General features: G+C 42.0%; 2 protein-coding genes across 10 annotated transcripts in view; one reads left to right on the forward strand and one right to left on the reverse strand.

The window, feature by feature from the left end:
• The first annotated feature begins 5,825 nt into the window (after positions 1 to 5,825).
• Positions 5,826 to 47,702, forward strand: AFTPH (aftiphilin). Of its 3 annotated transcripts, XM_057383395.1 has the most exons (10): positions 5,826 to 6,044; positions 14,993 to 16,769; positions 26,352 to 26,503; positions 27,010 to 27,136; positions 27,463 to 27,519; positions 29,110 to 29,232; positions 35,643 to 35,703; positions 37,341 to 37,424; positions 40,699 to 40,822; positions 46,485 to 47,702. In XM_057383395.1, the coding sequence occupies exons 2-10, from the start codon at positions 15,003 to 15,005 to the stop codon at positions 46,627 to 46,629; spliced, it is 2,640 nt and encodes an 879-aa protein (XP_057239378.1). In that variant the 5' UTR covers positions 5,826 to 6,044; positions 14,993 to 15,002; the 3' UTR covers positions 46,630 to 47,702. The 3 variants fall into 3 exon arrangements, with proteins under 3 accessions (XP_057239378.1, XP_057239379.1, XP_057239381.1); XM_057383396.1 differs by lacking the exon at positions 37,341 to 37,424; XM_057383398.1 differs by lacking the exons at positions 35,643 to 35,703; positions 37,341 to 37,424; positions 46,485 to 47,702 and having other exon boundaries at positions 40,699 to 40,797.
• Positions 47,703 to 65,631: 17,929 nt separating this feature from the next.
• The window catches only part of SERTAD2 (SERTA domain containing 2), a 76,606-nt gene continuing 70,848 nt past the window's right edge, over positions 65,632 to 71,389 (reverse strand). For all 7 annotated transcript variants that reach the window (XM_057383402.1, XM_057383399.1, XM_057383403.1 and 4 more), the window contains one exon: positions 65,632 to 69,476. In XM_057383402.1, the coding sequence (XP_057239385.1) occupies positions 68,528 to 69,472 (945 nt within the window). In that variant the 5' untranslated portion in view covers positions 69,473 to 69,476 and the 3' untranslated portion in view covers positions 65,632 to 68,527. The remainder of the gene's footprint in view (positions 69,477 to 71,389) is intronic.

The following is a 71,389-nucleotide window of genomic DNA, read 5'->3' on the forward strand; positions in this document are numbered from 1 at the left end:
TGTACTATGACTCCAGCAAAGACAGGCAGGGAGATTTGTGAAAAGCAATAACCTACTTGCACTCCAAACAGAATACTTATATGTTGCATCAGAAACATGTGTTACAACGTTTCGTACTCCATGCCATTGCAACTAGAACAGAATGGACACAGCCCCTTGCCTGAGGAGCTGGGAGAAGCTAAACCAGATTGGGGTGGACGGTTCCCACAACCAGAGAAAYCAGTGCCTGGTCATTCTGCATGCCCAGAGATCAGTGCTAAAGCAGCGATGCAGAAGATGAGGGCAGCTTACAGACCCAGATGGGCTCTTCACAAGGAGTCTCTGGTGCTGCTGGGTGATGCCCTGGGGCCAAGAGAAGCACTCCTGGCTTCCTCAACTCTAATGTACATGAGAGTCTTGTACTGCCCTGGGGAGGACCCGGGCACTCTGCACTGATTCAGGATGGAGCTCAAGGCACCAACCACTCCCCAAAGAAACAAGCACCCACTGCTCACAGATCAGTTTTACCATCTTTCCATGCCAAAGGACATTGGGGTTTAGTAACAGGCTGCTTGAACAACAGTTCATTCTCTGCTCAGCTGCAGCTTTGATTAACTCAGCTAACACTAACTGGAGAATTTTTCTTTTACTGACTGATGCCCAYTTAGAAGCCAGCAGAATGCACATATTATTCATTCAGCTAGCTTTCATAATGCCCACCTTATGAAACCACAGCCACAAAAAAATTCATATAAAGCTTTGAGGTCGATTGGTGAATTCAGTCAGAAAAGACTGTATAATGCAGTAGTAGGGGTTATTTCAGCTATAAGGGTCTAGGATAAATGCAGTTTTACTGAATTACTCACATTTTCAGAGAAATGTGCCAATTCAGTTTCATGTCAGAACGAGAAATAGTCAAAACACTCTGTGAAGATGAATTGCAATGATTTCACAGAATATTAGAATCACAGAATATGCTGAGGTGGAAGGGATCACTGAGTTCCAGCTCCTGGCCCKGCTCAGGACATCCCAACAATCACATCCTGTGCCTGAGAGCATTGTCAAAATGTGTCTTGAACTCTGTCAGGGTTGAGTGACAGAGTGTCAGAAGCTGTGACCACTTCCCTGGGGAGCCTGTTGCAGGGCCCAACCATCCTCTGGATAACCTTTTCCTAATATCCAATCTAAACCTCCCCCAATTCAGCTTCAGGCCATTTCCTCAACTCCTGTCACTGGTCACAAGCAGAGATTGGTGCTGCCCCTGTGAGGATGCTGAAGRCCCCACTGAGGTCTCCCMTMAGTCTCCTCCAGGCTGAACAGACCAAGTGCCTTCAGCTGCTCCTCGTGTGGCTTCCCCTCCARACTTTCACCATCATGGTGGCCCTCTTTTGGACACTCTCTAAGACATCAATGTCTTTTTTATATTTATGGTGTCACAGCACTGGAGGTGAGGCTGCCCCAGTGCAGAGCAGGCGGGACAATCCCCTCCCTTGCCCAGCTGGTGATGCTGTGCCTGATGCCCCCCAGGACACGGGTGGCCCTCCTGGCTGCCAGGGCACTGCTGACCCACATCCAACTGGCCATGGACCAGGACCCCCAGGTCCTTTTCCACAGCACTGCTCTCTGGCCTCTCGTTCCCAGTCTGTACATCCAGAGCTGCACCATCCCAGGAGCAGAATCTGGCATTTGCCCTTGTTAAACTTCACACAGTTGGTGAGTGCCCATCTCTCTAACTCATCAAGGTCTCTCTGCAGAGCCTCTCTACTCTCGAGGGASTCAACAGCTCATCCCAATCTAGTGACATCAGCAAACTCACTTGGTATTCCTTTGACTCCTGCACCCAAGTTGTTAATAAAAGATGTTGAAGAGCACTTGGCCAAGSATGGAGCCAATAGCAGAAATGAAAGTGTCTGGCATTAATGAAATTACACCATTTGGAAGGTTAAAAGCCCATTTAAAATTCATTCTATGGTTAATTTTAAATCTTTAAATGTCTGATTTGATTGTGAATTAAAAAAAAAGAAAAAGGCATGATAGTGTCCTGAGAAATTATCTAGTTTCTGATCAGCAGCATTGCCAGACATAGCAGAAAGGGAAGCCAACTGCCAGAACTTTGGAGACTTATTTAGCCTTTGATTATAGTAAGTTGCTTCCTCACTCAATGGGGAAGCCAGAAAAAGCTTGCACTGCCAGGAGCCATGTTGTACTACATGTATTTTTGAAATGAAAAAGAAAAATAGAAAAAGAACTGCACTTTCAGAAGGTATTCTGCAGCACACTACATAATATATGGTACAGCTTATATATAATTAAAATTAATGTTCAGGAACCATGCTGTAGCCTTCAAAATGAGAAATAAAACCTTATTTTTTTTCTCTATAAATACTACATACTCTTTTTTTTTTTTATAATTATGAATAACTAAGTTTTACGAAGGACATGGATGCAGACCATTGTAAATTCTTTCCGTCTTCAAATTCTTTCTGTCCTCAATTCCCAGCCCAGGAGGAGAATCTGAGCCTCCAGACCATGCAGGGTTTTGGGAGACCCTTTCCGAATCACCCTGAYACACCACAGTGCCTTTTTCCATCTGACACTTCTGGGAAGGCTGCGCCCTCTCCTGACAGTTCAGGACTCGGCAGCAGTGACTGATAAAATCACTGCTGCAGCCAAAAAGGCAAAGCTCAGYCTCGGAGCAACCAAGACCAGTACAGCTCGACTTAAAACCTCCATTGCACGGTGCCGAAGAGCTTCACGTTGAGATGGCTATATCAAAATTAGAACTCCYTTCACCATGCTGTAAGAAGATAAATGGCTTGAAAGTACATGCTTTAAAAACACCTCACCATTTGTTTGAAAATGGGTAGAACACCGTGCTAGAATCATCTGCAAATTAGATACAGCATTTACAATCCATGCAATTCTGTAAAGGGAACTTCCTTATGTTAAAAAACACAACTTTGAAATCAGCGTTGTAACCCATGAATTTCATTTCACAAGGCTAATACATGATATGGCTAATGCTATTATAAAAGAGTCAGTCTGCCTTCACAAGCAAATGTAATCTCCTTCAACAAGCAAGGCTTATGCAGGAACGACTAAAGAAATCCCACACATCYTGTCAATCATTCACACTATGCTTAAGTGAAGATTACCTTCTTTTTTTTTTTATGTGAAACACTTACCTCTCATCTGATCCTGCAGTCAAGTTAAGTGAATTTTATGGACTCAGAACTGCATACTGATTAACRCTTCTGGTCCTGGAAACTTCTGAATTCCACCAAGAAAGAGAAGGAAATATTCATCTCATCAGACTGGCAGGAAATATTTGGAGGAATTTTCTGCCTTTCTTTGTATCTTAGGATATGAGTAATTTCTTCAAGWCATCTTGAAATTTTACTTAACAAATTTCTTTTTAATCTAGAACCTACTTGCACTGTTTATCTTTCTGGATCTTTTTTGGAGGTACATGAGTGTGATGTGACTTCAGGCTTTTGCACAAGAAGGGCTTTACTATTTTGTTTTTCTTCAGGGTGCTAATGTTGCAAAATGTGGAATATGTAAAATTTTCTTAAGGAAGGGTGTTTTTTAATGCTTGATATTTGTATTCTTTCGAGCTTAATCAATAAGAAGGGAGATTTAATCTGTTAAACAGAGAGCAGCTAACAAGCTCTAAGTGCTGTCCAGGTGTTAGAAAAACAAATTACTTGTGGGTAGAATTGACTAATTAAGGTTTAAGGGCTGGACACACTTCAGTGATCTCAGACAAAGGGAGAGGTTAACTAAGCTTGGGAAGAGGGATGTACCACTGATGGTGAACACAAGGAATGCGGAATTTATGGGCCACAAGGACATCTGGCACAAGTCCCAAGGTAAGGAAGAAACTAATAAAGACAACTCAGTGCCTGTGCTGAATCAGCTCTGACTGGGTACAAGGTAATTCTGGCAGGGACAGATCACAGCCACCGACAGAGAACCCACCTCAGACCAAGAGAAACCCTGAGCATGCAGCCTAATTAGCATGAGAAGGGAGAGAATCATTAAGAAATAGTAGAATACTATTTTACAAGAGAACTATGTAACTTGCTGCCAGTGAACGCTAATTCCTCTGTTTGCTAAAATGTATAAATAGCAAAATTTTTGATAGTTGGTGTGCTTGATTTGTGGAATACCACCAAGCACCCAGCTTGTGCAACTCTGAAATAAATCAYCAGTGTGTCTCTCTGAGTGTGTAATTATTGGCTTGTTGCACTAGGTAAAGAATCTGATTTTTTTAGATAGCACTGGGGCTCATGTTGCTGTCTGGGGAGTTTGCAGACAGCATGTTTATTCCATATATCATTCAAATAATTGATAAAGCAAATGTAACAGAGAAGGTAATTATTGTTTTACCTTCTCCAATTGTATTAATGACAACAGAATGCTCAATGGTCATAGGCAATGATCACCAATTAAATACAGAKGGAATGGAAAATGATTCTTYAYGGAGTAGCMCCACACTGTAASGGGTACTTTGGGCSCCTGGAACTTAAWGGCTACWGCCAGATATGAGGGGGAAAGAAAGACCTAGTTTCTCTGTTGCTTTACCATAAAGTATTTCACTGCTTTTAGAGGATCTTCTCCGCACCCTTACAATTTGTAAATCACATTTTTGTACACTGGGTGAAGGTCAAAGGGCACTGAGAGCTAAAATACCCCATTTCCTGTTCCCTCAGGCTTCTCCTTCTGTCCTGCCGGGTCAGCACAAGCTTCACTCTGCCTTTCTGAYACCAAGCTGAAAATAGAGAACAGCCACCAGGAGGCGAAGTAATAGAGCCTCATTAATAGTCACACAGCCTCATTAATAGTCATCCATTATTATCTTCAGCTATTGTAAYGGGATTCAGAACGTCACAGAAACATTGCATTAACAATATAACTCCCCTCTGCTTCACAAAAGCCTTCTATTGCTGATTAAATTAGCAGATTAATTATAATTACCCTTAAACGCATTTGAGGCATTTTTTTATTCCACAAACCTATCTGAAACGAGCAAAGCTCTATGAATGGCCTTGTTTTAAGCCTCCCTCAGCCAAACTACTGCGTGTTTAAATATATGGTGTGTAGGAATATTGATCCTCTGGAGGAACAGAGGCTCAATATTTGGTGTATATGAATATTGATCCTCTGGAGGAACAGAGGCTCAATATTTGGTGTATATGAATATTGATCCTCTGGAGGAACAGAGGCTTTGGGGTGACCTTACCATTCTCTTCTAGGGCCTCTTCTCCCAGGCAACCAGTGACAGCACGAGAGGCCGCAGTCTTAAGCAAGAGGTTTAGGTTGGGAGGAATTTCCTCACAGAAAGAATGATTTAAGCATTGAAATGTGCTGCCCAGAGAGGTGGTGGAGTGGAGTCACCGTCCCTGGAGGTGTTTAAGGAAAGGCTGGATGTGGCACTCAGGGCCATGGTCAGACTGACACGGTGCTGTTGGCCCACAGGTTGGACTCGATGAACTCAGAGGTCTTTCCCAACCTAACTCATCCAAAGCTTTAATTTACACTTCGCTCGCTATATTATTACAATTCGGCAGCATGCTGCCACCGCTGCGCCGAGTTCAGTTATACCCACGGCCCACAGCACGCTTCGCACTTTATAACCGCTAATCTTTACAACGTTATTTTAAATTTTAACACACGCTTTCTTGCGATTTSAACCAGCAGGCGCTTAGGGTCCTTTCCAACCCCACGGCACGCTAGGATTCTGTGTTACACCGGCAAACACACGTCCCCTCACTCAGCTGGTTGGGGCCGTGCCGGAGGTGACGCAGGGCGGGGGCGGCCGCGGTGCGAGCCGGGAGCGCGGTGGGCGGTGGCGGGAGGGAGGCGGCGGCCGGAGGGGGCCGGGCCGCAGCGACGCGGTTCCTGTCGCCCACAGGGGCTCCCCTCCATGGCGGTTGCCGCGGGAGGCCGCAGATAACCGGCCGCTGCCCCTCTCCCCTTCCTCTCCCCTTCCTTCCCTCCCTCCCCCTCCCCGCCCGCCGCCATGCCCGCCCGGGCCCCGCCGCCCCCCGCGCAGCCCGCAGGTAAGAGACGGGCGGGGGAGCGGCTCGTTCCCGCCGGGCCTGCCCGCAGAAAGGCGCCGGGGGTCCCTCAGCGTTACCCCCGGGGGGCGGCGGCGGCCGGGGCCTGTCGGGGCAGCGCTGTTCTTCCCTTTGGCCCGCGGGGGAGGGCGGTGAGGCCGGGCGGGGCAGGGCAGGGCAGGGGTGAAGCCCCGCCGCTCCCCGGGCTCGTCCCGCCGCGGCCGGAGCGGGGGGTTCGGCTTTGTCCTGCGGCGTTTTCCTGGGGTTCRGCGGCGCCGCGGTTGGGAGAGGGARRAAGCTCAGGGATGTGGTGCGGGAAGTTAAGCTGTCCTGTGTGTTCGGCTTTTTCTGACAAGCTTTCGGGAGGCGGAAAGCGAGTCGATTGCTAAATGAATCTGCAGATGACAGGCTGAACAGAGTTATGATAATTTAAGTTTTTTTTTTTGTTTTTTGTTTTTTGTTTTTTGTTTTTTTTTTTTGTGAAAGAAGTAATGTCATTTTAAAACGGGGCAAAATTGCTCAAATGCTTATGAGGTCCTGACTTCCGTTTGCTATGAGAAGTGTCTACTTGATGAACTAAAAAATAATTTTTCCTTAGAGTAGACAGTGCCTTAAAAACAGCTATTAAACCTTGGGATTCCTTTAAAGTGCTAGTAAATTGGCCTCTTAATGGTGACAGCCCCTTCTTTCCAGCTTCAGCACAGAAATGGAAGCCTTCAGCAGCTTTAAGCTCCTTAAGCAAACATCTGTTCATAAATGACTGCAGTGAGTAGGGGAACATTGTTGACAGAAGCTGCACTGCATTGGTTGTACAAGTTTTGTTTTCCACGCGTGGTTTACAGCCCAGTGTGCTTCATTAGAAYTCATTTTTCAGCTGTTGAGTCCATGGTAAAGTGAGTTTGATGGATGCTGCTTTTTAACTGGACTGGTCCTTGGAGATTGAACAGAATTAAAAGTATTTCCTCCTTGTTTTATTCTCTGGACATATGAACTAGACTTGGAAAGCCAATTAGCCTACTTTAAAAATAAAAATGTTCTGTTGTATTGTCAGCACAGGCAGAGGTTTGCTCATACAATGCACAGGTTGCAGTTTCTCCTCCTGAAGTTGGAGCTATACCTGGAGGAATATAACATTAATTGTGAGAGCCTGGGCAAGAGTAAGAGTGACTACTGAGGGCTTGTTTTGTTTTTTGTTTTTTTTTAAACAGCCATCTCACTGAGAATCAATATCATGAATGTGAGAATGAGACTTAAAAATATGTAGAAAAGCTATGTGTCTCTGGTGATTTCATTCCACATGATATTTGCATAAAGTACACATTGTGTGACCTTTTAAGGTCATGTGAAAGTAGGACCTCTTGTTTTTAGTTCCTTTATTTGTTTATAAGTAAGCAGTTGAAGAATCTCAGCCTCAGTTTTTTGAGACTTTTTTAAAATGTATTTTGTTTTTGCTCAGATCATGGTTTCGTTTAGTAAAGGATTTAATAGGCTATAAAATTTGTAGTTACACACAAATCATATTTGTGTTATTGCTGTTGATGAATGCTCTGTGTGATCTCTATATTTCTACTTAAAAATTCCCCTAGTACCTAACTGAGCTAACACAAGCGTTTTAACACYCTAATTACACAGAGTAATATTCTGAAACTTCCAGTACTTTGAAAAGACTTTTGTTTCACAGTGGAAATAATAGAGCARCTTAGATGGACCTCAGTCAACTGTTTGCCTTTTCCTCTTGAAATATTCATYGAGCTGTCCTTGCAGATCTGTGGTGGTATCAGTTGGAAACCCAGCGGTAAAGAAACTGATGCTCGATCGAGTTGTTTTCACTACACTCAGCAGCTTAATCTTCTTGCAGATACCATTATCTTTCTCGACAGAATGTTCATTCTTTTCTATGCTATTGTGCTGTTTGACAACTTAAACTGCTTCTTTGTGAACATTTCAGYGCAGTGACATGCTAACCCTTTCATGGGAATTCAAAATACTTCTAATTTTCCTGGCTAGTCAAAGAAGAGTCGTAGATCCTACTCATTCCTCGGTGTTAGAAATTTTTCCTGTTAGATTTTCTCCTTCGTGCAAAAAAAAAAAAAAAAAAAAAAAAAAACCATACTGAGTAAGCTGCTGCTATTGTACATACACACCAAAAAAAAGCCTTCAAATGTGCCTTGTTTGGAAACTGACAGTCTCATTTTCAGTAGACTTTTTTCATGCTAGTGTCTTTAGCAATTAAAGTTCTCAATTGCAATGAGTGTTTCTGTATTTGTACCACTCTCAAGGTGATCTAAGAAGTCTGCTTTTATAAAGCAAGTAATTTGGATTTTTCMAATCCAAGAGTCCCGTTTTGGGAGAACCACAGAGAAGCACAAATGCTTTCTTCACTTTAGTATGTTTGGAAGTAGGGTGAAGGAAATGTGAAACCTCAAGTTTGCATGTCTATTGAGAAGTGATGGAAAATAGATTTTATTTTTTGGAGTATTAGGTGTCCCTCCTGTATTGTGTTTTTAATATGAGGTAATGTCTGTAGGTGGGAGAAATGATGAATAATGTAAGCCTGCTCACTGAAAAACAAGCAGTGAGTATGTTTGCAGTAATGGAATGAAGACCCATAGTTGTTTTTCCCTTGTGCAACTGTATTTCCTCTGGTAGGCTGTAAGAGARCCTGTCCCATAAGAGTGCCCCCCTGGACAATTCTAATCTACTCTTTACATCTGTGAGAAGTTTGAAGGGTTTCTGTGTGGTGGAGAACATACTGCTCTGTGAGTAAGTCTCTGAGAACAGTTGACCCTATAATCTAGTTCTAATACTTTCTAATCTAGCATCTTTTTATCCATATTTAGAACACATTCCYAGCTAGCATGTTTGAGGGTAACATCCAGAAATAGATTTCTTATTCAATTGAACACTGTTTTAAAAAGAATTTAAGAAGTCAGAAGAAAGAAAACATCTCAGTTATGTGTTACTTACGACATCTGTCTTTACATATTATGGGGCTGTGTGCTGTACATTGGACATAAATATTGCATTCCACAGAGCCAGATTTTTACCTGATAAACTGTCCCAGCCAGTTGTGTTTGCCTATRTGATTTTAAAACATTCTTGTTCTTACAACATTTCTTCCACCCTCTATTTACAGATTTAAGTACAGGCAGCATCTTCATCTGCAACTTTTAAAGCACATCAGTAGACTTTGAGACTTCGAGTTGAAACATTTTTTTTGCTTGTAGTAACTTTATGAGGGTAACCTGGTCTTTTAGGTTTGGGAAGTTATGCTGGTTTTGGTTGAAAAATAGTTTAATGAATCAACGCAACATTTAGATTCATATTGTACTAAACTTCTCTGATTCCACAGCCAAATCTAAACGAAATGGGGAGAAGTGAAGCAGCACAACTACTAAAAGTACATTTGCTTCTTTATATAGTTTAACAACATTTAAAAGGARAATGATGATATCCAAGATCTGTTTAAATTTCACATTTGTGCCACCTAGCTTGGTCTTCCTGTGTTGTCAGTGATGGGAAAAAGAGCAGACTGTCAAAGAGGTTTGAATATTGCATAGGCTGGATTGTCTGGGTTTGCCTTGTCTTTAATGCCAGCCTGAGCAGTGCAGAACAGGAAGGATGAGCTGCCTGAGATTAATCCCAGATTCCTGGTGGCAGTCTCCTGAGTTCTGTTACTTTAATGTTCATTATACATACAACTTTGTAATAGAAAGTGTCCAGCATAATCAGTGTTTGAAACCACAGTAATGTACGGTGGTATTGATTAATTCCAAATGTTGGGGAGTGAGAAATAAGGCTTAGATGTGTTTGCCTTACTGGAAGTGGAGAACATTGTTTTCCTCAACTCATATATGTCCAAGAAAAAGTGCTTTGAARCTTGTGCTTTGGGTAATGGACCTTCTGGCTGTAACAGCATTAAATTCAAAATCGAAAACATTGATTTCTTGAAGCTTTATGAAGTAAACATTTTCTTGCTGTATTTTGTTTGCTGGTAACTATTTCCAAAAATAAAAGTAAGCTTATTAAACCAATTTAAGAACATATTGACTTCAGCCTGGACAGAGACTCTCTAGAGTGGATTTGGGCTGTAGAAATCATGTTTGAGCAGGCACGCTCTCCTCATTTACAACCACCATTCTAGAAATAGGTTCTCAGGTGCAGAAAGACTGAGAATCTGGTTTCCATTGTTCATAAGCCAAAGAAAAAGCAAAGGGATAATGGAAGAGGACAGCTTTTCCTACTGGAAGCCAACATTGTGCTGTAATTAGAAGTCTAAATCTGGTCCTTGCTGTGGTATTTTTGGCATCTGCTTGAGGAATTCCCTTGCAGTAAGAGTTAAATGTTCTTGGAAAGATGAGATGCTAGCAGCTAATGACTTGAATCCATCTCCTTGCCATTGCAAGGCTTTTATTGTAGGGTATTTCAGTAATGCTGTAATTTCTGTCATGGAGATCTTGATGGTGCCATTTCTGCTTATTGTGTTTTCTGTATGCTTTAAGGAGATGGTTTGCTTAACTCAGCTTTTTTTCAGAATAATCCACAGCTGAGAGGTTATTCATTGCTTTKCTTCCTCTCAAGTTGAAGGAAACATTCTGCTCTACAAGGGGTTTCTTTTGAATTTTCATGCTTCAAGTAGTTCTTTAGAGATACTCTTTGTGGCCTCCTGATTTTTTAGGTCTTATGTAAGAGCTGAACATGCTGTTTCAAGTTTTGCCTTAGAAGATGCACATAGAAGCAACTATTTATACCTGCTTTTGTGTAGTGTAATGACATTGTTCTCTTTGCTGTCCTGTCTTTGTTAGACTGTTGCTGTTACTCTACAAAAAGGTAGTGAATGAGGATGTGATCTGTGTATTAGGAAAGCAGATATTGTTCCCTATTTACTGCAAACAATAAGATACCCTGGTTTCRTTGCAAATGTTTTGAAAACCTAGTTAATGATCATAAAAGAAGGGTATGCATTTTCTCTTTCCAGTTTCTTGCCTGTCAAAACTTAACTGTTACTTACTTTTTCTAGCATTACTGATTTCTGTTTTTCTCTTCTTTTGATGTTTTAAATTAACTTGAGTTGCATTCTTAAATGCTTGTGACTTGGGAAAAAATGTTTGAACCTTGAATCTTAATTAATCAGCAATTTTTGGTCTTTCAAGTACARTGTCAGTATGTGCTTGTAGGTCTATTGGTGAATTGCATTTATAATATGGCTTAAACAGTGGTATTCTGTTTGTGGTACTGAAACTTGTTTGAGAAATTCCATGATAATGAATATTAGAATGTGAACTTAAAGAAACACATGGATGCAAGAATAGCGTTTCCATTAAAAAAAAAACTCAACAAACAAATAGGTAAAAGGCAGAAATTCAGAAAATGGCATCTGAGAGAGAATACCATTCTTTAATTTTTTTTTCTAGAAAATGTTGGGACAACTGCATGTGATGAGCAATTCATGAAAATCTGTCTTTAGTCTAATATTAAACTGTTGAGATCTGCAAAAGTTGCTGGCATTTGTCAGCATGAATCTGTTTGTGACTAAAGCAATCAACTAAACATGAACATTAACTGTGTTAGATTTTCCACCTCAAGGTGTAAGGTCTRGTGCCAGAAACCTGGTTTATTGCTATTACAAATCATAGAAGGCATGTTATACTCTGCTACACAAGTAAAAACTTAAAATTTCCTTCAAATCACAATCATTATATAGTATGCCGAGAAATTGGTAGTTCTTTTGTTTTAAAAAACAAATGTTTAAAGAATGTGTAAGTGAACAGAGCATGTTAACTTTATACTTGACTTTTAAATTTGGTGCCAATTCCCTCAAAAATAAGATGATAAATTATCCATATTTTAGTCATAGACTTGTTCAAATACTACTTTTGGGTTAAATCACATTGTATTCATCACTTGAAGTACCAGGTTTACAAAGTTATGTAGGCAAATGTCTTGACCAAGAATATGTCTGAGCTGGGTAAAAGGACTACAAAGGATGAAGCCATGGTTCCAGCCCTATTTGAGATGCCAGACAAAGCAGGGATTAACTAAATGAAATAAGGAACAAAGCAGTTGTTCTGTCAAACCTGTGGGTTTTCACCACAGGTTTCAATAGACAATAACTAATTTCGGTTATAGTTGGCAGATAGAACACTTTTGGAAGTCAAGCAAGGGGACCATAATGAAATTCTTTCTCACAGAAACTACATTAAGGCTATTAAATTCCCATGCTATTTTATATTGTGAGGAGAATTGGGATTATGCCCAGCTTAAAAAATTACCACTAATTAGTCAAGAGAAGGGGAATACTAGTATGACTTTTTTCCTTTTCTTACAGTTTGAATATGTTTGAATTCTGTAAACAGCAATTAAATTGTGTCAATGTAACCTTACACTCATTTATAATGCAGATTCRTACATTTTGGAGCTCTTCATGTTTGGCTTTTAAAATGCAGCAGTAACATAACTGGAAATAGCTGACATTTAAAAAAATAATTATACAGAAGTCCATACAATTGGTTCTGCAGTTGGTTCTTATGGGTTAAACTGATTAAACTCRTAGTAGACTATCAAACCTGTGATCAGATTTTTAAATGCACATTTAATGTTCCTTGCAGATCCTGTTTTGGCAACTGTTATTGAAACAAATCGGGAGCATTGTGCTGCTGGACTGCTGCTGTGTAAATGATCCCTGTGATGTTTTAAAAGTGCTTTGAAATGAGAAATTGAAGGAAGTTTCTTCTGCTCTATGGCAGAAATTGCAGGAGAGAAAATTTTTAAATGGTCAGACATCTTCCTACATGTTCAGTTGGGTTTTGGCAGTTTGCTTCAGCCCCCATGCAGTTATCTTTGTTCTGTCCTTATTATTCTCATTCCTTGTCTCKTCTTTTTTTTTATATTAACTGGAAAGCAAAGGAGTCTTGTGGGTAAATTCCCTGTGATTGGGTTGCTTGGTCCTTTCACATTATTCTGTTTGTTTTCTGAAACTGCGTACTGGGGTGATTTTAGATCATCCTTGCCTCTAAGGATGTTCTCAACTCTATTATGGTTTATTTTTGGCTGAGGTTAAAATACTCGTACAGTAAATAGTCAAGAAAAAAAATGGGTAGCGTTATGATGGGTAGTATATGGATCTGTRGCCAGTGTAGGTTAAGAATTAATTTTTTTTTCATTTCATGTCGAAATGAGATCCATTGATGTAAGGCAGTGTAGTTATTAATACAGAGCTGAGTGTGATATTTCAAATAAYTCAGGTGCAAAACATCTTATATAATCCTATAAATCTGAAAAGACTTAAAACACCTGTTTTTTGGTGAACCATACAGACAAATTTTTCTTTTAATGGGGAAGTTCAGAAGTTTAGAGTGAGTGAAGCTCTCCTCTCAAATACCTTGTTAAGCAGCTGGTGCTGAGTAAGCCTATGTGGGAGCTTGTTGACAACTTAAGCTTTATTCTAAACAAAATTCTTTTGCAGTTCTCTTCAGTTTGCATGTTCTGTTACAAATTACTTCATGGTTTCATCTMATAAGCATGATGTACTTTTGTAACTGCAAACTACCCTTTTAAAAAGAAAATGTAGGTATGTTAGTCACCTCAAGGATGCCAGAGTTTCCTGGCAAATAGCCAGAATTGTTTGGCTRAAGTGCTTGGTATGTTGTGCTTGAGAATAACTGCAGAGTTTGGTTTGTTGCTGTTTTACCCTTTGTGCGCTGCTCTTAAGGTGCTTGTACAAAGTTGTTTGCTACAAGACTGGACTTAAGGATCATGTTTTATCTGTGTTTCGTAACTTGTATTGTAAAGTCTGCACGTATTCTGGTGGTTAGAAGTTCAAATATTTGCTAATWTGAATAGGTTGTTTCCATTCTTTTTCTGTAGCTGAGGCTTAATGTTGTTACAGTTCATTCATGACAAGTGTCATTTGAAATGGTGGGAGCTTGGTTTGAGCTTTTAGGGGTTTTAAGGTGTGAACTAGTTCAGTCTAGTGTGAGTGTGAGTCTATACAGACTAGTAGTTACTGTTTCATCAATTGTACCTAACATTGAAAGTGTCAAGATAATTCTTTAGGAAATAAAATTTTCCGTCCATACCTGTCTTATTGCTGGTTTTCAGTGTTAAGATGCAGTCCTTAATCTGTTTCTATCTAGGCCATGGGAATACTTTCTTCTTTCTTTTTCCCCTGTGATTTAGGGATTTGTGTTTAAATATTTTATGAATAATTGTGCTCAGYTCTCCTTTTGAGAATAAATTTTGATGAAGTTTGTTTGGCTCTAGGCCTTACTGGTGGCTTCATGATGGCATTTCTTAACTGGTTCCTAAGACAGAAGCAGGCAGTGTGTTGGAAATCCAGAGAACAGGGCAACCAAACATCAATGGACTGGTAGAAAGATACTTCAGCAGTAGGGCAGCAGACCATAGSTAGTGATTCAGCACATCCTTTCTCTACTCCTTCACAATTTCAGAGCTTATGGAAACACTTTTCAAGGTCTTTGCTGGCGAAGGTCCCTTATGTGTATGGCAGTTGTTGCATAGTCCATGGAGTGGCTTAATTTCTTGTCACACAGCTAAGCACACAAAGGACAAGAGATGGACCAGAGTCACACTGGCAGTTTTATGAACTGTTGGTGATGGGAGGCAGAGAACTGCTGAATTAAAACTTGAGTTTAGTTGTGTCAATGTGTTGCACAGCAGCTTAAGACAATCATTTCAGCACTGTCTGCTGACAATTTGATCATGTAGTAGTTTACAAGAGACTGGAATTGTCCCAGTAGATTCTCTGTAACTTCTGAAATAAATGGGTTTGTGGAGTGTTTCTTTCTGATGTCTGATATTGACAGACATTGATGTCAGACATTGACTTATACTTACGTTTAGAAAATGAGGCATGAAACTGTAAAAATGAAATCTGTGAAAATACAAAAGCTAGCCAAGTTCTAATATACCTCTGTTTTTCCCTCTGACAGAAATACATTAATGTTGAAACGGAACCAAACAATGGAACCAGACATTATTCGAATGTACTCCTCATCCCCTCCACCACTCGACAATGGAGCYGATGATGACGATGAAGATGAGTTTGGAGGATTTTCTGGTGTGAGCACTGCTGGTGTAGCTTTTGCTGATTTTGATACGCCGGACTACAGCCATCCAAAGGAAGAGTTTATACCCACAAATCATTTCATCCCACTTCCTGATTATTCTGACAATGTAGCTAGCATTGCAACTTTCACATCTGTTAAAAATGGTAAAGACTGCATTGCAGAGCTTCCTACTCATACGAAGGAGCTTTCTGATATGTCAGCTACTAGTACTATCAAAGAAAAATCTAAGTTTAGAACTTCAGGTACTGCTTTAGAAGATGTAAACAGAAGGGGGGAACAAAGAGACAACACTGGAAAATCAGAGGGTTTTTCTTCTCATGTGGTTAGAACTGGTGTAACAGTTGAGAGCCAGGATGAGCAAATAACTGCTTGTAATGGTGAGAAACTGCCATGTCTAGAGATTCTAACAAACGGATTTGCAGCATCGGACCCTGTAAATCCTCAGGGAACAGAAGATCTAGACGGTATTGGTGACTCAAAGGGACTGAAAACTGTTAGCACCCATAGTACTGAGCAAAATTTGAACTCAATGCCTAGCTCAGGTGAAGATTTTGCAGATTTTGCAGCCTTCTCAAACACAATAGAGGGAACAGGGCCTACAATATGCAGCGTTCTCAATGAAAGAGACTCAAYGAGCATTCAGGAAAACAACAGAATAAACAGAGTAACTCATAGTGAAGAAGAGGTTTGCATTTCAGAAATTAGTTGTGAACAGGGTCCCTCAGCACTGGAAGATAATGAATTTGCAATTTCTAGTACATCTCAAGCAACTGGAAGTTCAAAATGCACTACAGAAAATGGAGATCACAGTGGGAGGAGAAGACAACATCACATAGAAAATGGCCAAGATCTTAGTAGGCCTGAGGATTCTTCAAAAGCAGCAGACATCAAGGCTGATAAGGTCCAAAGCCTAAGCTGTGATCCTGCAGGAGAAAAACTGGGTGGTTCTGAMGATCTCAAGAATGGTGGAAGTAGCACTGAAACTTTAGCTTACAGTGACAAACGTGATGATGTTTTTGGTGATTTTGGGTCAGTCAGCAGTGCATCTCCCACCTTCAGGAATGCTCAAGAATCAGTAAATGCTCTAGATTCAGAAAGAACTTCTGAACAGCCCGCACATTTTAGTGAACCTAACGAGGAATTTGGCGAATTCAGGGACACGAGTACTGTTTCTCAGCAGCCAGCAAGTTTGGACCAAGATGAACTAAATCAGGCTGCTGACACTTTYGAATGTGATACTACCAGTAAAACTTCTGGACTAGACTTCCAGCGTACTACTGAGGTAGAAAAGGGTGATGATACTGAATTTGGAGACTTTGATTCAGTGCCAAAACCTCAAGATGAGAGTGTTGCTTTCCAGGACACGGATGACTTTGCGGACTTCAGTTCAGCAGGTTGTAACCAGGCTACAGACTGGAATGCTTTTGAAGATGAACAAAAAGACAGCTGTTCTTGGGCTGCCTTTGGAGATGAGCAGGCTGGTGAATCTCATCACAGAAAAGAGACGTGGCAGTCACATAGGACAGACGCATCTGCCAGGAGTGATGGCCCAGTGTTACACAAGACTGACAGTGCTGCTGTAGCATCTTTCCAAGGGACTATCAGTAAGCAATCCCAAGAGCTATCACCTTCAGTTCAGGTAAGGGTTTGCTTGGTTTTCCTCAGTGTTGTGCTCTTATGCTTTTATACAGTTCTTCCTGGTTCCTGCTTCTGTGTACAACAAATATTTGAATAGTCCTTGTTTGCCTTTTAGAAGAGATTTAATGTGGTATGTGAGATGGGCTGATACAGAACATTGTGCTGTACTTGGATCTTGGAGATCTTTGCAGCTCTGTTACTCCCGCAGACAAATGAGCAGGGTGTGCTGGAGCTTGTAKGAATTTGTTTTGATGATTACATGTGATCCTTTACGTAAATTGATCAAAGGAATAGGCCAGCATGAACATTTCAGAGCCTGTGATAGGTTTTCCTTTTGCTTCATTGTTAACTGCYTTTTGGGGAGGTATTCTGTTGCCTTTTTGTAAGATAGTGGTGTGACAGGAAGCTGGGATTACCGGTTCCCAAAATTTTCCATCACTGCTCTCTATCATGTTTTCAAAATCTGATTAAAATGATGACTTGATTTGTAAATAGCTGCACTAATTCCCTTAGAGCAGAGAGCATGATAAAACACAACCTGGGGCATTCTGTCTCAGGTATTCAAACTCCTGGGAAGTTAACTCTTTAAAAATTCTTTTAAAAATAACTCTCTGCTAGGCATTAATTGTGGGAAGCTGTRCATTATAGTAACATCACAAATACAGGACTGGTGGCTTGTTARAGCTGCTGCTGTTTTTAACTAGAAGTTTCCAGGAGGATGAAGTAAATAGGAGGGTGGTGAGAAATAAACCTATGTTTTCTGCTTTAGTTGCTAAGTATTAATTCCTAATTAGTTCTGTAGCTTTTAGCAGTCATTTGGAGATCTGTGGCTGTTCATACACACCTTTTTTTTTTTTTACTAAGCATTTAAAATTACTTTTAAAAAATGCAGAACGGCAATTTCAGTTTAGAATTTTCTTCAAAGCTTCTTTTTATTCATGTCATTCTATATGAGTAGTTTGGAGTATGCTCTGTCTTTTTGAAGCATGCAGCAACACCAGCAATAAAGGGTGTTAGTGGTAATAAGTGTCTGCAAGGTTTGGATCTTCTCTGGTTATAAAAGGAAATGAGGTAAGTCCTTTCTTTCAGGACTTTGCTTGGTGACAGCCCTGCCTCTTCCCATTTCCTACCAGTGACAGGTGAAATGGCTTTTCAGAAGGTTGTGCCAGCTGGAGCTCTGCCAGCATCAGCAAATGGAATGGAGCTTTTGGGACTTAGCACTGATTTCTTGTCACGTTAAAAGCTGTGAGCCTCAGGTCCTTACTCCTCCTGCTTGCTGTTCCATGCAGTGAATAACACTCCAAACCTCAAAGTGATTTCACAAGCCAAAAAAAAGGCTCCCAAGTGAACCTGCGGGCAGATTTTTGTATCTGTGTAAAAAACCTTGTTTATTGCCTGAATGTGTTGGTCCTTTCCTTAAGCTGAAAGCATAAATCTATTGCTACCTATTCACACATAAAATTGGAGAATACTAAGGTCATTAGTGCAGTTAATCTCAATTATTTCTCTTGACACTTGAAAGACTGTCCACAATCCTAGAAATAAATAGGGCTGGGAGATAATTCTAGTAAATTGTCCTTTATTTTCTRGTAATTAATTAATATTAAAGGATAGTCTGAAGTTTTCAAACATTTTTTTTCACTTAATAAAAACATTTCTGTGGTTTTGTGATGGAGTTTCATTAGACAACACTTTTGAGTGTCGATGTTTATAGAAACAAAATCTTTATAGAGGCTCTGTAATTAATTTTTCCCTYCACAAGTCTGCCTTAACAAAAGATAAAAGTCAAGTTAAATTGGAAGTTCTTTATTCAAGGTCTGCCATGAAATCATACAGTAGTTTGATGAGATTGTAAAGCAAATTTTAAAACTTCAATGTTTTTTTCATCCTCTCTTTATGCCACAGTCAGTTGTGACTGTTTGGATTTGAAGTGATGTTCTCTCTCCTCTGCCAGTGAGGAAGTACAACTGAGGGAATGTTTTACACAAATAAGGTGGAGAGGAAGTTGAGCTGTACATGTTTTCTCTGTTGCAATAGTTTCCTTAGTCTTGCAATGTCAATTACTACATTGTTTTTCAGTTAACTCTTAAAGCAGTAGTTATTTTGTAAGTGCTTTAAGTTTTGGACCTATTAAAACTTACTTATATTAAAAACCCACTTGTTTTAAGATTAAATAGTCATTCTGTTTATAATCCATTGAGCCACAGTTTTCTAAATTGCATTTAGAAATGGAGATTAACTAGTGAGTCAACATGAGCCAGCAGACGGTCCCAGTACTCTGTGTGCAGAATATTAGTAAAATTAAACTCAGATTTTGATCWGGTTCCTTGCTGTCATTTAAGAGGATGTCACTGAGGTCAAAACACAAAATTTTAAAGTAGTTGCCAATCTTCTGTTTGCCATGTATTAGTTCTGCAGCTGTTTGATGCAAAAGCAGAAGCACTTGCAAGCAAGATAAATCTGTTGAGAGAGAAGGGAACAGTGTTTTTTATTATCCTGCCTAAAGAAGGATAGGGAGGAGGGGATCACTTGCATCAATGTATTGCTGGCAGATCTAAAAAGCACTTGCTGTAGCAACCCAAAAGGAGCAGACTGTGTGCAAGGGAGACATACTGCATGTGTTAGACACTTGAGATAGATGGAAAAATTGAGATCTCAGCTTAGGCTAAAGGTGAACTGGGMTCATTTTACAAGATACTGAATACACTTGATCAGTGATGGTGAAGYTGAGAGAGTCACTGTAATGTGGTAGGGAAATAATCCTGAATAGTTTATAAACAGAATGATCCTAAAGGAATTCTTCACAAAAGCAGAAAATTGAAAAGGATACTTAGCCAGCAGCATTGCTGTTTAAATGTGGAAATTATGTATACAGCAATTTTCATCCATCAGAATGCAGCGTGAAAGCAAAGTTATTTATTAGTAGCTTCCTTTGAAAAGGTCTCTGTATTTTTTTTTTGTTTCTTAGTTTGTATATTCTGGATGTGAAGATGGCAGTCAAATTTTGTGCTTTCTGAACGTCGTCTTGATTATATGATGTATGTTGGGCAGACTTTAAAGATTGTGGATTTCATATAATCTTTAATTTAAAAATACATTTTGCTTCAACTATTTAATCCAGTTTTTATTAGAAAATATAGAATATAAAGGATTAAACTGAGGAAAGGGCAGTTCACAAAAATGACCTTATGTAGTAACATGTAGTGGCAAAAGGTTCATGGTCGTTTTTTCCTTGGCTTTGGTCTCGGGCTCTCTGAATCCTGCACACAATTTGCAGTGCAGGATTTGTGACATGCTGACCTCTTCTATTCAGTAGTTCTGTGTAGAGGGGAGAGGAGAAAGGCCATGGTGTATGGTATTCTGTTAAACCTACTGAAATAATTTTGAACCTCCTAGATAAGATTCTAGCATTAAAAGCTGATGGACACAGATGCAGAGTACTATTTGAACCCATATTATTACTATTATATCTTAATCCATTTAAGTTCTATCTTCAGCTTGAAGTATGTAGTGATTGGTGTCACTATGGCTGCAGTTTGCATTAAATACAGATGTACCTTTGTGTTCATTAAYGGATTTAGGATGTAGTTGTGGGTGAACTGGTTGATCCAACAAGTCTTGAGCAAACCTGCTCCTGTGTTTGTCCTTTTTATGTGATCACATTGCACGCTACCAAGTTATGTTTATCAGGAATATAAGGCTTGTAGCACAGCTTTTTCCATGAGGTAGTGCTGAACGTTAGTCAGCTGAGGGGGTTACTCTGCTGCATTAGGAACATATATATAGGATTCAGCAGTGAAGCACAAGAGCAGTAATAATCCATGGTAATCGTGTGGGTGGGGAATACGGCTGTGCCTGCCTGTGTGCAAGGAGCATGGGCATCTCCAGAGGAAGAGGAGCTAAAGAAGGGTTTGKTTGGAAGGCCAAATCTTACCTGATTCAGCTGAGAGTTAAAAAATCCTGGAAAAGGATGAAGAAAAACGTGAACAGTCCTCCAAGCGCGTTTGAAGGTTCTCCACTTATTAGAGAGCCTGTGCTYGCAGGCTCTGCCTCTTCAGATTAATCAGTGTGGGCGATGCACGGTTACTAAGCCACGAATATGCACCAAGACAAAGAAATCCCTGGATCATTCCTGTCATTTGGAGTGTGCTTTGTCTTGGGCRATGATCATCCTTTTGGGAAAAAGTAATTATGACCATAAAGACTTCAGCCTCCCAGTTCACAAAGGTAAACTAAAATAGTATTGGCTAAATTATGTTCAGGCAGTTGGGTAACAAATTGCGAGGTAAATATATCTTTCTGGAAAGGTTGAGGGTTTTAAGTAAGTAACACAGTTCTTAAGGATTTGCAGCTGACTAACAGTAAAAATCAGACTRTTAAAAGTAGCCCGTGATTGCTGTTTTTCAGAATAGTCCAGCTGAGGGGAATCTTACAAAAGAAAATAGTTTGAAAGGGGGTTGTTTTAGCATTWCTATTTATATGTCACAGGACAAAATTATTTCCCATTTTGTACACAGAAGTGTCATRYACTGTACTTCCTCTCAGAGTCTCAYTGAAAAGTTAGTGCAACACCAGTAGATAATGACAATGTGACAAACTGAAATGGTCAGTGAGTTTTATGTAGTCACAATAAATAACTGTTAAACTTTGCYTGCATGGAAGATCCAATATTTGATGCATTCTTCAGCTGAGGGAGAATAAATGGTGACGCTTCCAGTAAAAAGGAGAGACACAGCTTCACATTTGTAGCCTGAATTTCCCTGCAATTTATAACTCTCAGATCAAGGAGGAAAAAGAACAGAGAAGTTTTAGCCTTTTTTTTTCCTCCCTCAAGCCACTACATTTTCAGATTTTCTYTGCAGCTGAGCTCAGAACATTTGAAAATGGGCTTGGGATATTTACAACTAACATTGCCTTCCTTAATTCTTTATTGTAAAAAAAAAATCTGAATCCTCATTTTACGTTGATGAAGGGGTTTTTTTAGCCCTTGTGATATTCTCTTCCTTATTTGCAAATCTCAGTTTARGACAAGTATTTTCATTATAAATTTCCTGTGTTAAAAATACATTCAATTTTTTGTCTAAGAAATTTATGGCACTACCTTGTATTTACCTTGTATTTTCAAGTGGGGATGAAGAAAAGCCATCACATTTGAATCACAAGAAGTTAAACTGGTGTTCTTTGTAAGCTTTGCTTGTCTTTATCGGGAGGTTTTTGTGTCTGCAGCTGTTCTCCCATTGCTTCTGAGGTGTTCTCTTCCTTAGGCAGAGCCTGCTCTTGAGACAAAGAAACAAATTGTTACTATGTGAGAAAGAAATTGATTCATATTTTAAACAGTCCTGTTTAAACTTTAAACTGTTTCAAAGAAAAAAACTGGCCCTGTTCAACTAAAAACTTAGTGATTTGTTTGTTTGCTTGTGTGCTTTTAGTTAACTTTTTAGCTTTGTTTAATGTTTGAATCCAGAAAATGTTGAGACCCACAGAAGTTGATTCGTGTGTTCCCCATGGTGAGTTGCATCCATTGAAATCGGTTCTTCAGCTCCCTTGTGTTACCTGTGTGGTCCTCTAGTTTAGCTTTTAAAAAATCTCCATGCCCACCCACCCAAAAAATACCCCAGGAACACCAAAAAAAACAACCAAGCCCCAGACACACCCATCCCATGCCCACACATGGGAAGGCAGAGGAATAAGTGGCAACTTAGCTCTTCACAGACAAATGTGTTGCTGGAAAATGTGGTTTGGTTGTTAAAAAACTCAGCAAAGGGAGTTTCTCATTTAATCTCTACTTTTTMATTTAAATAGTCATAAAACGCTGTGCTAGGCACTCTGCAGAGCAGTGAGTTCATGATTTAAGTTAAAGAAAATCTCAGTAGTTAATTATTTTCTTTTCTTAGCTCCTGAGCTTTGTTCTGTCATTTTTTGAGAGCTTTCACTCAGCTTCTAACTAGAAGCCAATYGTGTCCATATGGACTTTATTCCTTTCCTAAATTACATGTTTAGCATCTTAGATCTTTCATAGGCTCATTTCCATCTCTTTTAATAYGTTTTTCCTTTATTACATTTCACATAAGCTTGAATATCTGAACATGCTCAACAATTTAACTGTTACGCTGGTTTTATTTATTCTTAGGTCTTTCCAGTTTTGTTTCTGGTAGCTGCAAACTGCAAACAGCCCAGAGCTTGTGTTGCTTCCTCTGTGGCCTCTTCCTGGCAGCAGGATGTAAAGGATTTCCTAAGGGAAAATAAAAGCTTGTGTTAAAAAATAGGGCTGTGCCCTCCAGTGGAAAGGGGAGAGGGTGGAAGAACRAAGTGCCATTCCACTCTTTGAAGGGGAATTTACTGGATGAGTTCTTGTGTCTGCCCCCCAGAGTGGAACCATGGAGAGAAGCAAGACTGGTTTTTTCCGCTCTTGCACACASAGTTCCCCAAAACTTCACCCAGAGAAGCATTACAGCAGTCATATGCTGAAATTGCCACTTGTGTCCACTGTTTCTGTAGTAAGGCTCAAACGTGTTGTCTTCTTGACAAATTTTACCTCCTCCTTTCATAGCTCTGAAGAAAGGCACTGCCCTGTCACTGTCGGGTTCATGTGGGGGCAGCTGGGAAGTGTTTGGTGTGCTGGGTGGTCAGTGGAGAACTGCTGTGTTGTAGGAGTTCATTGATTTAGTGGCCTTGTGGTGGTGAGGAAGAGAAAAACATTCTGTAAACCAAGTACTTCAGGTTTTCAGCTCTGAGGGATGCATCTTGCCCCCTGTTTAATTGCCAAGGAGACAAATTCTTATCCTGTGGTTATTCTTGTTTGAAAGTCTGTTACATCTGTGATATTTTGTTCAGTTCTGGTGGTGATTACCACTTACCTGAAGTTTYTATCAAAAACTTTTATGCATTCACAGATGCTATGGGACTTTGAATTTGTCATTGTTTGGAGAATCACAGTTAATGTTTAATGGCAGCTGTAGCCTTTTCACATTTTCTGTAAGTGCCTTCAAGAATTATTCTTTTTAAATGGCCATGGAGAACACTAAGGTATCAAATGCTTTTAGTGACATGAAAAGCAGATTAAAATCCTTGTTTTCTGCCATGTTTTCTCTTGTTTTTCAGAAAGACAGATATGACATTGCTTCCGTCATACACRGTAGTATTTTCTTGCAGTCTGATTTATGCAACAATAAACTGAGGTTTGTAGAAGGTGGACATTTACACCAATTTTAAAATCTTGGTAATGCCCTTTATACCTGGAAGCTGTGACCACAGGATTTCATCACCAGTTAGWAGAACAAGTTCAGCTGCTTCCATTGCCACTGCCCAGAGATGTGTGTTTGTGCACTCATCCCTTTTGTCCATTTGCACACACAGAATTAATTACTCTGCTTTGCTATGGAAACCGTTCTTTGTTGTGTAGAAACAAGGGCTAAGCATTGCTGGAAATTTAGAAGAGATGACAGGAAGTGTAAAGATTTGCTATAGTTAAACTGTTCCTGAAATTTTAGCATGATTCTTAAGCTCAAATTTGAAATGTGACACTGACTGAAATGCTGCTTGGTTCTTAGAGACGTTCTGTTAATTCTTTCATTACCAAAACAAGTGTATTTTTAGTCACTAGCATGTTCTCTAATGTTGATCCTTTTCAAGAAATGTGATGCCTTGTTGTTTCCATGATCCAGTGCCTTTCATCTGCCTCTTCCTTTTCACTGGTTATACACTTGCTGTGTTAACAGAAATCGCCTGTTGATACAAGTACAAGTGATACACTGTAGGCAAAGTTAAGGTTTAAAATTGAAATGRAGTGTGCTTTTGTGTGCTGCAGCATTATTCTAGGATCTGGAATACTGTTTAGTTACACTTTCTAAAAACGTGAGTTAGTGACTTAGTTCTGGTCAACAAGCACAAAACAGTACAAGTATTGCAACTTAGTGTTTGGCCAGAATGAGTGAGCATTAAGAGATAATTGAAGGGAAAACTATTTACTGTAGAACATGGCTCATTATGGTCAGAATTTACCAATGAGGTAATGAAGAACAAAATGAAAAAAAAAAGAGTGAGTCAGGTATGCTCTGAATTCAGATCTTTGCACATTTTGACGTTATGCTTTGCAAATGGACCTGGTGGCTGTCCCTGTCAGGCATTTCTTTCACAGGTAGTAAAACTGAAGAGCTGATGCTCTAAACCAGTTCACTTTCCTGCTTTTTGCAGTCAGGGAATAGAGAGAATAGTCTGGACAGATTCTGTTCCCAGTTCTCATCATCCCAACTCCAATACAGAATCCAGATATTTTGATAACATGGTGTTTATCTCTGTTATGTTTGGTGATGTGCATGGTCAGTGAGTTGCTTCATTGAAAAGAGATAAGGCAAATTTTCAGCTAAAAATTCAAGTGAGAAATGTTGTAGATAACTCTGGGAATTGCRAAGCAGATATTTTGCTGCATAAAGGTTCCTCCCAGTTGTATCGATTGGCCTAACTACAATAGGTAACATCCTCCTACAGCCTGGYTTTTCTGAACTTCAATTCATCTCAGTTGTAACAAAACCCCTGTGTTTTGAGGCTTCTGTGTGCAAATTCAGCATTGTTGCTGGAATATGCTGCATCTCCACAGGAGGGCTCTGCTGGCMCAGCTAAAGCAGCACACACCGTGGGATGCTCCTGGGATTTCCGCCTACTCTGTTTCTTTCCCATTTTCCCAGTAGAAAAGCAGGTGTGGGAGCTGCTGGACGCTGCCCTGSGTGTGCTACAGCAGAGCACTGCAAAAGTGGTTGTTGAAGAACACTAAAATAGAAAGAAAAATGCTGCACTTATTGCCAGGYTTATTTCCTTAGGAAGAAAAGAGATTAGGGTGTTTCAGACAAGAATGAGTATATTAAAAAGGYTTTAATTTAATTTTTATGGGCATATCCTGCAGTTGGTATTATAATAAATACTAAAAGCTTGATGGTTACCTGTTTTTAACGGGTTGAAGTGGGAAAAAAAAATCCCTATCAGTGCTATATCTGATGTTGAAGACCAGTTCATAGAGGCACAAGTTGAAATCCTGTCTRTATGGAAATACATCAGAGGAAAAGAGAACTGTAAGGGGACAACTTGAAAAGAAAAAAGCATACTATGCTTTTTCAAAAAAAAAGGGGGAGGATTTTTTTTTATTATTTTTCTGGGGACAAGAAGTTGTTTGATTAGTGTTTCGTTTTGTTTTTCATGTTGGATCATCTGCCAAGGCCCAGTGCATGTTGTGGAATTAAAATATCTGGAAACCATTAGTCCCAATATATGCTGTTTATATTGCTGAGRCATTATCCTTATATAGCATAAATCTTGTTGTATACATTTTTTAATAATTTCTCACGGAGTGGCTTTGGACTCTTCTGTAAGAACTCACTTTGCAGAGGGCAAGAAGATCCTGATTGTTTCTTAGTAGCTAGAAGCCTGTATTTGTTGTTTGAAAAGTCTTGTAATCCTCTGACAATTAGTATTTTGTGGTAAGTGAAACCTTGTTTTAGCTATACATTGGTTTCCATCTTGCTATAAGATTGGACTTATCTTTAAAGATCAGTTAGCAAAACTTGACATAAATATTTTCTTTTTGGTGCAGGCAACATTGCTAAGTCGTCTGGAACGAATATTTGAAGTCTGTTTTCCTCCCATGCCTGTTGTTGAAATTGAAGAAGAAATAAGTTCCTTGAATCATTTGTTGGAAGCAGGTGAAAAGCAGATAACAACTGAGGAGACYTTAGCAAGTACTGGGTAAGAAGCCACAATGCAACAAACTTAAAATGAGCTTGAACCACATAGAGCAGCAATTCAAAATGAGGTGTTTGCTTCAAAYATTTTGAGAAGCTATTGGGTGAAGATTAGCTGTCTAGTAGAATGCTTGTTTTCAGTGACTACATCTGCCAGGAGTGCTTCACTTAGCAACTCAGCAGCCTATCATCTTCTTTTCAATGATGTCTCTGAATTAACCAGAATATGTCTTATTAGTTACACTTGCTATAAATTGCTATATTTATTCATGTGRTGATGAAGTCTAAGCAGGCTTTGTCCTGTCTGCCGTGGACATCATTTTCCAGTAAGAAGTCTGAACTGTAATTGTTCTGAGAACACTGTGCAGTTTAGTTCCCCTGGGTATTGTGCTCAGGCATAAGTTTAATTGGAATGTATAATAAGTCACTTGCATTGAAAAACAGAATAAATATTCAAGGCTGCTAAGCTGTTTTTCTGAATGACAACTTGATTTATGATGGRTTGTGCAGGGAAGTGATGGACGTGTGGACAGAGCTGCAGGACATCCATGATGCATATGGACTGAGATACCAGTGGGGTGGCTCCCACAGCAACAAAAAGCTTTTGTGCTCCTTGGGAATCGACACAAGAAATATTGTGAGTCTGTCAGTAAAACTGGCTTTCTAAATAACGAAGATGCTTTAAATGTAAAGTCAGGTGGAAGTATTTTGTGTGAATGCCTGTCTYCTGATTGCATAGCTGCACAGAACATGGCTGTCCATGACAGACCACCTGGCAACCTTTTATATGCTCTGTTAATATTAAAAGTTGCATTAGATTTTAACCATTGTGTTATAATTAATGTAGTATTATTGTTATAATTAACGATACTAAGCTTATGCAAGTTATATAGCATTGAAAAACATTTCCATCACTGACACAGAAACTCTTRAATAAATTCTTTTTCCTTGTTGTTTTATCAGCTCTTTACAGGCAACAAGAAGCAGCCTGTTATAGTACCCATGTATGCAGCAGGACTGGTAAGCTTTCTTTAGTATTATTTTTTTGTTGTGGTTCCAACAACATCATATAATGAAATATATTAAATGACATTAAACACCTGTATGCTGAAGTATGCTGAAGGATATTTTTGTAAGTACAGTTATGGCATAGGCATCAATAGAAATACTAGAAAAGAATTACCAAATAAAGTATTTTAATTTTGTGTGCAAGCAGATACTTGATTTTAAGTAAAAGAAGTACTTAGTGAAAACAGTGAGAAGATAAGATTTGTGATTTTTTTTTTGCTGGTCTGAGCAGAGTAAGTGGTGTTTTTTTTTCTCAAAAACCTGTGCATGCATATGTGTACACACATACAAACCTATGTTTTTATATGATCATTCATAAATGGAATATTAAAAAAAAGTTTTCTTTGGTTTATATTAAGCTGATCTCATTTCGTAGCTTAATTTTGTGGAGTGACTTCTACAGTTTTCTGAGGTCAAGATCAGCTCATGTACTTCTTYGGATGTAAACATGATATTGTGATACAAATAATTGAAACATCTCGGAGCAATTGCTGTTTTCTTCCTGTTTGTGAGCAAGACTATGTTTGCAACACATGCAGTTATTTTTTGCAACAGATTGTTGTTGCTGATTATCTCCTAAATTTTTYATACACTTTTGCACACAATAAACTGGATAGCAGCAATGGTAGGAGTAAAGTGGCTTGTTGCTTTCTGTTGCCACATTGCTTCCTGTCTTTTTCTGCTGTCCAAAAGAATTGATTTAACCAAYGGGTAAACTCAAAGCTCCCCTATTACGGTGTAGAAACATTTGTGGGACAGCTGATCTTGGCGAGTGACTTCCTGAAAATGGTTTAAAATGCTCTAGTTGCAAATCCTGTGCTTTTTTTATTTGGGGGTTTCTAATTTTCTTGGGTGGTTGACATGTCTCAGAGCAAACTTTGAGCTTTTTGTAGATCTTCTGACCCTCAATTTTCTTCAAGATCAGATTTCAGACATTTTTCAAAATACTATGTATCTTTGAAATGTTTGCTTAAAATTAAAAATGGGAATTTAATTATTTTCTTAATGCTTCTTAATGCATTTATTTCAGTGTCTGTAATTATTGTTCTTATTATTCTGATAATTTGATTTGTTTCTTCTGGATTACTTAACTGTTGAAATGGAATGAATGCACATGTACTTTTGTGATGGGTCATTTGATATTTCTGGAATAGTCCRCACACAATTGGGAGGAGAAGACATCACCTTATCAAGTAACTGTTTTCTCCATCTTAAATTACAGTRCTGAAAGTTGAAAACAAGCTCCTGCTCAATACTTGGGTTTCTGTTACTGACTCTAAAATGTTTCTTCTTTCCTGGCCTAAGGATCCAGGATGATTTTCCCCTGCTCCATCTTCTCCTGCCCCTTTCAGTGGAAGTGTCCCAGAGACCATGGTTATCCCCCAAGCCCTTAGTTGAGGGTAGTACTACCTAGTACTGTGTTCTAGTTTTTGGCTTTTGCAGCCCTTGAAATGTCTATAAATGTATAAATGCATGTGTCTGTGTGTGCAAGTGTTTTTTTGTATTTTAAAATTTCGATTATTTATTTGTTTGCTTGTTCAGGGTATGTTAGAACCTACCAAGGAACCTTTGAAACCAATATCTGCAGCAGAAAAAATAGCTTCAATAGGACAGACACCTCCTGTATCACCAGAGATGAACACATGTGCATCTGATCAGTTCCAGGTAAAAAACAAAGAGAGAAGAGTGAGGAGAGGAAAAGAAAGAATGAGGGAGATAATGGGATGCCTTGTCTCTTCCTTTATATTTAAAATATCTAGATGGTGTTTTCAAAGACACCTGTATGTAAAAGGCTGATGTTGCTTGTGTCAGGTTGAAGTCCTGCTCTTGGATCTGCTTTTCATGTGTGACTGGAGGGAGTCCCTGTGATAAGGCTGTAGCAGTTGGTGGCCAGTATTTCAGAATCCTGATGATCCTTACTCTTATACAGGAGCTTGCTCTAAAAGGCAGTGGGMAATTAGACAAATTTTATATGCAGTGTTAGACTCATCTGACCTCTGGCTAAGGTTCTTCATCCTGGCTTATTCTGTAGCTTGTTTTTGGAGGTTGTTCTTCATGTTGGTTAGCACTTGATTTTCTGAATTATTTTATTTACATTTATACTGTTCATCTTCATTTCCTTTTACCCTTTCTTACTTCTTCAGAGTGTCATGAGAAGCAGCCCAGCTGCCTGGAGAGAGCTTTTGGGTGTGGTCATGACAAGCATACGTGCCTGACTTTTTGATTACTTGAATTCTCTTCGCCCTTTGTTCCAGATTTTATTGAATTATCTGTTACACAGAGTTGCTTTACTGGCTTCTCTGCCTTTAAAATCTGATACAAAATGAATTCAGRGGAGTTTGAGTGAGCTTTTGAATTTCCCAAATTCTTTGTTGTTGTTTTGATGTAATGATATTAGAAGTGCATTTAAATACCACGCATATTACAATGTGTGTGGTTGTCAACAAGCTAATGGCATATGCAGAGGGATTTCATTTTCAGTGTCATTACAGTGATGCTCAGTACATATTCAGAGACTCAGCTGTGTCCCTCCTTAGTGCAGGTCTTGTTTAATCCTCCTGCTATGCTTGTGGCTTCTGATTGAAGGCATTCCAGAAAGAATTATTCTTGGGCTACACCTAACTTTAACAGCAGGTACTTGTGAATGTAGGGTTGTTCTTGCAGTCCTTGCTCTGCCATAGTGCAGAGCTCTAAGTATGACATGCTTGTAGCAGAGGAGAATTCTTTTTCATTCTTGAATGGCAGTTTGTCAGTAGGCTCAGAGCTGACATTCTTTACAGCAACACACGTTTGGTGCTTCCTGTGCTGCTTCTCATGTGTAGTGGAACCGAGCAGCTGAACTGGATATAAGAAAAGGTAACAGTAATGATGACTGCAAACAGTGTGGCCTGAAGAAATCAGCTGTGGTAACAAAGTAGATAAATTTCACTGTCTTTTGCAGCATTCTAAGTACCCTTTTTTACAGAGGAGAAAACATAAGCCATACACTAAACAATGTAGAGAGCTGCAAGAGCCTGAAGTAGCAGCGTCTCTGACAAGTGCCATTTTCTCATTTGCTTGACAGTCATAGTGCTGAAAATAAGAACCTCTTCTTACCAGAGTCTCTCTTTTTCTGTAATTATGAATTCCTGCTACAGAATTTCCCATTACTTGTCCCAGTTTGGTCATCTTGCCCCATAGCTTGTTCTGACAAGGCATCTCTGTTCAGTAGTTGTGGTCCAGGAATACATCTGAGAAGCTTTTGTCTGTCTGTCTGCACTGTTGGCATCAGKTTAGCTTGCCCAAAAAGACAAATACTAAAAAAAGCTTTTGAGGAAGAGATGCGTTAGAGCTCATTACCATTAAGAACTCTAGGAGGCCACACTTAGGTGACGTTCAGAAAGTTTTAGGGCATGAACCATCAATTCTTCAACTCAGAGACCTTATTTCTTTCTTGGCCTCATCTTCTGGGAATGATTGGTGGCTTCTGTTTGCTTTGGGAAAATCACATCACATTGTGCAAGTAGCTCTTTAGGAATATTCCAGATTGTGGTGGTAATAAGATGATGTGCCACAACATTTTGTTAGGAACTATGCTATGAACATTGTTAAATATTCAGTGGAAAACCAGGCAATTTTAGTGGACTCTGAAACTTGTTATTCTGAATGCAAGTAATTTAGGTGCAACAATTCAAGTATCTCTTAAAAGTGTACCTGGTTAATGTGTAATTGTTTAGTTAAACTTCTAAATTCCTCCATTTTCAGAATGATGATTTATTCCTATATTCAGAGACTTCAGAATATTGACATTCTTATTGGAAGAAGAGGCTCTGGCTAGTAGATTCCTGTTCTTTGCTTAAGGAAAAGAGTTCTCCTCTGTTCAGAGGCTGGCATTTATGGGTCTTGTATACCAATCAGTGTCTGTGCATGTATGTGTAGGACTTCCTGCTAAGGGAATAAAACTTTGGAAGAGCAACTGATGAGGCCGAAGTAGGAGTGGAAAGAGCAGTTGTACAAACATAGAAATACCTCTTAAATGTTTTTGTTGTTGGCAAACAGAGGAAAGCATGCAGAGGTTGAAAATTGAGAASTTCAGAATTAATAGAATGAGGTAAAAAAATAGCAAATGAGCTGCAATGTTTCTTCCCAGTTATGATGTAAACTCTGAATGTTTTGCCTTCATTCATTGCCTGCAGAGGGTCTCACTGAGTTAGGCTGTGGAAATAGAGTGGACAAATTTCCATCTAAGCCGTTTGAGATATAAGGACAAGGGTTTTGAAATTGAGTTCTCAAGCAAGTTACTGATGGTTTGTCCCATTAGTTTATTGTATAAAGATGATTTTTGTAGAGTCATTCTATTTTATGTTTGAAGGTAGCATCTAAATTCTTCTTTGATCTGTTGTTTATCGTGACAATTGAGGAGTTTATTTCTCTGTTCCTCTGTGCTCATAACTGTGAGGCAGTAAACAGAATATGAAATAATCCCCTGATTAYTGTTGCCTTGATCTAAGCGTGGTGTCTCAAAGACTTCACAGGGCCAAAGTAAAAGGCTCTGTCAAGGCACATCAGGTGTGAGAARGAGTGGCTGCTGAAATAGGCACCCTTTGATTGTGAGGCTCAGGACAGGTACCTTTCTCTTCTTTTTTATACAGCTCTAGTGGGCTTCTACACCACAGTGCCTGCAAAATATATTCCAGTATTTGCCTAAAGAGTGGCTGTCTGGACTTAATGATGACTGCTTTCTCTTGGCTTGATACTCTTTTCTGGTTAATGTTGTTTTAAAGTCTATTCACCTGCTTCTCTTCAGCTTTTTTGAAAAAGTTGATCAGATATTTCTGCTCTTCTGCTGTTGTTTCAAAGCATCRTTTTCTCTCTGTTTGGGACTATGTTTGTTTGGTAGGGTTACCTGCCTAATTTTGCTTAGTCAGTTTTATATTGGAATAGAAATCTGCAGGGATCCAAACCTTTCTAGAAAAAAATTACCAGTGATTCTTTTCTGCAGGTGCCCATTACAGCACATCTGCTTGTATGTAAGGCACTGAATTAGGKATCAGGTTATAATAGAAATATACCTCTTACACTTGCTGGCTATTAGGGACTGAACCTTAATTAAACCCCGTGGGGTGACAGTCTCTAAAAGCACTTTTAATTACATAAGAGACCATCAGGACTTCTAACAATGACAGATGCAAACTACCATATTATTGGCCACCAGCCAAAGGCTCCATCAGGAACTGCTCTCCAGTCATACGTGTGAGAAAGATCCAAGAGTGTGTGCAGCTTTGTTGAYAGAATAAGAAAGATTTGCAGGTAAGAGATGCTAGAGAACTTGCTGTTCTGTTAGATGTGGCAGCTGTGTAAAGGAGTTGTCTGAAAAGAGCAGTTTTCAGAACTGATACAATTTTGATGATGAATACACACAATGAAATGCGTGAATTACTTACATGTGAGGCTTTCTCTGGAATATTTGTGATGCTCATTTGGGGGATGCATCTAAATATTGACATTATATTTGTATTACAAGCCCTTTTATTCTTTTCTCCCAGCTTTAAGACAGCAAAATGCTTCCTTTTTTTATTTTGTTTAATTTTCCTTGGGTAGTTATTGGCACAGACACAAACATTTACATTTTACTCTTTTGGATTATAAAGGCTCTTATATAATACATTCCAAAATTACTGTGTGAAAACATCTCTCACTTGTATCAAAGTGAAATACGATGCAGTAAAACCAGCAGGCATTTTAATTTCCTCTTTCTTACTTCTTTAACATKCAGAGTAGTACTCTGACAGCTGAGAATGCTTTTTCATTTCTCTACTGTGTCCTGTAATCTAAGATGGAGGCCTCGTGGAGTGAAAGCAGTTTGCTCCATTTCTCAGTATTCTCCTAGACTGGGCACTTCTCCTTAAAGCATGTTATTAAAATGATAATTRCAGTAGTCTAACAACTTCACAATCTCCAAAAGGCAGAACATTATATTCCCATTTGCAGAGTGTGTTCCCATTGGCTGAGGTTTCAGTGCCTGTGTTCAGGTGTCCCAGTGTAGTTTTCTTGGGGTTSAGGTCACTAGAAACAGAAAGAAAACTTTCTGTTTAATTAGTTTTTTTCTTCTACCTTCTTCTTTCACTTTGTTTGCTATTGTGTAGACTGGGGCTTGACACCATCCTGTGTAGGTGAGGGTTGCTTTATTTGCCCTCTCTTTTGTAAGGTAGTTGAAGTCAGCAGAGTGGCCTCATCCCACAGAGCAGACTAATACACTCAGTATACTCTCACTGATTTGGAGTCAGATGTGTTTTTCCCCATTTTAGGAGGAATTAGTCACATCCTTTGTCCTTTCCTTGTCAAATATGGGAATGGACTGATCATTAAAGGCAAACAGAAAGCCATTGGTGCCCCTTTTTCCATGCAGCTCTGGCACACTCATCAGTCCTGACTCAGGCCTTTGACACAAACTGAGGAAAAAACCCACTACATTAAGTAAGGGTTGGTAGGGAGCTACTTTGTTTCAATTTGAGTTCCTTTTGCTCAAGGCAGAAAGCCACTAAATTGTCATACTCACCTTTTTTTTTCCTACAAACTGCTTTTAATATTAATATATTTTACATGTGACAAAGTTTAAACAAGCTACTGTTGATAGTCATCAGTACTTCTTCAGGTGAGGCTTCCACACTGCTGATGTTATATCTATATATATTATAGATATATATCTATATATTATAGATTATATCAAATAATTTCAGTGCCAGTAACACCATTCCCAAAGCAAAGTAAAAGGTGAGGAATCAGCTTCTTAACCTCCATGGAGAGAATACTGTTCAAGTTGTGCTCGGTACTGAAAGTATTTTTCAGACATTAGATAGTAAATGTCTTGCTAAGAAAAATCTTTCCCATAAGTAAATAGAGAARTTTCCAGCTCTCTTTGTTTTGCTTCCTGTAAACATGTAGCTTTTTATGGTGAGCTTAGTTGTGCTGCAAAGCTAGCWAAGGTTCCTACAGTCTCAATTAGTGAATCTGCATTTTTATTCAGTGTCAGATAGCTGGAAGTTTTAAAATTAAAAAAATAAAGGCTGATTTTCTACAAAAGCAAAGAGAAGGTATGGCTCAGCCACTAGAAGRTTAACAAGTACTGATGCATTTTGAAAAATATTTCTGAGAACTTCCATTGCTTTTCTTCCATACTCTGTTAGAAGTTGAGGGCGCATCCTTTTCCAATGCTTCATGACTTCACTGGGGASAGAGCAGAATGTGATGCACAGAAGTAGAAAGGTTCAGCTTCTTTCAGACATTTCTGCTACTCTCCCATCACTTTGTGTCCTGAGAGTACAGGAGGACAGCACTAGCAAGTTACACTGCACTTGAACACACCTTCCCTGCAGAGCATGGTCCCTGCTGCTTGCTTGTGTCCACAAGGCTGAACAAGAGGAAATCAAAAGGCAAGGATGGACTCCCAGAAGGAGTCAGTGTTTCCAAGCTCCTCTTGTTCAAGCRTTGCTGCCCGTGGTTTGTATCTAGATCAGGATGAGTTGATTGTGAAAGGATAACAAGTCACAGGGCTTTTATTTTTAAAGGGGGCGGAGTGGAGAGGGTGTTGRTAGCTTGTCCCTTACATGTGAGAATTTTGTTTCCTAAGAGCAAAACAAACCAAAAGAATGATGGGTTGTTTGATGATAAATAATACATATGGTCAAGACAAAGCATGGATGTAGAGACAGCTTTCACTGTTGTAAATTTGCCCTGTGATTGTGTATACATAACTTTTTATGCTAAGTGCCTTGTCTTCAATGAAGTTTCATTTTCAACGATGCCTTAAGGTTTGTTATTCAATTMATATGTTTCAGTTAATTTGCAAATCCTGTTTAAGTTAGAAGTTACYTAATCTGTCCTGTTCAGAATTTAATGGACTTCCTGTCATAGAACAAATCTACTTTGAATCTTTAGTGCATATTATGAAAATACACACCTCCCAGAAGTTGGGGCTTGATCATTTAGTTATCTTTTTTAGTGTTTAGACGCTAAAAAATCTGTTGTTTGAACTGCTTTGCATTGTTATAACCTGAACTGACYATGAAATCTGATTTCTGACTTTTCAACTCTAGGAATCTCTACCACCTGTCCAGTTTGACTGGAGTAGCAGTGGCCTTACTAACCCTTTAGATGGTACGTCTCTCCGTAGAGCCTCTAGCACCAGAGCTAGAGATAAGAAAGCTACAAAGTTCAGACAAACATCTATCTGCTGATTATTTTTTTTTAATATATACACACACACATATATATAAAAAGATATATAATACTTATTTCTTACTCCTAACTTTGGAAATTCAGGCTTTCTTTCTGATTAACAGTGCCCCTATGTGAAGTATTGCATAGTTTGAAAAATACTAAGTTAAGTATTATTTTAGATTCCTGTCATATGCTAGTGACACAGTGGCAATATTAGCACTTCATTATCTATAACTGCAGATTATAATGAAACTGAACAAATGAGCATTTTAGGTTGATGAGTTTTACTTCTTAAAAGTGTTTTTGAGCAGTCAGCTCTCTCTTTAGACATCCTCTGAATGACAAACTTGTGTACAGTGGCTACTTCAAAGCACAATGTTTTAACTACAAACTGTTTGCAAAATACACATTTCCTGAGCTGAAAGCTTTCAGATTGAAAGATAATTTTATATTTCAAAAATGTGACTTCATTCATTATCAATTTTGCTTACACTAAAGAGCTAATTATAGCTAATACATTAAAGAGGTAGCTACGAACTTATTTGTATCTGTAAATGTATATAGTTATCACCTAAAAGCCCTTTCACCTATGTCTATTTTAATAGCATAGTGAGTTGTGCCACTGCCTCCAGTGTCAGAAATGTAAGTGCATGCAAGGGAAATAAAACAAGTTCTGGAAATTTATTTGATTGACAGACTAGAAACTTATAAAGAAACTCCTTGCTGGCAGCACGTAATTGATGAGGCCCAAGTTCAGAGGCAGGCTCAGATGAAGTGCATCTCTTACTGCACTGGTGCTGCCACACTGTGTTGTTGCAGAATGTGTGGGGTGTAAGAGTTTGGATAGCAATATCATGGTGCTGAAGGAAAGCCTGGATGGACCCTTTTGCTGTTGTCTGGTGTCTTATTACTTCAGTCAATCATCATGCTTTCTTTTTAACAAACGACTTTAAAATGTATCTTGGTTTGATTTCTGATTTAGTACTAAAGGGGAACAGTATAATTTACCAGTGAGGAACTGGACATAAGAGTGGCATTTGCTGCCCAGTGGTGACACTGCTTTAAGATAATGGTAATTAATAGCTTAAAGCTGCTAAATACAATTTTGAATGTTTTTTCTTTTTGTTCTTTGCTATTTGAGGATCTGCTAAGTTTTTCTGATGAAAGAATGGCTTTCAATTTCAGTGAGGGGAGAAAAAGCCCACTGTGCTTTAACTATCAATTGACCTATATATTGTTTCCCTTTAACTGGTCACATCTCTCTCTCTCTCTGGGTCGTGCTGATTCTCTTTCATTTTTAGATTGAAATAAATATTTCTATTTTAAAGTTATTAGTGTTGATTTCCTTGCTGCATTGTACATGAGGAAATGTGCACTGAATTAAGTTGTTAACATTTTAGAAGGTACAAACTAATACTGTAAGCATTGTTTTCATGTCGATTTTTAAATTGCGTACTGAGTACTAATTATAACTTGCATGTTCAAGTGTGTGTCTTACCCCTTTTTACACATAAACCCCTCCCTTGGCTTACCTTCTATATGGCTGCCTACCAACACGGTCACTGAATTTCAAGCTAGTGGAGGTTCCACTCTTCTGAACCTTGATTTCTTTGGGCCCGTGGATGACAGTAGCTCTAGCAGCACCACCACAATCCCAGGTCAGCAGAGTGTTAAAACCACAACTGTAAGAATATAACGACTTACTAAAAGCATGAGCACATCACTTGACTTTCCTACAAACAAGGAGAACTTTTACATTGCATTTTTCTCTAAAATGTCTTTCTACTGCGTTTTTCCTTTAATCTGTGTTCTGTTTTCTGATGTTTTGTATCGAGTACGAAGTATTTAAAAGGTACTGTCAGCTCTGTATTTGTCACCYGCTGAAGGAATGAATGGCTTTTATGCTCTTGCAAATAAGATGTTAAAACACTTGTTTCAAATGGGAAATTCCAGCAGTTAACTCTTCTGAGCACTTAAGAAAATTTTAAAAATTGTGTAGATGTGGCAGTTCCTAAAATATGAGGMTTGCCCTCTTCTCTGAGTGCCTCCAAATTACAGGATTATGGTATTGTTTGGAAGCCATGTGTGAATATATATTTATGGAGCTTGATTTATCACAACCCAGGAGGCTGTGGACTACTGCTAATAATAAAGTGAAAAAAGTGTTTTAACAGCCTTTATAATAGAAAAGAAGGATAGTTGCATGTTTGTGGGATTTCAGAAGTTTATGAATGTTAATTTTGAAGCCAAAGCACTTTATCTGCTACTTACTCCCTTAAAAAGGAGATGAAAACACCATTCTCTCATTGAATAAYGCGTGAAAGTAATTGAATTCATTTATCACGTGGTTTTTACATGCTCTTGAATATTTTGCACGAGCTTGTGGAAACCTACACTTTGAATAAATTGCTGCAGGAATTTCAGGGAATACTTTGGGGATCTGTTCCAGTGCATAGGTTAAGTTGATAAGGCAAGTATTCTTTCAATACAGTGCCTGAAGCCATGATAATCAATTTCTTCGTGGGAAAGATACTTTTCCTCTTAGTTATCTTAATTTTAAAAATCAGTTCATAARATGTTTAGGATCCTCCCACATTTCAAATAAATGATTATAATTATAATTGTATTTTTTGTTTTCAGAAACACATTTTTTTAGTTTTAAAATCTAATCACTGAAAGCAATTTTATGGCATGGCAGTCTAAATTACTTTTTATTTCACCCTTGAGAAATATCATTATCAGATGAAAGAGGGCAGATTTGTCATGGAAGTGACAGCTAGCAAAGTCAAGGTGCTTGAGTCCTACAGATTCTTTTGTGTGTGCAAGTCCACTGACACAAGTCACCAGTGCCCASTGCATGTATTATTGCTCATGTAGTTGGGTACATGTATTATTGCTTGTGCAGAAGGTGTGCACACTGGAAAGGATTACTGGAGGAATGTTCTGTTAGCCTTTTATTGCATTTTATTTTTTATTTTATTTCATCAAGTTACAGGTATTACCACCTTCTCTGGTATGCCCTATAGTGCTTTTTTCTTTTTTTCTTTTTTTTTTCCCCCTTTTATTTTGGTTTGGCTTTGTTTTTGTTTTTCTTCCTGACTTGTTTCTGGGAAAGTCATTTGTTTCATGGCTTGCAGCTCGTGTGTTTGTGTGTGTGTTCAGGAGCTTTGTGTGGGGTTTGGTTGGCTAACTTTCCTTCAATATCTCATTAAGGTTTTGCTTTCCTTAAATATTCTCTCATCATCCGAATGAAATGGAGAATATGCAACTCTAAAAAAATACAGAAAATAATTGAAAGACAAATTGCTAGATTTTTTTTGCTTAAAGAAGAAACTTTTATTAGAAGTTCATTCTTTCTTTGGAGATTTAGTTTTACTTGCTGTAGATTGATACTGGATTCTTCTCAGTCTGATTTCATSAGTAACCAAAATAACTTTTTAACAAAAATTTCATTCCACATCATGAACAGGGAGTTACTCATTTCTAATATGTGCCCACTGATTTGGTGTATTGTTTTATTTTTCATGTTAATAGTTTAACATAAATGTAGCTGAGTAAGAGGTCCCTAAAGAATAGTAAATTGAGCAGTGACATCCCAATTCAGGACTGTAAATGGGAATACCKAAATGATGTAACTCATAATGTTGCATTTAATGTTTGTTGCAGAGTTGCATGTCAGAGGGCTCCTTCCTTCAATTAGCTTTCCAATTTGTACCTTAATGGGATTTCGCAGGCTTCTGCAAGTCAAAGTGTATTTCTTCAAGGCTTCCTCTCCCTGATTGAAAGTGGATATTTTATGGAATTTTCGGGCTTTTTCCTATTTCTAAGTTCTGTAAACATCTGACATTACCAGAAGTCTTGGTATACTGGTCTCAAGACCATACATATTTTGATGTTTTGCGTGGAACTGGATCAAATCAACTGTGAAAATCCAGACTTTAAAAAAGAAAAAAAAATGTTCAAAGAACAGCTGATTAATTTCTGATCAACTCATATTATATGAAACAAATTTTCTCCCCACCTCCTGCAGCTTAACAGATGATTTCCTTGATTTTGMATTTTGGTCAGTTTAGTTTCCTCATAAGAAAAGAAGTATTGACTTGTGCCAATAGGATAAATGGTCAAGACACTGCTTGGGGAGAGCTCATGCAAAGCAGGTTGGAGGATGATTAATATCATCTATTAGCACATGCAGTGCTGCAGTTAATGGTGGTAAAGGCAGGACAACAGGCACTGGCATTTATTTTATTTAGTAATACTTTGGTATTTGAGGAATACCTCTAAGAGCACCTTCATCCTGGGAAATAACTGAAAGGAGGAAAGGGAGCACAGACTACAAGTTTTGGTAGTGCTATACATGTATGTAGGTTTTTTAGGAATTTTTTAACTGTTTTTTTAATGCCATTCCACTTCTGTGTTTCATTAAAGCTGCTTTTCCTCACTTAAAATTTCAACACAACCCCTGGTGGAAAAAAAAAACCAGATGCTAAATGCACTCTATTGCATGCCAGTGTTGTTTGTAATCTCTAGGTGAAGAGTTGGTCCCTGCTAACATGCAGTGTTCTTTTAATACAGGCAGTTGAGTTGGAGTAATTGAAACAATCCATTTTGGCAAAGCTGACATTTTTATAGAAGTTTCACTTTTAAAAGTCAGTCAAATTGGTTTTGTTTACTCACAGACTGAGACCTTGTATGCCAGACTTGATCCAAGGTGTGTGTTTTGTACTACAACTAAAAAAGCTGCTGAAAAAGGATGGGGAGAGAGGATGAAGCTTSAGAAACACAAACATGTTCTGTCATGTTCTTTTCATGTATCTTGAAATTATAAATGATTCAGATGTTTACAGAAAACAGTCTCTAGCAAGTTGGTCTGTGACTAATTATGACTCTACTTGCCTCGAACCATCACTGATTATTATTTTATACTATAAGGTGTGGATCCTGAGTTGTATGAGTTGACAACCTCAAAACTGGAAACTTCCAACGCAAGCARCAGAGTGACTGATGCATTTGCAAGGCTCATGTCCACAGTGGAGAAGGCAAGCACGTCCACAAGGTAAATACTCTTCATTGCACATTTTTCTTCTAAGTGTGGCATGAAATGTGAGGTGTGAACATGTGTGCAGTTTTAGGGCAGAAGTTCCTGAATGATCAAAAGGCTTTAAATTTTAAACCTGAAGTTCACTGTATTGTAGTTCATATTTCAAATTATTGTAGAWCTCTAAAATAAGATGGGAAAGAGTTCATGAGCTAAGGGAAAATGATCACCAGGACCTAAGGGTGACAAGCTAGAGCCAGAGATTGAACTGGAGGAAGCAACTTCCTGGACACCAGAGCTGGTTCCTAAAAATGACAGGGTGAACAGAATCACTGATTCAATGACMTAGGACTGAGACAGGAGATTCTCCCTGGACTCTGTGTCATTTATAAATGCAGAACGTTTCACAAGTAAAATGACAAAACAGACTGATAATTATGACTATATTTGTCCCTTCACAAATRTTTCTAGCACCTGTCAAAACTTCAGTGGCCAAACATCAGTTTAATTTTGCTGTTAAGAATACGAATTGGGCATGTAGTTGGATAGGGTGTCCTTTTTTCTTCAGTGGAGCACACATGAAGTAGTTTTGTGCTTTTTATGGGTAGAATCTATAGAAAGGTTTTCGGGCATCAAATGTCTTTCTTGAAGTCTGGCCTGTTGAAAGGGTACAGAACAATCTCCATTTATAAGTTTGCATTCTTCAGATTTTTTTTTCTGTGTATCTTAGCAGTAGGATCCTGGACTGTCYTAACATATAATCAATGTCTGTGCCCATTAAAAGAAATGCTGAGGGATCTTTACCAAGTAAAATATTGGTTTCTTGGAGGCGTGTGCCACAACATGCAACAAGTAGATGGTAACATATCTTTGCTCCCAAATGAGCTTTAGGGTTTATTCAGCACTCTCAAACTAGATGTGTTTTCATGCAGCAGCCCTTAGGAGGAGGCACTGGGACATAGCTGGCTTGCTTAAAATTACTAATTTGTGATTTTCAAGGGGGTTTTTCTTATAAAACATGCTCTGTCATTGAGAAAACTGTCTTCCTAGTTTTCCTGCAGTTATAATTTTGAAAGTGAATATAAAATCAGCAAGCCATGAAATTTCAAGGGAGAACCAGTAGAGGGAACTCCCCACTTGGATGCTGATTTTTGGGTCTAGTATTTTGGATTGCCTCTTTTTCTGTCCATGGAGTGCACATACTCTTCCTGGAGATAATCTAGTGGAAAAGTTTGACTTTCACGGATTAGAAAACATGATCACATTTGAAATACTTTTGTATTATGTTCTAAGCCTAATTTAAAAGTGACCACAGCAGGACATGYAAACTCCAAATGTATCTTTATCTGCACTCATAGGTTTGTACCTTGCTTTAAGATGTCTTGGTTTTTTGTTTACAAAGGAACAGGGAAGTCTGCTTTGCTTAAATAAATGTTGACCCTCATTTTTCTGTATTGATTTTTTAATATGAGGGGATTGGGCTTTTTCCAGTGCTTTTACAATGCACTTGAAAGCTCTTACTTGTGCTCTTTATCCAGATGTCAGAGCTCTTCCCCCATTCTGGAGAGCATTGCTTACTGACAGGAATTGGTTCTAGATCTGTGGTGTAGCAATTTATCAGGCTTGGGACCTCAGGCTTGGAGGCTAAGTTCAGACACACACAAGCATTAGCTGTTTTCAGTGTYTAATACATTTTGTATGTTCTTATCAACTCTGAACTTAAAAAAAAACCACCAAGTGCTTTTTCTTCTCGATTTAATATTTTCTGAAAGAAAAGCAGTCTATATTTTCAAGCTAGAAACCTTCAGAGAAATAAGTTATAGTCTCAGCAGCATACCAAATAATGCACACAATGTTAGCTTTTTATAATAAATTTGGTTTTCTTTTCAGTTTTTTTAAGTCTTTTGTAATGAACCAAAGACTTTAAAATAGGAGTAGATGCATACAGTCAGTTCAAAGAGGGTGAGGTTCACAGACCAGCCTGGGAATACAGACTTTTAAGCATTCCTGATAACTGACTGGGGAGGATAAAACCAGTGGATAAAATCACTTTGATGGCAACTTCTGTTGTGCTGAAGTTATCCCATGTTGGTAACTTGGCTGAACTCAGAATCTTTAGGGTAAAGTTGAGAGTGAAAATACCAGTTTTCAGCTGTAGGAAGCCATGTGAATAGTCATCTTAGTCATCTTTGTCTAAAATAGCCCTGTGTGTGATTACAGAGCCATCTCTTGAACCAGAAAGTCAGTTTTTCCAAAGGAAAGTGTTGGGAGAGGAGGGGAAGCTTGCCCTCAACTTGAGCCTGAGACCTTGATGGCAGCAGCAACTGCTGAAGGTCAGGGATCCAGTGCAGCATTCCACAGAAACTCTGCAGCCTTGCCTAGTTCTGTTTAATTGGCACAGATCAGAAGTTTATCTGCTGGTTTTTTTTTTTGAAGGAAAGCAGAGCACTGGTACCTTTCCAAGAAATGGCTGAAACTTTCATTTCAACTGGAAATACTCCTTGGGGATGGTGTTGGATGGAGCAGGCTAACCCTTAATTACAGAGTGTTTTTAAAGTGCTTTTCTCTAATCAGCTCATTGCTGCTGATAAAGCCTGGCCTTGCTGGTGCTATCCACARAACCCTTTGCAAACATGAGAGGTGACTGAAGCTCTGAAAGACTTGAATGCTGCAGGAAGGGGTTGGAATGCAAAACAGAATGGTGACATGCAAGTGATGGATGGACAAAGCAGTCTCTTTTTCTCRCTAAATTTTCTTCCAACAACTCTCCTGTCAGTCTGGTTCATGTCTTGGGGCTTAGTTAACATGCCTTTGAAAAGGAAATGTAATGCCCACAGGTGGAGGGGCTGGTACAAATGCTTGGGTAGGGGTATCCCTCCTGTCCTTTTTGGGAGAAAAGTGTAAGAGATAAGAGGAAGTGTAAGAACAAAGATGGATGGTGACAAAATGTGCTGTAGAGGATAGTTTTAAATCCTGAATGAAGCAGGGAGCTTGTTTTGATCCAGGGATGAGTCCTTTCATGGATTTATAATCAAAAGTTCTGATTCCAAAGCAGACAGAAGTAGTACAGCTGCCACTGTCAGTCTTCWCACTTGGGTGTCTGTTCTTTAAGCCACAGCACCTAGAAATGAGGAGGCATGAGCAGAAGATCTGCAAGGGTCCCCTCCACTGATCAGGGCTCAGCAAAAGAAGTTCTTGGTAACAGGAACATCTTCAGCAAAAGTGTTGCCTGAAATTAATGCACAGTTACTTCTCTTGCCTCTATTAAAGGACATCACAGTTTTTAGGCAGATTGCTAAATTTTAAGGGTAAAACCTATCWGCAGTGATGATGCTACTTGGTCTTTTAAATTTAGAAAGTTAGTGAGGAATTCTTTAGGGTTGCTCTGGTGATATTTGCTACCATGAGTCTTGATTGTTACCCAGAAAGTGTACTTGCAGTGTCCAGTTGTATTGCATTGCAGAGGAACCTGAAATGAATTGAGAAATTGAGAATTTAGGCCATCTCACCCCTTTCTGCACTGAGATGATTTCAGAAAAGAGTTTGAGTCTCACTACTGAGTGAATGTGTCTAGCTCTGTCTTGGTCATAGTTAAGTAACGGTGGCTGCATGAGTGTGTTAGCTTGTCCTTCTTTATAGATAGTTATTACATTGCATTGGAGTAGGTGAATTATTGCCAAGGGCCTCCAGCTGGAAGGGGAGCATTCAGGAACAGGGTGAGATTGACACCTGCCTGGGCTCACTGTGTGCCTGCCCTGCAGAGACCAGCTAGCATAAATCCTGTGCTAAAGGTCCTGCATGTGACCATGGCACAAAATGCAGCCTCTGGGACCCAGCAGTGCCATTCCTTAGCATGCTGTAGCTGAGCAGAGGAGGAAGAGGACTATAAATAGCAAGGAGTGTGATGAACAATTACAGGAACATCTCCAAGGCAGCTCTCTTCCTTTGGCTTCCTCTGGCAAACCTTCCTTTGTTAGCTCTAACTTCTGGATCGCCAGGAGTTTGTACCTTTAAGAGGCTTGTGGTAAGTGATTATTAATAGTGGCACCAGATACTGATAATGCAGTGGTGGGTGAGAACTGCATTTCAGCAGCTCGGAGATAGTCCTTTGAGTGCAAACAGAGCTGACTGTGAAGTTGTTAGAGGAGGCACATATTGCCTCTCTGCTTCTTCCTTCAGTAAATCCAGCATGCAGCTTTGTTTATCCTTCARAATTTGGTAATCTGCCTAGTCAGTAGCTCGTGAAATTCCACTGCAGCAGAGAAAAAAAAAATATTGGTATTCTGTGAAGGTAAGTCAGATTTAGTATTTAGACTGCTTCATCTAGAGAACTTTCATCAAGTGGAGATTTCAAGTAGCAAACAGAAGTGATAGTTCAGTGGCAACACAATGGTCAGTGATGGTGATCAACACAATTGTCAGATGTCAAGGATGARTTTGACTCCAGCTCTTTTTTTCTTGTAGCTAAGGAATTCTGAGACTGCTGTGGAAGCAAACATATAACCCCTTGCTTTCCCCTGGTCTGTGCTSAGCTGAGGAAGCAATCCTCATGGGGGCTGCTGCTTCATGATTGGAGTGGTCATTGCCCTCTCATGGGCTTGGCTTAAAGTCTATAAATCAGACCAGATACAGAAAGAAAATTTCTGATGTGTTCTAGAGAAAGCAGTTTATTTCACTTAAGCCTTTGGTCTCAGTTTTTTTCCCGAAATGTGAGGGAGCTTATTCAGCTAGAATTTCTTATATCATTAYAGGATTTAGAAGGTGTCTTATTGGAACATTATTGGAATAATGTTTGATGTAAAACTGAGAATTTCTAGTAGTAGGCAGTGTTCTCCAAAGATAAGGCAGGTGTGTGTCAAGTATGTTTGGGCAAAGGAGGGGGGTCTGTAGCAGTCTGAGCCAGGCTTCATTTTACTTGGGAAGTGTGAGTTTTTTGCATAATAGTGAGAACCAAGCAACGTGGGATTCAGACCTCTTTATTCATTTGTGCTCAGTAATTCTTGTGAATAATGCAAAAGGCAGAGTAAACCCCAGTGATTCTCCAACTGCTCTATGTATCATCATGGCCACTCATACTCCTGCACTTCAAAGCGAGTAGATAACTGAGTGGTACACTTAGCTGTGAGGCACCTTTTGCTGCTGATGAATCCTGAGGGGAAAAAAGGGTTTGTGGATGACAATGTAGAGGGCATGATGTGCAGTCTGAGARCAGTCGTGTTGAAAACACAGCATAAATGCTTTTAAAATTCTTGAGAAGTAACATCKGAGTTTATTAATGTTCTTTTCCATTTTATTTTTGAAGATTGTACCAGATTTAGGTAGTTTAGAGCTAATTTGCTCCTACTGTTTTATCTCTTGAATATGGGCATGGCTGTCTCTTGAAGTGAGTCTCTTGACTCTCAAAGCTGCTAAAAAAAAATCTGTAAAAATTATCGTTTGAATAGGACTTTTTTTCCTCATTGCAACAATGTACACAGGAACATTTTGCTGACTCTTTCTGCTAACACATTATTGGTAGGCAGGTAGGTATTATAACATTAGACTACCTTCAAGTAGCTTACAGAAGTGCCTGTCAGTGGGAGACAAGCTGACAGAACATTGCTTCAATCAGTGATTCTTCCAGTGATCCCAGGGATATCAGGTACTGGATTAATGCACTTTGTTCTTTTCTTCCCAACAGGAAGCCTAAAAAGGAAGAACATCTTAGTGAAGAGGCTGCCAAGGTGATTTCTAGCCTTCCTGACTTAACTTTCATGCATGCCAAGGTGTTGATGTTCCCAGCTACATTAACACCTTCAACAAGCTGCCAAGAAAAGGTAGACTAAAGTGATGTGAATTGGACGTTTTCTATTGATTTTTTTTTTCTTCCCTCCGTGGGTCGTAAAAAGCAATCTTGCTTTAATTAAAAAATATCAATTTCAGATGATTTGTTGGTAAGCAGCACTAGAAAGGTATACATAGTAATGTATATTTATTTACATACTGGAGCCCTAAATTTATATTAGAAAAAAATGTAAATAATTGGGGGTAAATCTTTTTGAAGATCTATTCTTTTTGTTGTGCTGGGCTGTATACATTTATGTCTTTGTGAAATACACTGGTGGTGTCCTTCTTAAAAAACTTTAAAAAGTTCCAAAAAAAAAAAATCCTATAAACACATAATGAAAACTTCAATCTTCACAATCTGTGAAGTTCCCCCTAAAGACTTTCAGATTGCATTGAGCAACTTTTTCTTTCCTGCATATATTGAAATACTTCTTGCTGGAAAAAAAAATCAAAAGGTTATGTTGTCCCTTTTGTGGGTTTTTYAGTTATTGTTTCTTTAAAACCCAGTAATTTATTTTGTGTTTTAACAAGCTTAAGATGTGTTTTTCCTTTTCTTTTCCCCCTCCCCTCCCCCTGTTTGATTGGTTGGCTGATCAGTTTTTATGTCCTTGAACTTCAGTAGTATGGCTCTGTCACTATATAGCCTTTTGAAAGGTATGCTGTCAGTAATTTCTTGTTCCAGTTATGGATTACTGTCTGAACACTTGATTTTTTTTTTTGGTCATTAGAAGGTCGTCTGCTTTTAATCAGTTTGATTTGGAAAAGAAGGACCAAAACAATATGAATGTCTTACAATGAAATTTACCTGTTAAAAAATTTTATGTTCTGTTGTACCACTATTCCTGTTTGATTTTGCACAGTGTAAAATGACATAATCATAGATTGCTATGGTTTTAGGCTGTATATACAGTAAAAAACTATGGGTTGTAAATGTCTGGGGAAATTCCTATGGAAAAAAGAGAGCTATGTCGAAGAACCTCTAAAAAGGTCAATATGCATGCCCAAGGTCTTTTGAGATTTAAGTGTGTAAATTTCCTTTTAGCTTACACAAAATAAAATAATTTAAAAGATACGGATGTATAGAGCCTCCTATCTTGTTTTTCAGAGTGTGTGCATTAGTCACCTTTCTGCTGGTGGTAAAATTGATGTTCTGCATTAGCACTAGCACCTTCCAGTTTGTGTTGCTCAGTCCCACACACCACACAGGCAGGGTCTTGCAGACTTCATTTCAGTTGTCCTCTTTATTGTGTTGGGAGTCAGTGTTTTAATTCTGTCTCCAGTTTCCCTTCTGGCTTCTAGGGCAGTGTGGCTCATGATACTTGGGGTTAGAGACTTCTGACTTATTCAATTCTGAGGGATTGGCAACACTGAGCTGTAAGAAATAACTGCTGTGGGGAGGCAAGAAAGGACATGGCAGTCACTGAAGACTTCTCTCATGTTAGTTTGCACCTTAGCTCTGTGAGCAACATCTCATTAGAAGTTCTCGTGGACTGGCTGCAGGTAAGGCATKTTCTGAGTGCTGCTGTTTCTTGATGCTGCATGGACATAGACTTCCATGTTTTTACTACATGCACAACTCTGTAAGTGCTCAATACACACCACCAGTTCATCACTTAACATATAGTTCTGAGAAATGTCTGGTGTGTTTTTTTATCTATTCTTTGAATTCTTTATTGTCTGACAGCACTTGGGTCAGAAAAGCCCAAGTTTGATGTCATTAGCTGGGTAAGCTGAAAGATTGTCCTTGCAAAGGAAAGCTTTTTACTTCTTGAAATGTCCTTGAGAGACAGTGCTGGGGTTCCATCTCTGTGAACGCAGGAGTTTCAGTGAGTGTTGGCTACTCAGAACTGAGAGAGCAGCTCCTATGGCTATTATAAAGTTAATTTGTAAAGGCTAAATTGTCTCCTTTGCCCTCTAATTAGTACTGCAGTGTACAATGATGTGGTATCAAACTGCACTGTCATAGCAGGAAAGGTTTAAACAAAAGCTGTTCTACTACGTAGCTCCAAACCCACTTCTTTTTGCTATTCCTGCAGATTTTCATTGCAGCACTGACTTCATGCCTGTTACATGTCAAAATTAGCTTTGCTAATCTGCCAGGTTTAGCATAGTGTTCTTTAGTGCATGCTTATTATCTCATTCAGTTGTGGTGTTGGGCTGCTGTAGGTTAAAATTGGTGCCTTTGTTTCCTTGCCTGTGGCGTGTCCCTGGGAGCCAGAGCAGTGGGGTAGCTGCAGCACAGAGCTATAGCCATTGTTTCAAGGAGAATATGTTTAGGAGCTGACTCATGATCCTTGTCTGGCAGCGAGTGGACTGAAGTATTAAGGAGAGGTGGGGGTGGAAGTGCCAGCTGCAAGTTGATCTTTAGTCTCCTCACAATTGCCTCCAGAGGCAGCTGCCCATTTGTCTTCCAGTCTCTGAGTGCAGTTCTGGTGGCCTGCCSTGGGTGGGGGAGGGGGGAAAGGGGATTTCTATTGTGACTGATGTACCAGTCTGAAACTTTGTGAAACCTGGTACTACCCAGAGTGTGGTTATGAGGTTTTTATGTTCTTTCTGCTTCCCRCAGACCTTCACACTGCTGAAAGACAGAACCTGAATCCAAATTCAGCCTTTTCAGGTGGATGCTGCCTGCCTTAAATGCAGCTCTGTTTTTTGTCTGCTTAAGCCTTCTTTTTTTGTTACTTGTGGTGGGATGGACAGACAGGATCCTCTTGCCTCTCTCCTCAGTCTTGTTACATGCAGCTTTGTTCTCATGCAGAAAGTTTTGGCTAACAGATTCAGCTGCATCAGGGTTGCCCTTCCATGCTGTTCCCATTGAGACAGCATGCCTTGTCTAGTTTAATCTTGCCACTAGGCTTACAGGCAGGATGGCAATTGATAATTTCTTCACATTTGTGTTGCTGTGCTTTGCTCCAGGCGTGTCAGGGTGCATTGCTTTCACCCCAGAGCTGGTGTTACTGAGTAGTGAGTGCTTATGTGCCTGTCCAGCACAAGCASTGGAGGACACCTGCTTGAGATGCAATTCCCTGGGTTGGCACATGGCCATGAAGCAAAGTCCAAARATGCCACTGTGAAGGGAGCTGCAGGCTCCTGAATGACTGCTAAGAAGAGCTGGACCCTGCTTGTGTTAYCTGAATCACTGTGCTAAGACTCTGGGGTTTGGCTCTGCCTTACCCAGAGCTCCACCACCACCTGCTGCAGGTGCTGGCACTGCTGGACTGCCCACAGCACCTGGAACATTGACACCATCTCAGAATGTCATTAGCTCAGCAAATTCATTTTGAGATGCCAAAAGTAAAGCTTGCAGATAATGTGTGTAGATGTCCTCAAATGCAATGAGTGTGTACTGAAATTACCTCTTTATCACGTTGGGTTGTTGTACAGAATTTTACYTGGTAAAGAAATCGTCATGTGGAAAGTTTTGTTGTTGGACTGCTGCACTTGAGCCAAATGTCTGGTGGGCTTCATAGGATGTGAGAGAGACTTAGCTCAGTGCATGTAAGTAGAATCACCCTTGGTCCAGCCATTTACACTGAGGTGCAGTGCACTGTTTTGTGCTAGTTCTGCAGCTCTGCATATTTATCTTCTTAATTTGAGAGCATTYTGAAAACACAGAATAGTTGCAAAATACACTTGAATGTAATTTATTAAAGCATATATCATCTACCTGCTAGGAGTGTCTGCTGCAAAATCAGAGAAGTTTTTCATCTTCTGGCCTCTGCCAAAGASCACAGCCACCAAAGGCAGCATGCAGTCTGGTCTGCTCTCCCTAAAGAGCCTGAAACATGAAAAGAGATGGGAAGGAACAACACATTGAAATTCAGAGAGCTAAAAACAAGGGGAGGAGGAGCTGGAAGAAAACACAGAGTAAGAACTCAGCAGAAGCTCTGAGAAGGGGAAATAAGAAGGTGAAGCAGGACTCAGGGTATAGGCAGCTGGGATAGCTGTAGGAAGAGCAGGTGTTGGAAAAAGTGGATCCAAGCATGAGGAGCAGGAGCATTTGGAGACAGGGAAAGCCTGGGCTGGGTTACAGGTGCACACACTGTGCCCACTGGCTGCTTTTCTCCAAAATCTGGAACTGAGCCTCGGAGCCYCAAGGGTCTGAGTTCCTGTTCTGCAGAGGAAATGTGTCACAGCCATGGGGTGAGTGGGAGCTGCATCACCACAGCCCTGCTATTGCTGACAATTATTGTTGGTAGAGAGCTGGGCTGCAGACTAAGGGGTTTAAAGGCAGCTGCTGCTGCCTGTCTTAGCATTGATACAAGTCCAGATGTTGGACGACCTTTTTCAAAAATTATTTTTAGATAAGGAGGTACATTATAATTCCAGACTSTAGGTATATAATCAAATCCTCCAAAGCAAAGCTCTGCCACGGATTTGGAACTGCAGCTTCAGTCCTGTCATGTGTCTGCAATGTGACAGTTGTWGCTTACATATCCTCCTGTCTTCACCTGATCCTTGCCTCGTGCCCTGTGCAGATTTATTCTCTGAATCTGYGTAGTGCAGTGAAATTCTTCTCTGAAGGGAATGGGTGTCCTTATGTGGAAATCACAGAGGAGGCACAGTGGAGTGCRGTGCTGTCCTGGCTGGAAGCAGCTGGCCATGCCAGCTTTTTTTTTGCAGGAGGTCACTTGTGCACTTCTGTCATTTGGAGCCCAGCATGAGTTGCCTGATTGGGATGTGCAGAARTGCTAATTTCTCTGGGATGTAGCTTAAGCAGTCAGAAGCTTTGTTTGTTTGATGCTCACTCATGGCTTTGTGGCACTGGGGGTCAGGTGCACGTGTGATGCATCCAGAGCTGATGGAGCTCTTGTTTTCACCTTGCCAACCTGGACTAAAAAACATAATATGTGTTGTTAACCCTGTGTTACAGAGGGGTTGCAAAGATCAACTCTGTGTCAGCAATGTCCGGGAAGGACTGAACTGGCACAGGTCTCACATCTCAAAGGCAGAATTTTGGCTGTCTCATGTCTGGATTCACTGTATGGTCACCAAAAAAAATATTTTCCCAGTTTAGGGTCTCAGAGTCTTYCTCTGYAGATCCACTGATTCTGTCAGTGCCKTTCCCCTGGCATGTATCTGCAGAAGTTTCTAGTGCTGTACACCACAGAGTGATCGATTGTGTGCCTCAAGTAAGGCTTGGGAGTACTGCTAGAATATGAAGGGGTTAAAAAATACTTCTCATCGAACTAAAAGACACTGGAATCCTGTGGAAAACAAAATCATTCSAAGGAGAGTCAAGTTAAGGTATTGTACATATTTTTTAATGTTTGCCTAACCAGCCTTAATGATTCTTCTGGCATGGTTTTCCATATACCTAATGATCCTTTTGGCATAGTTTTGTGTGTTTAGAATATGTACCCATGTGTGCAATAAACTCATCTGAGGCTTCAGATTGGGCTGTGTTCCCTGTGGGATTCTGCTGGGCTGTCACCTGTGCCCRGGGTGGCATTTGCTACACCTGCTGTGACTGCTCCTGGCTCTTTAGGGTTTATCAGTGCTCTTGCAGGGGCAGCTCCTTGTGTTTGCACAGGATAGGAGCCTGTTTTCTGCTGGGATCACTGTCAGGGTGTGAGCCYCGCCTTTCATATTTAAAGCAATGAATTGAACTGGGGAGGGAGGGGAAGCAGAGGGGCAGGTTCAGCTCAGCAGCCTTGTCTGTGCTATTTGTTTTTCCAATGAAATGTGCCTCAGCTGTTTTTGACTCTGTAAGTGATGAAACACTTGGTGTTGGTTTCCCTCAGCACAGTGGCAGTTTACTGTGGCCTGGTGTAGTTTTCAAGACTCCCTTCACTTTATAAACAGCAGGAAGCATTGTCCTGATTGAGCTGGTCTTCAGGAGGTGTTGCAGATGGGGAGAAAAGCAAGTTCTGGGGATCAGACCTTGTAGTGTTGCCTGGCCTCCAGCTGCTCAGCAGGATGCCTTGTAGGAAAAGGAGTTGTCTGGGGTAGCTCAGGGAGCTGTGGTCTCGTTCCATAATGGAGGGAGCACCCAAACCTCCCTGCAGCACAAACCCCAAAATGCTCTGTGGTGTTCATCTCCATTCTTATGAGCCACACTGTCACAGCTGGCCCAGCTCTGCACAGGGGGAAACCTTTTGGACTTGTGTCTTGGGACAAAACCCCAAACACTTCTGGTGGCATGGTTACAGCACCCTGTGCCCCTTCGGGGAGTTTGTTCCAGGCTCCAGCTCCAGTGGTAAAAGGAACAGAATAATTGGCCTCTCCCTTGCTCATTCCACATTTCTGATTGTCAGCTGCAGCTTATTGTTATCAATAGCCCAAAGAAGAGCTAGAAAGGGTCTCCCCTATTGCTTGAGAGGCCATACAGTGACTCAGGGGAAAGGAGGGCAGTCCTGCTGCTCCTGCACACAGCTTTATCCCAACATGCCTTTCCAAAGCCAGTGGACATCTCTGTGGTCAGAAGAGCAGATTGAGGTATAGCAGAAGACACATATGTGATCATGGTAGTACAGTCCCTGTCTAAGGTCTATTCCAGTGTCCTCTTGGGCTGTGATATTGTCTGAACTTTAATTTTTGCTGTGGTTGGAGCTGGTTTTTCAGGTCTTTTTCAACTGAGGGAAAGAAGTGTGTGAGGAGACTGCCCAGAAAGAACAAGTGAATCCTGGCAGCTGTATGCAGACACTCTGTGAGTAGCTGGACTCCCGGTTTGTTTGATTTGTTTTTTTTTTATTCCCTTATGCTCATCAATCCAAGGAGTTTACAGAAGACAAGGCACCAAGATTTGCTGAATCTCACCCTAAAACCCTTCACTTGCTCAAACAGTCTTGGAAAAGGATGTGGGAGCAGCTTCCATAGGAATTCAGAGCAGAGTGGAAAGTATCTAAACAGGCATTTTCAAAAATGCAAAGGCTGGCTCAGGGTCCATGAGGCTTCTTGGATCATGTTTTGGCTTTTAAACTACAGGGAGCCTTAGCACTAATAGAAAACATGGATACTTTGGAAACAAATCAAAAGCAGTCATGAAGTGTGCCCCCCACACCTTTCAAATCCTCCCTTTCCTCTCCAGCCCCAAATATCATCAAACATTTTGTCCCAATCTCAGCAATTTGGACCTGAAACCTGTTTGCACATGAATTCTACTACCAAAAAGTTTTTTTTCCCAATGCTGTGTTATTTTACTGATGCAGAGACTGTTTTCATTAGGAGCACTAAAGCCTTTTGTCACTTAGTTAATGCTGAAGCGAGTTAAGAATCGACGTGCAGCTGGTGATGTGTGTTTTGCAGCTGTTCAGACTCTTGCAGGTTACTCCACTTTCTCTTGGACTGAGCTGCCTCCCTGTGACAATGGCAAAAGGAGCAGTTGTATGGCTGCTTTGTGCTCTTRAAGGTACAATTTCCCCCCTTCATTTTGAAGGGGTGTCCTCTTCCTTTCTCTCCATCCTTGGCTACCTAGATGAAGTCTTTTCTGGCAACTTTCCCCCTCCTTTGGCTGGGGAGGAGGAAGCAGGGTGGGAAGGGAGGAACAAACAGCTGTCCTTTAGGTTTCCARTCAATGCAGCTCCTTAGCAGGCTGGCAGTGTGAGCTCAGTCCTTGGGAAGGCTGTTCTTTCATTCAGGAGAGAGCCTGAGCCAATTCTCCCCAGTCCAGGATTGAAGAGGTAGGGAATTTGGTCCTTTCCAGCTTGTAGGACCATTGCAGCTGGCACAGCCCCCTGTTTCCTGGGTTTGATTTGTGCAGTGCTGAAATGTTGCAGGGTGTGTGTGTTTAATTTCCATCTCCGTGAAAACCTTACCCTGAGAGRGGGAGTGGGTGTAGGGAGATACCTGGTGAGGCCCAGCACTGCCCAGCTTGGCTCTGCAGCATTAGGGGAAAGAGTCCAGGACTTGCTGACAGCAAATTTCTGTGAGTTCTGATCTCTGGAGTGTGTTTTGAGTTGAGAGGATCACGGCTGAAATCTCATTAGCAAATCACARTCCTGGTGTGCAGAAATCTGCGCCRCTGATTTCCTGATCTTAYTCTGGGGCTTCTGGTCAGCAGGGTTTRAACATCACCCTTGTGTTTGCCAGTGTGAACACAACGTGGCTGCCCTGGCTTGCAGTGATTGTGAGAAAAGCCATGGTGTGCAGTGGCACAGGGGACTCCAGTGTGTTTGCAGGAGGAATTTTACAGTTCTTGTGGTGGTGTTGCTAGAGAACTTCCCCTTTTGATGGGTACAGAAAATGCTGTCTGCAACTGGGATTCCAGAGGTAGATGTGCCTGGAATAAGGCATCAGACCTCATTTTGCTGCAGAAGGTTGACCAGTGAAAAAAGTGCTTTTTTCTTGTGCTCTGTTGTTTTCCCCATGAATCTGGGTGTCTTAATAGCATTGTCACCTGGCACACTGCTGAGTGATCCCTAAATGGGTAATGGTCCTCAAATCTGAGAGCTTGCAGGGGCAGGACAGATGAAAAATGAAGTGATGCAATGGTGTGCTGCACTGCCCCAAATTGAATGTTTCCACCTTCAAAAGCAGAGCCCTACTCTCCAGATTTTAAAGAAACCTTGCAAAATACAGCTGAGCTGCAGGCAGGGACAGATTTGCAGAAAGGGAAGCTGCACAGCCATGGGGTTGTCTCAATTTAGATACGGGCATGGGTTTTTCTGGCCTCACAAGCCTCCTGGTCCTCTACCCTTGCAGAAGGCATGCTGCAGGAAGTCAAATACCTGGAGTGCTATTAGCTCCATGTGGGCTTTTCTTGAATTTACAGGATGTAAATGGGAGGGGCCTCTGCAGGCACTGGGATTGCCAGAACAATCCTGATTGCTAGGAGCTCCTGTCAGCGGCTCTCCACAGGTTTTTGGAAAAGAAAAAAGAATAAAAGGAGGGGTGGGTGGGAGAAGCCTGGGGTTTTTTTCCCTCTGTAAGGGCTGAGTTGGTTCTGCAGTGACAGCTGTGAYAGGCAGAATAGAGCAAAGATGCACTCAGGGTTTATCATCCAGCTACCCTGCAGCAAGTGGAGCAGGAGCACTGGGGTAAAGCTAAAGCATCAAGAGGTGGGGGAAGACTTTGATTTTTGCATTAGTAGGATCTAGTCAATCCTTGGGCTGCCTTGTTTTCCTGTTTTCTGTCTGCCTTGCTTATTTTTGCCTCCCCGGGTGCTCTCCCAAGACTTCTGAGCTCGTTCCCGTTTAATCTCGGTGCTTTGTCTGCAGCCCCGCTCGCTGTAATCTCTGCAGGTCACCGTGCKGGGCACGCTCGTTTCTCCTGGGCTGTTTGCTGCCATCAGCACATCTGATCGTGGTTGAGTTTACATCAAAGGAGCACCTGACAAAGCAGCCAGCCTGATAATAGGCTCTGGTTTCTCCTCAGCAGCCCAAACAGGTGGAGGCGGGYGAGGGAACGCTGGCAGGACCACAAGGGAGATGCTGCTCCACTTTCAGCAGGGCTGGCTTTTCCCTGCTGCCTGATGGAGCACTGCAGACCCCACTGATGCTGGGAGCTCCCCAGAAAACAGAGCTGCCTCTGGAAATGAGGAAAGCAAGACAGAGCTAGGCCTTGCTCTTCTGCAGAACTAACTCACAGAAGTTAATTTTCAGGCTCTGCAACAATTGTTGTTGTAGCTGCAGAAGTTATGGGTGTCTTTTCCCTGCAGAGAGAGCTGGCTCAGGTGCCAGGGTCAGGAAAGATGCTCCAGTCAGAGTGTGATTGTTGGCTGYCTCTTTGGAGCTGGTCACAGAAGAGGCTGAAGAACTCAAGACTRGATTCCCCAGCAAAAAACTTCAGTTTTAGTGTCAGATAATAGGGATTTGCATTTGGTTTTTGTGTAATTTACACTGCCTAGACCGTTCTCCCTTTCCCAAGTTTGCTGATTTAGAACAATTATCATACACAGTTATATATGATTATACACACACACACAATGATTGATACAGGGAGACCTTTCCTGCAGCTGGAATTATTCTGAGAGGTGCTGGATGCAGTTTGGGCTGGTACAAATGTGTCTCACCACACGGTGCACATGGGAGCTGCTCATCTTTGGTGCTGCGGTGGTGGTCAGGGTGTTTACAGAGCCCCCAGCTCTTTGTCCTCTGCTGGAAGGAAAACCAGTGGCACCACATCCTGTCTCCTCACCAGGTAGATTTTACCTGGTGCTCTGAGAGCTGCACTTTTCCAAGGAATCCAAGAGTCTCTGGGCTCTGATCCATCCTGTCAGGCTCTGTGTGCCYGCCTTGGGGTGGAGACCTCTGCCAAGGGAAAAGCTCTGCTCCCAAAAGGCTGYGAGGGGACATTTGGAACAAGGGGATGTGTCTGTGCATCTGTTGCACCACAGGAGATGTGAAACCAGGCCTGAGTGCAAGGAACAGGAATGTGTGTGCCGGGAGCTMSCTGGAGCTTGTCTCTTCCAGGGATRTGGCCAAGGACTGCACAGGTCCTGGGTGCAGGAACTCCAACTCTCCATCCAGAAGACTGCACAGAACCAACCTTGCCTATTCTCCCATTTAACTCAGGCTGGGAAGCCCTCTGCAAAGCCTGCAGCTGCTGTGGGGTGCTGTAACCTGGGAGGTATGAGATGCTGCTGTCTTTGGATCTCTCCAGTCAGGGCAGGAATTCCCTGGGCTTCCACTCAGAGTATGCAGGGCTRAAAGCCATCTCTACCTTTTCAGGAGGGTTTTCAGCTCCTTTTCACTCCAAGCAGGGCTGGAGATGTTCCTCCCAGGTGTGAGTGCTGATTCCTGGGAGAGCTGAGGCTGGAAAAGCAGGAGAGCCCTTCCCACCTGACCTGCTGGAAGCCCTGAGGGCCCAGAGGTGCTGTGCTGCTCACCCCTGGCCCTGCTGTGCTGATAGCCAGCTGTTTGGGGATTAAAGGAGCTGTTTAAACAAAACAGTAATAATAACACTGCRGGCAGGTTTGATTTATTATGTAGGGACTCTGGTATTCAAATGAGCTCATGATAAATGGAAGTATTGGCTCGTTAAATATTGCTTCGGAGTTTGCCCTCGGGAAGGCTACAGTTTCATAATGCAGMAGTGATTTGAGATGGTCCAAGTTGTTCTTTGGATTTTTTTTTTTACCTTCCGAGGATTTCTCTGGATTTAAAACCGCTTTCAGTTGTGATCTGTTAAAACAATTCCCAGCAAACTATCACCGCCTGTCCTTGTCTCTTCGTGACACATGAAAACCACTTTTATTTTGTTTTCTACTGTTTAAAACCCAGGCTTGGGTGTGACATTTGGAAGATCTGCTCTTTGCTTTCTGCTGTTTCCACTGAGGAGTGTGGTGGGATGTCTGGAAGCTGTGAATTACGAAGTCGAGCTGTGCTGCAGCCTGACTTAATTTAAAAGTAAGCAGTAAGTAGAAAAGCAGTAGAAAAACAAAGTGCCTYGCTCCAACTTCTTCCCTGGCATGTGAAGCAATTGTATTCTGAATGAAAGCATGGATAAATCAGGATAATCCCATCTCATCTCTGGTCCCACGTGTAGGGCACTGTTCCTGTCCCAGCTGGCCAAACTCTGTCCCCTGAGGCATCAGAGCCAGCCAGCAGCCAGAAAACTCCAATATTATGAATTCCCAGCAAAAAAAAGGCAACACAGCAGAGGGGTGAGGCCATCCCTTTTGTGCTGTCTGGAAGTACACATAGATGGATCTTTCTTCTCCTCTATCCCAAGGATTTCACTCCTGSTTGCCCTGGATCTTACATTTGCAGCCCCCTTGGGGAAGATGCACCTACAGAGCCACAGGCTTCAAACGAAACAAGGCAGGGARTGAAATGAGAATCTCACTGTGGCATGGCATTAAATCCTGGATTTGCATGAGGCTGAGTGGAGAGTCAGAAACTGCATCCCGAGATTGAAAACACCGCGGAGCAGCGCGGGCGCCGCTGATTGTGGGTTTACAGGAGAAAGGCAGAAACACGCCGAAAAGTTGGCTCACARTGGCACTTGCTGCATCCTAATCTCCTGGTTCCTTTCTTGCCTTGCTAATAATAAGTAAGACTAATTTAATTTTCACAACATCCCAAATCTGTGGCTCTATGATTCAGAGACTTAATAAGATTCTCTAGGYGAGCCAAGAAAAGCTTAGTGGTTTTGAGCTTACTTTCTGTTTGGTTTCAGTTTCAGGACATTTGTGCAGTGTTGTTGTTTGTTTTGTTTTTWARAAAAAGCAACAACAACAACAAAACAAACTTGTATTCCATCAGGATTACTAATGTCTCTCTTTAAATTATTGTATGTGTGAATTGGTCGTGCTGGAGCTGGGTAAAATCTTGAGCAAAAAAAAGGCAAATTTTGGCAAAATGAAAATGAGTTGTTTTGATTTGCCACACTTTTTTTTTTCTAGCTAGAAAAGAAACAAACCTATTTTGTTTCAGCCTTTTCTGAATAAAAGGCTTTGAGATTTTCCTCTTTGAAGCAACTTTTCATTTGGAATGATCTTCRGAGCTAACTTTTGTTAAAGGGGCTGAAAAGTCAAAGCGAAACATTTGTTTCGGTCGACCCCAAATGATTTTTTTTTTCCTTTCGAAACTTTTTTCAGGATTGCCAGCGAACCGAAAAATCAGTTATTCACCCAGCTTTATATCCCATATCCTGATAGAAACTTCAGAGCCCCGCCGTGACTGTTTATGTGGTGCAGCTGCCCCTAAGCCCTCTGCTTATATGTTGGTAAATTATTCTGCTGCTCGGGGTTGTGTGAGACACCAAACTGTGAGTGAGTGCCTGGCTGCTCTCCCTTGGGTTAACAAGAAGGCAGGGTTGTACAAAATATGATTTTAACTCTTCTTCTCTGTGGCAGGTGCTGCCTTTGCTGGTCCAGGTGCAGTTGCAGGACCTGTTTCACKCCAAAGGCTGTGTGAGGAGCTGGGTTTAAAGCAGTAGAGTAGAGCTCGGCTTTGGGGGTAGCTGTACTTCAAAAAGATGAGTGCAATAATCAAGGAAAGAAAGTCCCTAATTTCAAGGTTAACCACTGTCAAATCCCACATTTAAGATGTGCTTTTCTTAYGGTTACTCTGGGTGATAAATTATATATTACACGAAGCTATTGGGTTGTTTAACTCTTTTTGTTATGGCACTTTGTACAGAGAATCATCTGCAGACTGCACAGGGTGTTCTGGAGCAGCAAAGCCAAATTTGCCTGTTTTACTGAAGCTGGTAGAAAAAAGTTTAGATCATTTGCTTTAGAGCAAACACCACAACCAGAAATGGTTGGTCCTGCTCACCTGGTACGGATTGCAAGTCTGCTGGAGAGGGAGGAATTGGGCCACATGGCTTTGTTCCTACTGTTTATCTTAAATCTTAATTTAGGTTTAAATCTTGCTGCCTCTCACTCGGGGCATTGAAGCATTTAGAGCAGCACAAGCAGGCAGGCTTGGTGAGGGTTCCTGAGGCTGCAGCTCTCCCTTTGTCCCGGGGAGCCCTTCCCAGGCGCGTTCTGCACCCGGAGCTGCTGCCAAAGCCGGTTTATCCTGAGCCGGGGTGCTGGGCAGGCTGGAGCCACCGTGCCTGCTCKGAGCCAGGCTGGGATTTCCAGGACTACTCTTCATTTTGAAATTACATCTCCTTTACCCTCACCTTTGGAGAGCACTGACCTTGCCTCAGGTTGAGGCACGAAATGAAGTCAGAGCCGCGTGGATTTGCCGTTCCCCAGGAGCAGCCCATGGACTGTGGGAAGGTTGGTTTTTCTCCCATCCCTTCTAAGGGATGCCTGTGTTTGGCAAGTTCCAAGCCCTTGGAGCCCTTTTCATTCACCTCATCCCCTGCACCTCTGCTCCCCACGGGGACCTGCCTGGGAGCAGCTGTGGTGGCTGAGGTGGGAGGAAGGTCACATCAGGAGCACAGGGCGTGGCAGGGGAGACAGGAACACGAGTTTCTGGCAGCAGGGAGCAAGCTGGGACCTGCCACCTTTCCAAGCTCATCCCCAGGGCCACTTCAGAGTCGTCCCTCCTGCCCAGCACGTTTCTCTCCCTTTTCCCCCACTCCTTTGCCTGGGATGACACAATCCTGTGTTGTCCTTCTTTCATGTGTGAGACTCCAGACTTGTCAAACCCATTGGTGGTAGATGATTCACTGGGCACATTTTGGCCCTTGCTTTGCTCCCCCAGTGCCTGTTTTTGGGGCTGTGCTGTGGCTGCCTTCCCCAGAGCTCTGGCCACACACCAGGGGTGCACAAATCATCCTTGTCCAAATCAATGTCTGGCATCTGAGCTCACCAGACCATCCTCAAACCCTGGTGTGGCCTGAAGCTGTGACCCCACAGCCACCATAGGGAGGCAGGATGTTCTGGTGCTTTAAAAAGAGAGTTGCATTCAGGACAGATGTTCTCCAAATTGAGAATAGGWGCTCATCATCCCTGGAAATGGGGCATGAACTCGAGGCTAGAGAAGACAATGGCTGAGGTGAACCTCAGTCCTATTCAGGGTGGCAGAAGCAGCTTCTTTACGCTGCTGGCTGGAGCAGAATGGCCAAATGAGCTCTGCCAAAGASTTGTGAGCCCTTTGGAGCAGCCTAAATAATCCCTCCTCCATACAGACTGTAAGGCAGTGTGCAAGGAGAGCAGGAGCAATGTTCCCTTACCTGAGTATTGTCTTGCAGCAAACTTCAAGGGGTTTGGGGCTTTTTTTTTTTTGCTTTTTCCTCCCCCTCTCTAATAAATACAGAACTTGGCACAGGCACACAATCCATGTCATCCCTGCTCACACCAGGGAAGGAGCGAGTAGTGAAGGCTGTAGGCCAAAACTGTGTGAAGGAGAGAAAGCAAAGGGGAGGAGCAGAGTGAGCGGGAGGAAACCCASAGAATAGGGGGAAAAGGAGAGGAAAYAGGAGRGGAAGTGGTCCAGGGAGAGTAGCATGAGGTGGGGAAGGCAGGGCCAAAAGAATGGAAGGAAATCCTTGCAGAAATGGACTATTTGAAAGCTGTTCCTTCTGTGCTTTCCCCTGGCAGATGCTCTAGATCTGGAGATGCTTGGGGAGGAATCGGCTGCATTTTGGATTTGGATTGTTGTTTGGAAAAGGGAGAGGGAAAGAGGACTAAAAGGAAACCTCTCTGCCCCTGGCCCTGGAGCACCTGGCRTACCTGGAGTGCCAGAGGGTGAGATGTGGAGGTCAGTAGTTGTGTCCATCACACACAGAGCTCCTGCGGCTGATGAACGAGGCCTGGTGGCTCCTTCCCCCTCCCTGGCCACCTTGTTCTTTGGAGGAGAAGGAAGGGTGGGAGGGAAAACCCATGATCCTGCTGGCCTGCTGCCAGTTGCTAAGGCAGTTTCTTGAGGAGGGAGGGGAGCTGAGGAAGGAGGGAGCTGCCTGGAGAGGAGGCAGATGATGCACGCAGGGACCAGGCAGGGAGAGGAGCCCGCTGCCACCAGTGAAGGAGCTGAGTGRGAGCAGGGGAAAAGGAGCACACAGGAGAGGGGTGAGGTGGGAAGGGGCAGGGAGCCAGGAGAAGCAGCTCCCTGCAGAGCTCAGCCATGGAGCCAACATCCCAGCAGACCTGTCTCAGCTGATGGGCTCGCTGTGCTTCACAGCAGCTCCACGAAGCACTGCCTGTGGCTGGAGGGGATTTTATTCTCCAGTGATTTTTCCCCGCTGTGTTTCCCCTGGTGAGTACGAGGTGTGTATTTTCAGGGGAGCAGGGCTGGCTCCTCATGCTGGTGCTGGGAAGAACACGTGTCCCACATGGATGTGCAGTTGTAGGCAGGGTGTGTTGTCCCTCCTGGGTGACACAGGAGGGTGCCTTTTGCCRTCCTCTCCTTGCCTCAGTGCTGCGTTTGGGTGTCTTTCTGCCCACACAGCATAGACTCGAGCAAGGTCTGTGTGTGCTTCTGGCTCCCTGGCCCCAGCTCTCAGATCTTCAGTTATTTGGGCCCAGAGAGGAGCTCAGTGTGGCTCTCGATAGCCATGGAGTCACTGCCCTGACTCGGGGCGATGCCGAGCAGCTCCAGAGCTGAGCACAGACCTGGGCCATTGCTGCAGGGAATGAGCCACTGCCCAGAGCTGCGGTGGAAACCCATTCTGGGGCACAGCAGCACCGCCTGAGGGAGGGGAGGGAATGTCCTTCAGACCCCCGGGTACCCCAGAGCTCTGTCACCCCGAGAGAGAAGAGGCGACGGTCTCACTYCTCCGGTTGGTGATCAGTGGGAGACCTCGCCATTGAACCTTATCCAGCCTGTGCCGAGCTCAGGCTGCTCCCCGCTCTCTCCTGCTCCCCGCACAGCGAGCTCACAGCAAGGGCTGCTTGCGGCCAAATGCCCGGAGCTGCCCTCCGGCCCGGGCAGACGCTGCAGGCAGATGCGGCTCCCCACAGGGGTACCCTGTCCATAGCCCGGAGCCAYGGTTCGCCCTGGCTGAGGTGGGAAGGTGGAGGGTTGGAGGAGCGGGGGAGGATGCAGGGCTCTGTGCGGAGTCTTCAGCGTTCWGCGCTGCAGGCAGCTCTCACTGACAAGTCACAAGTGAGGAAATAAGCTCTTGAAAGGTAGGCGGCAACAAAACCCGAGCAGCTTCGGAGCGCAGCAGCGGCATCTCCGCCTGCCCTGCCTTGGATCGGCACCCACCCCGGCCGTGTCCGCACGGGGCTGATCCCGTCGGGGCCGCGGAGCCCGGGTGGAAGCCGAGCCCCCGGGGAAGGGTTCGCGCCGTAGCCCCGAGCTCAGAGCCTGCTGAGCAGACAGAAATTCAATCCCGGGGCCGGCTCTAATTCTCCCACTTCTCCTTTCTTTGCGTGTGTCGCGCCCCGCAGCCATTTGTCCCCGGGCGGCAGCTGGGGCCGAGCCCGCGGGCGCTGCGCCGTRACCCGAGTCCATGGGATGCTGCGGGGGCACGGCGGGACGGGGACAACTTGCCGCTTGTCCCTTGGGCTCTCGGCTCGCTGGAAATCCAAAATGGAGCGGCGGCGCTGCTGTGGGTGTGGGAGGCCGGGCGAGGCGTGACTCATGTGCCGGCCCGGAGCGCTCCGGGGCTGTGCGAGCCACAAAAGGCTCGAGGAGAGAGCTCCCTCCTGGCTGGCGCTGAAAGCAAATACCAGGCACCTGGAGGAGTGGGGAGGGGAAGAGGGCACTGATAAATGAAGCGGTGGATKAAGGTATCAGATGTTTCCTGCTGGGATTTAATGCCCTGGAGGGAAGGACAGCGCATTCCGTGTATTGGAAGTGGGCAGGTCCCGCTCCGGGGCAGGCTCACACCTCCGGGCTCAGCTCAGAGCTGCAGCTCCCGGCTCTGCACAGCCGAGCATCCCTCGCTCCAGGAACGGCACAGAAGGACACGGCCACCACGGGCACCTCGCTGTGCTGGGGACAAAAGCCTCGCACCAGGAACGGGGCTCGCAGGAGGTGACATTTCTCTTGTTCTGTCAGGTGTCCCTCCCCTGTCCCTTGCCACCTCCCGCGGGTGAAACACCCCCACCCTCCCGCAGCCCTCACGGGCTCTTGTCTTCTTCCCCTGACTGCCCTCTTTCGTGCGGGGAAAGAACAAAGCCAGAATTTATTTTAATTGTTTATTGTATAATATAAAACTACAAAAGTAAGACTGCTCATTTCCATGTACATTTGTCCAATTGTTTTTTTATTACAGCCCATACCTACATGTGAATACAGTAATCTGGTTTCAGATGTCTGTAATATTGCATAGAAAAGGCACAGCTCTAAGGTCTGTGGGAGGGGAAGGGGAAATACAGCCTTTTTTCTTTTTTTTTTTTCTTTTTTTTCTTTTTTTTTTTTTTTTTTTTTACAATAACAAGCCCTGTTCAAACAACCATGCACTGAACATGTCACACTATTTACACCTTTTCCAGAATCGTGGCCTTTGCAGACACGAGTACGGAATACACTCAGAAGTAGATAGGAGTTGAGGTTGGGATATTATCTGCAATATGTGTTTTTTAAAGAGGTTCCAGAACTTGCATTAGGCTTATTTTCAGAAAAAGAAAAAAGTGCTTAAAAAAGAACTAATTTATTTTAAAATGTTCAGTCTCAATTATTAATTAATAGAATACTGAAAGCAACTTGCACAGAAGCAGGATACTGAAACCTGATTGGGAACGGGGCAGGGGGAGAAAAAAGAACAAAACCAAACCAAAAGAAACCCTGTAACAAGAACAAAAAGTTCAAAACATGCCAGAATGAATTAAACCATTTGTCACAGGACCCATTGCGATTTACTCGATTTAATGGTAATAAAGTGTAAACTTTGGATTCAAAATCATCCATTTTCAATAACCCAGGCTCTTACCACACAGCATTGAGGAAAAACCGAATTACCTTGCACAAGGTGCGGATTTCTCCCGACAGTGATTGCTTCAGACGGTGGCTTTGCTCTCTCTTGCTCTCCCAGCTGGCTGCAGGAGGTGCTGGGTGGATGCCGGACAGACGGACAGACGCTCTCTCCAGGAGGGACGTTCCCTTTTCTGTGCTCCCAGGGCTGAGATCCTGACGGATTTTGGAGGGACACACAGAACCCATGGCTTGGGCTGCACAGGGCAGTCAGGACTTCCTGCCCGTCCCCACCTCTGCCCCAGCTCCTGGGGCTGGAGGGATCCTCCTGCCACCTTCTACGGATGTCCAACCCCAGGGACTTCAGCTGGGCCTCCCATGCATGTTTAAAAAATAAGGAAAAAAAAAAAATCATCTTTTCTAAACTATTCCCAGGCCAGCATGATTGCATTTGCTGCTGCCTTTGGTGGCAGATTCCAGTAGCGTGCCAAGGGAGGCCCCTCTCAAGAAGCCAGTGGGGGTAGGAGCCTGATAGGAGCCTGATTAGGACTAATTTTGAACATAAACCTGTCCCTCCTCCATACCTTTTTTTGCATATTTCAAACAACCAGACCCATATTAGAAAAAGAGTGTAGGAAAAAAATAATCCTGCGATCCATGCATATCCTCAATGGAACTCAATTCATTCTTTCTGAATCTGGCTCCCATACCCTTTTTCATACAGATTTACATTCCTACAAGAGGATACATTCCTACCATACATTCTGTACATGTTACAATCCAGATGTTGTTAGCTTCACAATAAAATAAATATATTTACAGAAGAAAAAAAAAARRAWWAAWWAWTTWWKRAAAAAAAAATCACTTCAAATCCAAAGCTCTCTTATTCTGCTCCCATCTTGTCACTTCATTGCACGTTAATGTCAACTCCATCCCTGGTGTAGGTCTCAGAGAAATTCCATGCATGGTTGCTGTTGGGACCACGGCACAGGCCCAGCTCGAGACAGTGCAGGGAGAAAGCCACAGCTCTGCCTTCCCACCATGGCTTGCACCAACCTCTTGCTGAGTCCCAAAAGTCATGTTTTTGTCCTGTGGGATTCCTATATGGACTCTGCACAGGAGCACCAAGGAGCCATAGACACAGCCCAGAAGTGGCAAAGTGGATTTAGGGYTCGGCTCCTGCTCTCTGCATACAAAACCTTCAACTGACCCCACGGAACAGCACAGGGGTCCAAAAATGGCACTGARGGGAGCTTTTGCCTAGCAGGTGGGATTTGAGTAATTACAGAGGTAATCCCAAAACCAGGCAGCTCCAGCGCCCTGCAAATCAGTTTTTGCCTACAAAAATCAGGCAAGTGCCTCCCAAGTGAGCCAGGTGCTGTTCCAGGTTCGTGCAGGGTGTGTTCCCAGGTACTCGAGRTGCAGGGTCAGGCAGGGCTGTGGGTTCTGCAAGGGCCCAGGACTGCTGTGGAACAAGGGCTGGGTGGGAGCCGGAGCTGTCCCCCTCCTCCYCACCCTCCCTTCCCCTGGTCCCAAAGCTACACTTGGTCAATGGTTTTCTGTTTGAAGCAATAACTTCCTTTCTCTTCAGTCTGTGTAATGACTGCAAATCCATCAACATCCCAAAGCTTCAGCTTGGGAAAAAGAAAAAAGCAAACGCACCCACCCTGGGCCAGTGTCCCCACTCCTCCCCCAGCCCCGTCTCTCCCTGGCAGATGAACTGGGAGCCAGAAGCGCCTTTTYGCAGCTGAACGTGATGCATTGCATTTCCATCAGGAGTTCCTTCATTGCAAAAATGTATTTGCTCTCATCCTGTGTCCGTGTGCATATCTACGTTACATCTATCTATACACTAATAAATATATATGGCCTGTTTTAAAGTGCCAATTCATAAAAAGCCGCCTCCTTCAAAGGCAGGCAAGACCCAATTTCATCCATGACAAGAAGGGAGCAGAATTGACTGAATATTGCCAAATGACGTAAAACATAATTTAAAATTTCTTAAATAAATATAAAAGTTATTCCTAAAGAAGCCGTAGGCATGTCAACAATATAGGTTGTAACCGGCACTCGACAACTAAAGTACCATTGGAAAACTAAAATGCCATAGCAACTTCAGCAATAGGCATGATACATTGCAAACATTTTTTTTCTTTTTAAATTAAATGTACACCACAATGAACTTAGGAGGAAAAAAAAAAAAAAAAGCTATCGGTGCAGTAAGAAGACTTCTCAGGTGTTACGGGGAAGGGGACCATGCATAGAAAGCTGTGTCTGTATATTGGTTGTAAAACGGGTCTATAAAGTGTAAAGCAGGTAACACAGTCGATACAAGAACCCAACTCTACAGGAGATGCCAAGTGGTGTCACACGACTGGCTCCAGTTTCGACAGCAATGGATATCGAAGAGAGTCCATCCAGTGCAGGTACGAGATGAGCTTCACTGCAGTAATACTGAAGTTGCCTTTTTCAGCACTTAGCACAGTGAGGTGGGAGAGGGGAGGAGAAATGCTCCAAGAAAGGGCGAGCGGGCGCTCCCAGCCCCGCTCCTCCGCCCGCGCCCGTCAGTCAGGGAGATGCCACGGGGCTCTCGGTGGGCTCATTCCCAGGAGCTCCGGGTGAGGAGGCGCCGATCTCCGCCGGGTTAAGGCTCCAATGGATGGGGGCCTGGGGACGGTGCCCAGTCCCGGGGCGGGAGCTGCGGCCACGGCGGCGCTCAGGACCTCGGGGGTCAAGTTCCACAATTGTTTCCTGCCAACTGCTTCACATACGTGTTGGAAAAGGACATGGCTCTAAGTTTAAGTTTCAGGAATCACAGTAGCGCGCAGTGGGTACAGCAGGGAGCAAACACTTGTGAAACTCCGACAGAAGCAGCTCCCAGCCCTTTCTTAAAGCACTTTTTTTTKKTTTTTTTTGTTTGCATTCAGGGAAACCGACTGCAGGCTTATTTGATCCAATTTTCTCTTTGCACCATACACATATAAAACATTACAACTCTGTATAAAAGTACAAGTGGTTCTTGTACATCTGAATTATGCAGGAACTATGTGAGCAAATCCTATCAAAATAGCTATTTTTTTGTGTGTATAAACAGCATTTGTTTTTAGAAAAAACAATATCATAAACTGCAGAATCTGTACAAAAATATAAAATAAATTTGGGCAGCAGTTTCTAAACAGCCATGTAAATGCAACACTTAAAGAGGAGCAGGTTAATGCCTCCAAAAGGCTGAATTGCTAAAGTCAACCTATACAGGGCTAAAATGGTATTGAGATTATCTAAATAATAAAATTTTTTACCTCTTGCAATAAAACTTATAGAAAAAATAGACAAGTATGCACATGCAATTTACAGCTTTCCCCAACATAATCCTTGTGCTTAGCTTTTACCTTTTTTTCCTTTTTTTTTCCTTTTTTTCTTTTTTTTTTTTTTTTTTTTTTGTAATAACGTAACATTGTCTACAATACATATTCTTTCCTATACCAGGATATTCGGTCTTCCTTGAGGAACCACTTTAAAAAAAATACATTAGAAGTGGTCATACATGGATGAAGGCACTCCAACTCTGCTCGAAGCAAAAACTAGTGTGATCCTTTTCTTTTCAAAAAAGGCAAGCAAGGATGCATGCACAGTGCTGTGATTCGGGGCTGGGAAGGACTATGGAAATACTACCAAGTGTATATACTGGTACTTAAAGTTTAAAAAAAAAAAAAAAAAAAAAAAAAAAGAAGAAAGTTGCTATATTTCTAATATTTTAAGACCCAACAAGCACCTCCATGATGTGATCCAGTTCTGTGAGATCCATTTTGAAAGGCTGATTTGGAGTTACTGGTTGACTGCTGTACGGAGCGAGAGTTTTTAGGAGCTCATCTGCTGAGACGGGAGCCATTTTTGAGGCGGCCCCCGTGGCAGACGTGCAGGGGTCAAAATCGTACATGGACGTATCAATGTCAGCGAACAGAATGTCATCCAGGGTCAAGTCTGTGAGGAAACCTGTGGAAGCTGTTATCTCAAAGTTGCCAGGCAGGGGGTCCATGAGTTTGGGTTCAGCCGTTCTGCTCTCCGGGAGGCCCTCGGGCTTGTGAATGTTGGACTCGYTGGGCTGAGCTTTAGAGTCATCGGCCGCCGATTCGGCTGCTACTGCCTCTGCGGAGGTAGGTGCTGGACAAAGCTCCTCGATTTCGTCCAAGGCTGAGGAGAAGCTGTCCTTTACTGCTTGGAGAGCAGGAGGTGGCGGCTTTGTCGGACCTTCGTGCTGGACAGCCGGAGAAGTGCAAAAAGTGTCGTCCTCGAGCAAGGAGGCTGGGGTGAGGCAGGACTCCAGGGGCATAGTGCTTACGAAGTCGGTGGGGAGCAGGGGCGGCGAGGCCAGGTGGCTGAAKGCCGGCTGAGCCTCGCGGAAGCTGTCGCTGAGAGGGTCGGCAGGCTGCGAAGCGGCCACGAACATGGGCCTCAAGCTGCCTTCTTGTTTGAGTTCTTCCTGGATTCGCCTCAACATGTTGTTAATTAAAACTGTCTTTTGCAAGCTTGGCTCGGTTAATGGCCTGTGGTTATAAAGTTTCATAAGGGAAATGTTGAAGATAGTCTGACGCTGTAAGGTGTAAGACACCTTAGAGGGACCGTCGGTGGGAGACACCACTTTGCCTTCCAACCCATCTTCATGCTCGTCAAACTTCCGCTTTCCTCCTTTCCCCAACATATATCTGCAAGGGAAGAGAGGAGACCGTGAAGACAGCAGAGCCAGTGCACATCTGTCCACATCAGTAACTCAGTCCCACCTTGCTTCTATGAGCAAGCAGCAGCCACCTTAATGCAGGGCTCCATCCATGTTTAGAATGTGCTGGCAAATTCTAAACAGAAATTCAAACAGCATTACAATACTCGAGACTTTGCATGCTCATTTGTGGCAAATTTGCTCTTCCTCACATGAAGCAAACACCTGTCCAKAGGTGGACAAGGCACCTATGAACGTTTCCCTGCATTCCCTGACTATGCCTGGGAAACCAAGCGTAAAGCACTGAGGTTCTCACAATGAATTTCCTCTTTTATTCAAAAGTGTGCTCACAGGGGAAGGGAAGCAAGGCTGGAGCAATTGTGTGTTGAGAGAAGCTTTCCCAGCGAGGTTGGGAGATCCAGCCCTTTGGTACACCAGGAAATACACATGTGGGTTTATTTAGCTGATCGCCTAAGGACTGAGCTACCAGAGCAGGAAACGCAGTTATKACACTCAGAATTAGATAAATTGCAGATGAAGAAGAAGAAGATCTGTCAAGTCTTTTGGTCTAATCCCCAAGACCACTCCCTGCACCGCGCTCTGCTGCYGGTCAGATGGCAGATTTTGAAGGAAACAAAGGGGTTTTTACCAAACTTACCCCGTATTATAAATAATTTCTGAGCTAAGATTAAGTAGGGCAGTTCAATCCCYAGTGCCACCTCTTCCTGGATGTTTCAGAGTGCCTGGAAATGCTCCTCTACACAGCACAGTCCCAACCTCATTTTGTCACCATTATTTCTGTGACACGAAGATCCCCYCAAATGCAGAGGAATGAAGGAATCGCTGTGCTGTGACAGTAGCACGATCCAACGTTACACTCTCTCATTTTCCCAGGTAGAGGGGTGAAGTGCTGGAACTCTAACCCACTCACTCTTTTAATAGGATCACAAGCAGCTCCCTGTTCATCCCTGTATCCTTCCCTCTGTTTAACAAATTCTGATATGAAGTATTCTGCCTTGCTTAAAAAAAAAAAAAAAAAAAAACAAAACGTGGAAGAGGCTTCCTAGCCACAGCTATCCAGAAAGAAGTTTCAGGAGCCATACAGATTTTTACCCCGGACCTGACCCCTCTGATATTATGCAGCTATCATCAGGGGGACAAAATTTGCCTTCCTTGTTTGACTCCAATTCCCAGTCGTCCCAGTGGGATTGGTGTCTGAAAAATGACTGCATTAGGTTGGTCTAACACAGTTTGGTGGTCGCACATCAGTTCTGCAGACACACAATGTAGTTAGGACTTTAAAACATCCCCAAGAATGACTGATAAACCTCTAAGAGCAAAGAGCCCCTTGGAAAGCAGAAGAAGGGACAAAAGAAGTCAGACTTTCAGTGCTAGAAAAGCTTCAGGAAGCATTTGCTGGGTGGTAAATCCAAAACCAGAGCGGGTGAAGTGAGCCTCTTCTGGTTAAAAATAAGTCCCAAATCCAGATAATTTTATAGCATATTATGCAATTAAAAAAGCAAGGCGGGGGGAGGGAGCAAGCCGAGCAGCGYTGAGGAGCAGGTAGGCTGCCATCCAAGCTCCTTGGCCAGCTCCCAGCGATTCCCGCGCCTGGAATCTTGGGTGAACAAAACCTCTGAAATTTAGCACTGCTGCCGAAGTCTGGTTTTTCTCTGCTCCCTAGTGTCACTTCCACGGACTGCTCCGGAGGTGTGCACATGGATTTGGGGTGCAAGCGGGGGGCTTTGCTGGTCCAGTGCTCAAAACAGACACATCTCCTTTCACTTCAGACAGACAAGAGCAAGAAACGGAGGATTGGACTTGCAGGAATTAAAAACCCTGCCCAGTTCCAGCACGTTTTTAAAGCAGGAAGAGGTTAGGAGGAGAGTTAGCAGCTTTCTT

Source organism: Malurus melanocephalus, unplaced genomic scaffold (genome assembly GCF_030028575.1).
Source record: "Malurus melanocephalus ecotype Western Australia unplaced genomic scaffold, MMel_1.1 scaffold_630, whole genome shotgun sequence".
NCBI classification, from domain to species: Eukaryota; Metazoa; Chordata; class Aves; order Passeriformes; family Maluridae; genus Malurus; species Malurus melanocephalus.